This window comes from Amyelois transitella, chromosome 10 (genome assembly GCF_032362555.1).
Source record: "Amyelois transitella isolate CPQ chromosome 10, ilAmyTran1.1, whole genome shotgun sequence".
Taxonomy (NCBI): Eukaryota; Metazoa; Arthropoda; class Insecta; order Lepidoptera; family Pyralidae; genus Amyelois; species Amyelois transitella.
The window spans coordinates 6,217,750-6,289,838 of NC_083513.1; the positions used below are offsets into that span (position 1 = coordinate 6,217,750).

The 72,089-nt window shown below is 33.1% G+C and overlaps 3 protein-coding genes across 3 annotated transcripts; all 3 read right to left on the reverse strand.

The window, feature by feature from the left end:
• Positions 1 to 5,134: 5,134 nt before the first annotated feature.
• Positions 5,135 to 9,746, reverse strand: LOC106137723 (uncharacterized). The gene is made up of 4 exons (XM_013338628.2): positions 8,654 to 9,746; positions 7,934 to 8,035; positions 6,255 to 6,376; positions 5,135 to 5,723 (listed from the first exon to the last, which is right to left on the reverse strand). The coding sequence occupies exons 1-4, from the start codon at positions 9,597 to 9,599 to the stop codon at positions 5,586 to 5,588; spliced, it is 1,308 nt and encodes a 435-aa protein (XP_013194082.1). The 5' UTR covers positions 9,600 to 9,746; the 3' UTR covers positions 5,135 to 5,585.
• A 227-nt stretch (positions 9,747 to 9,973) lies between these two features.
• Positions 9,974 to 19,973, reverse strand: LOC106137634 (uncharacterized). The gene is made up of 19 exons (XM_060946252.1): positions 19,791 to 19,973; positions 19,427 to 19,556; positions 18,778 to 18,982; positions 18,573 to 18,695; positions 17,566 to 17,688; positions 16,986 to 17,085; positions 16,434 to 16,538; positions 15,786 to 15,941; positions 15,452 to 15,506; positions 14,880 to 14,932; positions 14,140 to 14,334; positions 13,724 to 13,853; positions 13,212 to 13,416; positions 12,962 to 13,084; positions 12,619 to 12,741; positions 12,250 to 12,349; positions 11,449 to 11,553; positions 10,656 to 10,811; positions 9,974 to 10,088 (listed from the first exon to the last, which is right to left on the reverse strand). Exons 1-19 carry the CDS (start codon positions 19,971 to 19,973, stop codon positions 10,023 to 10,025), a joined length of 2,436 nt encoding a protein of 811 aa, XP_060802235.1. The 3' UTR covers positions 9,974 to 10,022.
• Positions 19,974 to 23,984: 4,011 nt separating this feature from the next.
• LOC132902172 (odorant receptor Or1-like) lies at positions 23,985 to 32,857 on the reverse strand. The gene is made up of 9 exons (XM_060946254.1): positions 32,732 to 32,857; positions 28,508 to 28,637; positions 27,351 to 27,552; positions 26,583 to 26,705; positions 26,163 to 26,285; positions 25,700 to 25,799; positions 24,821 to 24,925; positions 24,354 to 24,509; positions 23,985 to 24,050 (listed from the first exon to the last, which is right to left on the reverse strand). Exons 1-9 carry the CDS (start codon positions 32,855 to 32,857, stop codon positions 23,985 to 23,987), a joined length of 1,131 nt encoding a protein of 376 aa, XP_060802237.1.
• Between the last annotated feature and the right edge of the window lie 39,232 nt (positions 32,858 to 72,089).

A 72,089-nucleotide genomic window follows, 5' to 3' on the forward strand; every position in this document is an offset into this window, starting at 1 on the left:
ACAATAATGATATAAAAGCAATTTTGATTCAATATGTATAATAAATATGAATGAATAAAAAAACTCATAAATGTTTAAATGATTTAGGAAATTCAGTCAAAGTAAAATTAATTTACGTCACTGTCACCATTTAGTAACTACGTAACGCCGCTGCTACAAAACTTTTAGTAAAGAGATTTAAAATCAAATTGTTACTTTTGAGCCGTGTGGTTCCCGGCACCAATATAAAAAAAGAGTAGGAGCACTCCATTTCTTTTCAATGTAATAGGCGACTAAGGGAAAAAAGCCTACCGGGCCTCCTCTATTAGCTTTACTTCTGAAGGTCTAAAATCTATATAGTTTGTCAAATTTTATTAAATACGACTATGGTCCAGGTATATTTTAGAATAACTGTAGAAAAGTAACTCAACTTCACAAGTTTACCTACCTTTTTCTCACAATTTCAATATTTATTTTACATAACTAACCAAAATATTTAGATGTGTTCCGTAAAGAAACGTGAAGCTTTTTACATATCAATAGGCTTTTGTATTATTCAAAATCAAATAAAAAACATCGTAAATCTACCAGAATGATCTATGAATGTCTAATCCAGTACTCACGTCTCCGCGTCCTGAATAAGCAAAATCTTTCTGAAATCAGAATATAACAGATACCTAAAATATATGAAACTTAAAAGAGTTTTAAATGCGAAGTGGACAGATGTAGTCTCTGCCTACCCCTCTGGGATAGTCTTGACATTAATATACTTATGTAAGTTTAAGAAATTCCAATGAATTTACTCAACTTTGTAATAATTAAATCTCAACTTGGAGAATGACAGACAACGTTTAATGGGAGAATAATGTATGTCATTTGAAGAAACATTAAGTCCAGATTGTTTCAAATGCCCGCCCTAGTTAGGATCTTAATTAGGCATTCTGGATCTAAAGTCTTGAAGGATCCAACTCCGGCGAAGATTAGGACAACTTAAGCTAATGAAATGCGGTTATATTCAAAGAGCTAATAATTTACGACAATTATTCTGAAATAGTTAATGCAGACTTTACAATTCCCATGTGTTTTAATAAACAGTGTCTTATGTACCTAACTACATATTTTCACCTACCAAGGTTTTGGGTTAAACATTTATATTTGCCTACTTAACAAGATAATGTGCATTATCACGAAGAAAAGGTACTTACCATACTTTTTTAAATCTTCCACCAAGTCAAGATTACTTTGCGAAAACGGAACACCATTTTCTAAACTCGTAAAATCATTGCCGGATTACGTCACTTTACTAGAGCCAGATAAGGATCACGGGATAACCGGCCTTCAGTTACTGGACATAAATTTATCTTAACCCATGGTTATGAACCACTTGGGGCGTTATGCGACCTCTCTTTAAGGCTACTTAAAATAAATTGATGGATTAGATATACATATTTTGAACCATAGAATGTTATCGAAATTGGTATTATCAGTTGTATTTTTATTAGATGAATATCCTACCTAGGTGGTAGTATCCTAGGTCTAGACAGTTGCTGGCAGTAGGTAGTTTTTTTTCTATGTGCCGAGAATTATGAAATTAGTCTTGAATTCTTTAGTTTAATTAGAACATTTTTAGTTTGAAACTATTAACTAGGTATGTAAGTAAAAACTAGTTTAAATACGAAATATGTTTCATGTCATGAGAATATTTACGTAGTCGGCAGCATGCGCTTTTCCTAAGTAGGTAAATGACGACTAGGTTGCAGTTATATTATTTTACAATTCTGGAACTGGAAAGCGGCTGTGCTAGCCATCTTTATCACGAAGGTAGACTTATTAAGTACACAATGTTGAAAATAATTAAGATATTGAATAAAACTAAAATCTGTACCCCAAACCTATGCTTTATACAGCAACGGTTTCACTTTCTACAAGACTTTGAAAGAAACTGCAATCGGCAGCCGCTAGATGTCGCTTAGAAAGAGTACAGAGTATGTTTTATGCAATGATTTATGTTTTATGATATGATGCACAAAAAGCGGCCTTATCGCATTATGCAATCTCTTCTAGGCAACCAAGAGAACAATGCATTTTATAGTGGTATAAATATTATTATGGTAGAAGATACTTTTATCATGCAAAACCTTCAATAAGGCTATTACGTTCAATACTAATATTTTCATAGTTGATGAAATGAATACCTAATATGATAATTTCAAATTCCCATGCTAAGAAACTATCAATATAATACGATGAAGAAATATAATAGTTTTGATTGACTATTTGAATGTCTATTATATCATCAAGCCAAAAAGCTGAACGTGGCCTTTCAATCTTTTCAAGACTGTTGGCTCTGTCTACCCCGAAAGGGGTACAGACGTGACTATATGTATGCGTGTATATGATTAAGATATAAATTAAGGAAAAAATACATTATTGTGTTTTAGGGACGATTTATTTTGATTCAATATGAAATAAATTAAATCTAATCTTAATGTTATATACCCTTACAGGGTTAACTGCCACAAAACAAAGAAAGTACCTATATCACAAAAAAGTGGCAACACTCAATGTGTGCAAATAATTTTTTTAAATTATTTCATTCTAAGATTCACAACCGTGCACAACAACGGCTGTTAAATTATATCGAATTTACACAAATACAGAAAACTTACGTTTAAAAAACATCTTCCTACCAAATACTAAAACAGAACTGAAAATTTTGTAAGAAAACAAAGACACCATAATGAGATCTATTCATCATACGTGTGTTAAATAACCTATCATTGCATATTTATTATCTAAAGATTTGTATGGGATCACTTCGAAAATATTTTGATGAAGATTTCTAGGTGTATTTAATGTATAACAATAAGTTTTCCCAATGGTTTTCATTAAAGTGCGACAACGTAAACATTTATTCAAATCTTGAGTTATCTTACCATCCTTTCTTTTCAGTTTTACATATTATCTGGTAATATGAAAAAAAAAGTATTCCTCATACATACTTTTTTAGAAATAAAATAATATTAGATACAATTTTTTGTAATTTAATAAAATAAAAAGTTGCTGCACACAATGACTATCAAAATTACTAGTTTATTTTTTAGTAAGTTACATTTCCAAGTTCATTCCAATCATTAAGTTGTTAATTAGTAAGTAAAACAAATGTAAAATACCTTAAAAACTATGATACACATAATGTGTATGATGCCCACAATAAAATTAAACAAAATTGTAATAGGAATCTAAATTTAATAATAAATGAATGCTATTAGATGTAACAAAGTAGTGTTTTGTTGAACTTGGACATTAAGAAAATCAAGACGCATACTTAAATAGAATAAAATCTATACCAAAATGTTGTACTTCCTTTTATTCTCCTATTTAACTAACATTAATTTACAAGTCATATATTCACCACTTTAAATCCAATGACTGGTTTTAATAAGGTAATTATTTTGACAAATTTAATAATGATTAATAAAATGAAAGCATAGCACTATGCATTTGCATTTTTTTTAATTTTCCCAATCTCATGGCGTAACTTAAGGTAAGGCTGCTTCATAGATTTATAGAATTCCTATAAATAAAAGAGACGAAATTTATAAACCAGAATTACGCACTAGCATTTAAGTGAAGATACACGATCATCATGATCATTTACGCCAGCCCATCGCCGGACAGCGCTATGTAATACAATAAGAAATATAATTCTGTGGAGAACTAAGGCTGTCTTCAGATATCGGGAACCTTTAATTCCGACTTGCTTATTAGAAAGGTACTGAACTATTTGCAATCAGCGAGAATTGCACCAATTACAGCATGTTAAAATATCGTATTATGTATGCGATCGTTCGCTTGCTGCTCACTGTTGATTTCAATACGATACTCGTATTTGAACGAACGATTGAATCCACGTTTTGGTACCGTAAAATGTTCCTACTTTGCTCCTTTAAGGTTAATTATGCTCCAATTTTCTGAAATGTTTTGTCGCTTGATATGTCCAAAAAGTTGCGACATTGCGAAAGAATATAAAATTACTTCACGTAAAAATATGGTTTATTTTGATTTTTACAAATTTTTTGACACTTGTTGCTATAAATAAAGGTAAACCATAACATTACTGGAACATTTAAAAAGCAAGGCATAACTTTGCTCAAAAAGCTTCTACAATCAAGATTGGTCGTGAAATATACCAGGAGCAAAGTTATGCATGACCTGTAACTTTGCTCCTTATTCGTAGTTTTATTATATATAATGGAATACTTAATTACGATTACCTATATTATATTCTTTGAATAAATACTTCAGTGTATGTTCATCATTAATAAATCAAAACAATATTCATAATTAAATTTTTTTGGAGCAAATATTGGAGTAAAGTAGGACCATTCTGTGGTACGTCGTTTGTTCGGTAGAGGCAGCACTGTCGCTGGCTCTGTTACTGCTTTGCTTTTGGTAATACGTAATACGAAATTGTCATATGGAGCAGAGCAGATTTAGAAAAATTTCGAACTTTGACAGCTTGCACATTAACGTAAATTACTAACCATAGTAACGTGTAATACGTAAATACTAATAAATTTCCGGAAACACATTCAGTAAATTTATTAGATTTTACGTATCGTCATCATATTGTCAGACAGGTTATTTGATATCATGTAAAATTAATAATCATAGTAGCGCCACAGATACTTGTGTTCATAAGACATTTTGGTTAAGGAGCGAAGTACAAAATAGTGTATTTTTATATCACTACTAATCACACACTGATACAATATAGGACCCATCTTGTGATATTGAAAAGTTTGAGCAATTTTACACGCACCAAGAAATATTTTCATATTTATAGATTTGCATGTAATTTTAAATTAAAGACTAGTTATTTTCTTGTTCGGACACTAATGCGAAAGAACCTACGTAACATAAACTGCGACTTTAGATATAATTGACGATAAATTTATAATTCAGCTAAATTGATGACATTATGGGAATATACTATTAATGAGTAGGTATATTATTAATAGTATATAGTATATTGGCTGTCATCAATTTATTGTTTACAAATATTGTAGACTAATAAAATAGAATACATAAGCGAATATGACGATGGACAGGAAATGACTTGGATGTTATTGTACAATATATATATATATATATATATATATTACAGGTACAATAACATCTAACAACCTATAATAACAAGCGATGCACTTCTTATGAGCTAGGTACGTACATACGAATTTTGTTTGGGCAAGCTAGTATGTCATTGAGTGGCTGCCAAGTATTCTCTATAAAGGCGATGATTCCTACATCACTAATTCTTCGATTTAATAGCTTTTGACGATTCTTTAAATAAACTAACATCGCAGTTATATTTACAAGAAAATAATAAGGAATATAAAACAGTCAAATAACTTAATTCGTTCTCACAGAAACGAGCGCTGACGTTGACGTAATGACGTAAATTGACCAATCGCATTACGTTTCATCAAAAAAATGTAGCGTTGTTATTGATTGTTCACTTCTGTGATATCACGCCCAAGTCCCTTGTCAATACCACAAGCAAGTTAGAGATTTCTTTACCTATTACATATGTATTTTTAATTTCAGTATATAATTTTGCTTGGTTGTGCAGCTAAGTTTCCGCTCATGGCTTGTTCGAGTGTGTCGAGTCGTCGATATGCGTGACCCCTGCTGTTGCGACGTCGTCCATTTTGTCGGCCTTCCACTATAAGCCCAAGGAACTGAAATTGATGAGAAAATATAATATTAATAGTGATCTTATTGGCTATTGAAAACTCATATCATCTCGCCTCCTCTCCACTCTGCATTGGTGAAAATCGGGCTAATGCTGCGGGAGAGGCATGGCCATATAAATGTATATTTAGTGATACAAAGTTCCTCCCTTTCTCGACAAAATATTTACTAACTGAAGGTCGAATAAGGATGTCACGACAGGACATTTAATACGTGCTTTGTACAAAAAAGTAGTCGGTAAATTTTTTTTACATGTTTAACAAAGTTTTAAAAACGAACAATAGGTACCTTCAATTTATAAAAACTGGAATGTGTTAATCAAAAATAAAATTTAAGAAGGATGTTATTTAAACATTGCATTTCCATTTCATTGTTGGGTTTCGAGCGATAAATGCGATCACCCGTACTATAAATGAAAACAAACGAAGTGTAAATTATTCAGACAGTTGTCTTTTTAACCTGAATAAATATTTTTTAAATCTATAGAAATGTATGTAAAAGTAAAAAAAGTAACTTACAACTTTCGTGACTTTGCCTTTGTTGTGGTACAGAATATACAGCACGATCACTAGGATTATTGCAGTCAAGAAAAAGGGAAAGAAGTGGTCATCCTCGGGAGTTAAATCGGGAGAGTAAAACTCTGGAAAAACAAAGAAAGATTTTTTTATTTATTCAACCATAAACATTATTTCAAAAATCGTGATGCGTATAAAGGCACGAGTTAATATCCCACCTCAACTAGAAATTATGTACATTCATTTGGCTTTGGATAATATCAGATGTTCTTACGGTGAGGTAAAACATCGTGAAGAAAAAAATTCAGTTGCTAACAGAATGTATAACCATGCTCCAGTTAAGATTGCGGAGCTCAGATGGTGGATGATTTATTTAACAACCTGACTCGACAACCAATCCAGGATCCATGGTCAAGGGCGTACCTCAGGATCATTATGCTGAATAAGTAAGTAGCATAACTAAGTGAAACTCTTAAGATGTTGCATAAGCATGATAAGACAATATTGAATTTATGCTAGTTAGTTTCCTTTTATCAGATTAGAGGACTATATTATTATCAAAAAAATAGTTATAATATTTTTTATTTACATCTACATATAATTCTCTTTTTTTCTGTAATCAACTTGATTTCGATTAATAAATAATAATTTTGTCATTGTCATTGTGGAACATAATTTCATCTAATAAACATATCTTTTTTGTGTAAATAAATAAAATAGATATTAAAAAGCTATTAAAAACCATTTCACATTAATAGTGTACATATTACACAGATACAAGAGCAGAGAGTTTCAATATATTTTTTTTATGCTTTGAAAATCGTCATTTTAATATATTGAATTCCTGCTTGAAACAATATTACATATTGAGATATTTATTTATGTTACATCTGAATAAACATTTTCAAGGCTAACAATAAAGTCTTATCAACCTGTAGACCAATAGTTATCCAAGTGTTTTGACACTTCAAAATGGTATAAAACCTAATGTTGCATGAAATAGGAATAAAAATTTCATTATTTTATGTTGTAAGATCCTGCCCCTTACTTCCATAAATAAATATTATTGGAAAATATTTGTTTATTATTGTTATAGCTTTCACCCGCGGCTCCGCCCGCATTTAACGTACCCTTTATCCTTCTCTGTATTCAACAATATACAATTTCAATTTATTTATTGCATATCATTTTGTACATTTCAGTTCTAACAACTACAATTGTCACTGGCTTAAAAATGGGTACCACATGAACCCCATAGTGTATAGCAAAATTAAGAAAACAAAATATAATAAGAAGTTTCGTAGTTTTAATGTGAAAAACGGACTAACAAACAAACCTTAACATTTATATAATTAGAATGGAACTTAAGAAGATAATCAGCTTAGAATACTTAATTAAAATAAATATAATCAACTAGGTATACTAAATGTAAGTGTGACAGCTGGATGGAATGAATAAACATGATGACCGCATGATAATGCGAAAAAGATAGACCCTAAAATGTAACCATAAACCTACTACTTTCATAAAGTATTTAAACATCTAAGTTTCCTAAAACCAGACAAAATGGAGAGAGAAATGTCCAAACACAAGGCAGATCCCGCATGATGAAGCATTACAGTGGAGGGTGCAGCCTAGAATGTGCAGACAATGAAAGACTAATATGTATAGTATTTAGTTACCTTTTTGTGAGAAATCTGCCCCAAAGCGAATATCTTTTGTGTTACTGATAGGATTTTCAACTACATCACCATCATCATTTTCTTCATCATCTCCATCAGGGTCTGCAGAAATAAAAGTAACAAATATTATTATCTCAAATCAGAAATGAATAAAAATATGGATTTTTGTTAAAAAAATCTCAAAAAGTTTATCAAACTGTCTATTTTTGATAAATTACACAGAGGTACACTGGATCTACTGGATAATCATGCCAAGTAATTAATTTTATTCCAGGAAATACCCATGCAAGACTTAGGCAAAATAGAAGAATACTGATCTACAGGAATTTGGATCTCATGAAAACTATAGACCGCCAAACAGCAGGTGAGAAAACGACTAGGTCTCCACAACTAAAATTAACTTAATCTTGCACACTGTTTTACCCATAAAAAATACATTATTCTCCTGGTGTTTGTATTGCTTGCTTCCAGCCTAGGGAGAAACTCGATTCTGACTAACATTGAGGATTTTTCTTCTAAAATGGTAATGAAAGTCCTGTTTATTTCTCTAAATTTTGAGGTATTCTCTTTTAATACTCATCCCATACATTTGCCAAGTTTCATATGAGGTACAAACGTTTTTGATAATAAGATAAGGTGGAACATTAAGGTGCAGAAATAAAAAAAAAAGGGATGTTACGAATTAATAAGATTTTTTATAATTAGTTTAAAACTACTCACCATTACCAACTTCTAAATTTTCTTCCCCAGTTTCTTCAGCCAATTTTGAATTTCCTATATCAACTTTGGCAGGTTGAATTTCAATTGTCACATTATTTTTTGGATTAGTGGTAGTCTTACTTAGTAAGCTTACATTATCTGCATTCACATTCGGATTTTCATTAACAGTATCACCCTGACTAGGAGCAGAGTCTATATGCATGGAAGCAGATTCACCAGTTAGAGTTGTATTAGTAACAGGTTTAGGTGAACTTGGTTTTGTTGGTATTTCTATATCTTTCAAGTCACTTTGGTCTGATATTTCATTCGCATTAAGAATGGGAGGCTGAATATTACTATTTAATTCAGGGGTCTTGCTTGCCATACTAATCTGACCTGTTTGTACATTTTGTGCAATTGCGCCAGAGGAAGAAATTATTGGAGCAGTCTGAAGTGTTGGTTTTACTTGAGGATGCAATTTCTGCCAGCCCAAATAAAAATATTTACAAAAGAAAATAGAATCAGTACTAAAGAGATCCTCAACTACACAAAACTTTTCACACATTACAATGTCATGAAAAACTTTCGTTAAATCTACGTTTATATTATTCTGAGTGAATTTCCATTCTTTAGCTGAGTCACACAAATCCTCTACTTTTACCACATTTTTTACTTGAGCAGAAAAATCTTCGAATGAATTGTTGACAGCAGAGCAAAGTTGGTTGTTTATATCATAAAAAGATATGCACTGAAATAGTCTTTTTTGGTCTACGTCTATACCAACTGCAGAACAATAAGGAAGTACGTTTTCTATTTGAGACTTTATGAAAGGATGAGCACAGTTTTTAGCTAGGTCATTAAATAGAAGCGTTATTCTATTAGATACAGTCGGTAGCTGATCTGCAGGAGCTCCTGAGATTTGCGAATACGTATTTATCAAAAACAAGGCAATCACGTAACGTATCATAGTGATAGGTATATAATCAAAGAAAAATACTGTTCCAATATAAAATGTATATAAACCTGTTTAATTTCACACAAAACGACTAACAACACAACCAAATCGCTTTTCGAAAAAATATGTGATAGTGGTAATATAGTATGTATCTTTCGAACTGTCTTCAAAATTGTCAGACATGTCATTGTCAGTTGTTTTGGCAGTCAATGTATGTCAGTGTCATTTTTTTTTTTGGAAGAAACATTGCACAGTTCCTTGAACCAGTGCAGTTAAAAAATTGGTATCGTTATTACTATCAAACAGGGTTGCCGTTATAAATTCTGTACCGTTATGCTGGCTATCGATATTTCTAGAGTTATTTACCGTTATACTTATATAACGTTACCAGCAAAGGAACATTTTGTAATGAAAACAAGTTGAAGGCGATTTTTTTTAATTGACGCTGTCTTTATCCGAATTTTTCAGAAATGCGTAGAATGTGTACGAACTGCGAAGAATCTGTAACAACATTAAATCAAATATAGCTAGATCAACCGAATCCTTGATAGTAGGTGCGTAACCGAAATGTAGGTAATTACTTAGTCTAGCCATTCACTTAGTTATTTCTGGTTACTCTGGAGTGAAGTCAGAGTGTACCTTTGACCACGGCACTAGGTGCCCATATTTAATCGAAGAATTAGGTATGTAGGTAAGACAAATTTTTACAGGCAGTGACTCTCGTCTGATTCCCAAAACTTTTGCAGTACCTATTTATTATTGTAATAGGAAAACCTGATTTTTATAGTTATCATTAACATCTTAATAGGTACAGATAACTGGGTCTAGACATGTTCCTTTGTCCGTAGCGCACCATACCTACTACCGTACTGTACCAAGTATGCATCCTTTTAGCGTTCTTTGATAGCGACGTTGGTGTTTCGATACAGAGTACAATGAACTAACGTCCATTTAACGTACAATAAAGATATTCATAATTTTCGCGAGTCGGTTTTCGCGACGCTGATACGATATGGAGGTACGGTACGGACAAAATTACATGTCTGGCCTCAGCTTTTCTATATTTACCGAAACAAAAGTACTATTTGCCAACGGCACTAAGTAGCCAGCTACTGGTTTAATGGGACATTTGATTCGTTCCATAAAGATGATAAGCGTTCGGCGATGTTTCAACGGAAAAGCCAGCCAGTCCGACGCATAAGCGGAATCCATTAACATATTACTCTGGAAACATGTTGACACATTAGGTACATACGAGTAGGCTACGGATACTCTAAAGTCCTCAAATTTTCATTGTCTGTATGATCAGGTATGTATGTGTGGCTCAGAAAGGCGAGGACAGATTTTTTTCTTGTTTGAAATGTTGGAAAGAGAGTTTTCTGAGAAAAGTTTATATCTTGAAATGCTATCCGTGCGAAGCCGGAGCAGGTCGCAAATAAATTCTTAATACATACTATTTAAAAGAAAAATTTCTGATTGAATTCCCTTCGAGCATACTTACCTATAGGTAACCATGGAATTATATAAAACAATAGAAATGTATCATCGCGATTGCCATACGTATGTAGATTGTAAAACTCAATCAAGGGAAAGATTTCTTTAATTGAGATTTTTCTTTTAGGCGATGGGCTGGAAACCTACTTGCAGTATAATATTTGAATCTTCCAACTGAGCGTAGCCTTCGCATTGGTTTGGGACTGATGGCTTTGTCTATCTAAAGGGATATGCATGAAGTCATGATGTATGTTTGTAGGTAATGTAGATAGTACACCTAAATGGAACTTAAAAGGTTTAAGTTACATTTACTAATGACTAGGTAAGTTTTTGAAAATGATAAACTTTAATATGGATGAAAACTTACCTCAAAAGTAATCTCGTTTCCAAAAAAACAGTAAATGAATAATTCTAATAGGATACAACATATATAAAGTGCCATCGAAGCGAATTCCACGGACGCTTGATTAATCTAATAAAAGAAAAAGACAACAAAATCCCAGTCGTAAGATACAAGGAAAGTATCACTCATTGTATAGTATTGTCAATACAACTTATGAACTAGGTATGCTTTTAAACTGAAGAAGAAACGGCGGAACAAATTACAGCAGGTTTTTTACATAAAACAAATTTTAAAATACTTTTATACATGGATCATAAATGTATCCACATTAGACACTGTTTCTTCAGCCTTGAAGCCTCCTAGTTGCGTCTTCAACCATCTGGAAAACAGCCCGAGGTGATGCTATGATTACGATTGGGAAGGTCAAGTTTATACAAGATGCCTCCCTCTGACCTCCGCAACCTTGGCAGGGGAACCTAACCATGTCTGATCATGATTACACAATACAATTTCTTGATTCGCAGGTTTCTTTCGATGTTCCACTACATGGTGGGCTTGGATAGTTAATTAATAATCTTCTTCGTCCTGGCATTTGCCCGAGTTACCTTCTCGCTTCACAGGAGAGAGGATGGGGACCCGCCGTGCGCCCTTGACCCATGATTGTGGATTGTGTTAGTCATTTTTCTTATGATGCGACTCTTGTATGTTCGTCTTTGCAAGGAAACCTAATCTACATATATTGAATCATGGTGAAAGGAAATGGAGATATCAACATCTGAGTATATATTAAACTAAGTATGAACAACAAATTAAATCGGAACTTACGGAAACCATTCTATATGCTGAAGTACATAAAATCCATCCGCCAACAACAAACAGGTAAAAAACCACATTTCCAAAAATATCTTGCACATTTTTTACCATTCTAAAACATAAAGAAATAAAAATAAATCTGATCTTCGCTCGCACCCTCAGTTAATTTAATTGACTTTTTATACCAGACAATATATTGAATACTTAACTCATTTATAAAAAAAATATTCACCACGATTATAAGTAAGTACTTAATAAAAATTGATGTACAATAATCGTATGCAACAATACGTAACGTTCTTTCTTCTCTAACATAGATTTTTGTACCTTAAAAACCTACAGACTTTACCATTTAAGGAGATAAAAAGTTAAAAATCTTACTTTACTATTTCTCTATGATGAAGTATCATTTTCCTCAGTCGCATCTCTAGATCATCAGAAAATGAAATTGATGTTCGAGTGGTTTCAAGTTTGCATCTTTCAACGATATTTTCGAGGTCAACCCTAAAATAATGGATCTATGAAGTATGATGTACCTATACCTACTAAGTTACTACCTAGTGACTACTGAACAGCTTTGCAACTTTACAGAGGATAGATTCCTCTGCAAAGTTGCAAAGGTTTAACCATATTAGGCCATGGTGAAACGTTAAGTTCTTTTAATGTGCAACAATTATTTCAAACGTGGTCTACTCGTATTTCTGAGCTCTGCCTATTTGCCTACCTCAAAATCTTCATTTGGGTTTTACATTGCTCCAGCATGAAAGTAATGAAACTATCAATTGTTGAATTACCCAATCCAAGAAATGATGTTTGAAAAAACATGTACAGAATGGCGAAGTAAAAACTGCAATAAAGATTAATTTGGTTATAGCAGCAATATACACCATACAACCTGAATCTGAGATTGATGAGACAATAATTGTTAGTAAATAAATTTCATTTAATTTCAAGATAACTGAACATAAACTTACTTGGGGTTTCTGTTAACATCAAACGGTAGCCATATAGCTATTTCAATAGATTTTCCTTTAACATGCTGTATTGTCGGCTGCAGAGCCCAAAGGAAACAAGTGAACAACGTCATGAGGTTGAACGTACGGACAAAAAGAAAGCTTGCCCGAATAGTGTTTAAAAGAGGATCGCGATGAGCTATATCTCCTTGGTTGTAAATGGGATCTAATGAAAAAAATTTCATTATAGTAATTCAGTGATAGGGCCGAGTAGTGTAAACAACATTCTTCTAAGGAATATGTATTGCTGACCCAAGATTCCTAAGAAGACCTTCAGAAATTTATTAAATTAGTTTTAAAATACTTTGAAAAGATCACATTTGCTCTTGAAACGGGTAGATTAATTACTGTAAGGTTTACTGATTTCAAACGCAAACTTTTAACCTACTTGCTCGGTTACACAGACCATAAAACTCTACGGCACTATCGTAACTATTATTTTTTGTCGAATTAAATTTTATATATCACCTCACCTCTCATAATTTGAAGAATTTCTTCGATTTGATCGGATTTCATCCAGACTACGACCACTTTATAAATAAAGTCAGTGTAAGTCAGGAACAAAAATATAGTTTCCATCATTTTGTCTGCATCATGACGTCCCTAAGTAAAAATATATGTATTGTTGCACTTATATCCCAAGTAAATATTAAATTTAATCTAGTTTAGTTTAACTAGCGCAATTACTTTTATTTGTCTGAAGAATTTTAAAATAAAATTGATGAGTAAAACAAAAAATAGTTAAATAAAACAAAAATAAAACAAATCACACTGAATAGATACATATTCGATCTGGAATATTACTTGCCGTAGGTATTCCCATACCCAAACGTGCTTTCTTTTGCCCTTTTACGCAGAATACTTGAAAAAATAAATGTAAAGGACTTACTTCGTAGATCTTTAATATTTCCTGGAAAGTATACAACAAAATAAAGGCGAAAATGATGCATCTGTAAATCCCATGTAATGCTTTCTTAAATTTTGATGAATTTCGATCCAAAGAATAAAGTCCAAGCGTTCTCAAAATCTGTATATGTCTATGCAGACTAAAATAGGATAATTGCAATTCCATATTAAAATTTTCCTATAATGGGATAAAAAAATATATATTCTTATTTCTTATGTTTATTTTATTTTACTTTTCTGAATTAAGTTTAATTGGTACGTGTGTGATGCAGACAGTGAAAGTAGTGTAGTGACGAGTATTTCACTTACGTGTTATGAGTGACCCATAATTTTATTTTTATTGAAACTGTTATCATGGTGTCACTTCCACACTTGGGAATGAAATTTTAGAAAATAGTTTCACAGACTTTATAATGGATTAAAAGGATTTAAAAAAATATTTTAATATCTGAATGTTTTTAATAAAACTACTTACATACCTACTTATTTCATTAAATACGTTCTTAAATTTAAAAATATCCTTGTAATGCACTACATTAGTTTAAAATCGTAAATAAATGTACTGTTAAGATGTTTTAAGATAACAGATTCAGACTAAAAATAATAATGTAAGTAATTTTTTTTTGTGTCCTTCTCTCTAAGATCTTTATTAAAATCTATCTATATAATTTTTTGATTTATTTAACACAAAAAATATTTAAATCGCTTCTGTGATTGTTGTACTTTTCTTGTGGCTATGATGCCCTTGGATCTAAATAATGAAACAGTGCCGCCCACTGTCAATAGACAATACAAACAATACATTTTTCAACACCTTATTTGAATCAATTAATAAGTAGCCTTTTAAGAATAAAATATGTACACATATACCTGTCTATTTTACTAACTAGATCTTCATACATATATTTCTAAATATATGGTATGTGTTATATGTTTGGTATCTGTTCATTTAAAACTTGTTACCATTAAAAAAGAGGGAATATATTTATAACTAGAGGCCGCCCGCGACTTCGTCCGCATGGAAACCCTATCAATCCCGCGGGAACTCTGGGATACAAAGTAGCCTATGTGTTATTCTGGGTCTTCAGCTACCTACATACCAAATTTCATGGTAATCGGTTCAGTAGTTTTTGCGTGAAAGAGTAACAAACATCCATACATCCATACAAACTTTCGCCTTTATAATAGTAGTAGGAAGTAGGATAATTTTAAAATAAAAAACGATTAAAATTTCCGGCTTTTAAATGTTCTTTATGTATGTTATTGTTGAGTTCCATAGTTTAACTAGTTCCCACTGCTCTTATCAGAGTTTTTGAGAAACGCGTAAAACGTATAAGAGCTTCGTACGATCTGCAACAAAGAAATGCTTTTATACATATTTTTAGACAATATTAAAACGCCTATATATTTATTATAAGCCTTAGCTGTAATAAAAAAAACGAGTTCTGTATGTAGTTACAAATGTATAGACACATATTAGGTATTGTTTTTGCTTGGATTAGTTTTTATTTTCATTTGTTTCGTCCCATAAAATTTGCTGCTTCTTTATAAATCTGCATTAAAATATTTATCTCGTCAGAATCTTTTCGGCATTGGTTCTTTTTCTCTTTGGAAAAGTAATATACTTACCGAAACAAAACTGCTATTAGATAAAGGCACTAATGATCCAGCCATAGGCTGTATTGGCACTTTAATCCGTTCCATAAACATGATAAGTATACGACGATGTTTTATGGGGAAGGCTTGCCAATCAGTTGCATAAGCTGATTTCATCAACATGTTTGTCTATAAAAAAAAAAGGTATATATAAAAGAAACTAAAATAAAAAAATATCAATTTATTTTGCGACTAAGGGATAGGCTTACTATATACTTTGGATTCCTCTTTTAGGTAATGGGCTTGCAACCTGTCATTATCATTATCAATCTCAATTCTATCATGACTGTTGGCTCTGTCTATCCCGCGGGAGCTATAGACGTGATTATAGTTATCAACTTATTCTGTTTATTATATTATTTATCAACAGCATTTTTAAATCAATTATACATTTTCAATTATCTTTACTAACCGATTACCGGACTAACTGACTATCAAAACGTTGCCCGATTCGCAGGATCTAGAGATTGAAATTGATATTGTTTAAGGTTCCTATTATAATATGGTCTAGGGGTGCATTTAGGGACAAAATTCCCTCGGTGACGGAAAATAATAAGTCTTTTCGTCTTTCGTGTTACGATCTAAGTATTATAGAATAAAATATTTTTTGATTGTACTCACTTCAAAAGTAATTTCGTTTCCATAATAACAATACAGGAACAATTCTATTAAGATGCAGTTTATGTAAAACACCATTGAGATAAACTCCACAGACACTGGACTCACCTAAACATGATTTAAGACGGGCTATAGAAAAATATAGCAGCTGCAACTTGAATAGTTAAACCTCTCTTTAATAGACTTGTAAATATTATATATGGACATTTTATTTAAAGTAATAAGTGTATGAAACTTGCATGAAAACTGTTATGAATGTTAACGAAGCTAAAAAATAGGTGTTCTGGGATCGTGGCAAGTGGAAAGATATAGTTTTGACTTACCCCTCCGGGAAAAGACGTAATTTAATGTATTAATAAATCAAAATGAAATCTTAAAATCCTAATAAATGGTTTATGACAATTAAATTTGATTTTCATTTTACTAATCCTCAGCTTCTTTCTCAGATATCTTTCTTTTTCTTTCTCTTGACAAAGCAGTCGTGGTCGTCAAGCATGTTGGTTACAGACCCTAAATATCAATAAAATGTCGCATTCATTGATGATAAATACTTACAGTAACCATTCTATAAGCTGATGTGCATAATATCCATCCACCAACAAAAAACAGATAAAAAACTGCATTCCCAAAAATATCCTGAACTTTAGTCGCCATCCTAAAAAGGTATTATTATTAAAAAGTATAATCCTACTACTATTATAAAGGCGAAAGTTTGTATGGATGTATGGACGTTTGTTACTCTTTCACGCAAAAACTACTGAACCGATTACCATGAAATTTGGTATGTAGGTAGCTGAAGACCCAGAATAACACATAGGCTACTTTTTATCCCAGAGTTCCCGCGGGATTGATAGGGTTTCCATGCGGACGAAGTCGCGGGCGGCCTCTAGTATTTTTATATATTTTTATTATTTACTAATACTTATCTTAAATTGTGTTAGCAATGCAAAAGTTGTAATTCAAGCTTTGATCTTAAAATGAGGCGTTATGTATTTTTCTTCATAACAAGTAAGTAGGTATAGTTTATACAAAATGGCGTTCAACATAAACCTAATTTATTATTAATTCATTAACTGCTATTGAATTCAATATTTCTACTGTGAGTTTATTTTGTACAGCAGGATAGATAACTTACTTAACAACCTCTTTATGATGAATGATAAGTTTTTTTAGTCTATTCTCGAGGATATTAGAAAAAGATGCTGGCGTATCTTCAATCTCACGTTTACATTTTTGCACAATGTTTTCAAGGTCCAATCTGAGAAAAAAAAAATCATGAATGCAAGTTATGATGATGTATATGTTATGGGCAATATAACAGGGCTGTATTAATAAGGGCCGAGTATTATGAATGGATAAAGACGTGATTATATGTAGATATGTATGTATTATGAATAGTTCCAAAGAGCATCAGAAGGCTATTTGATACATTTTCATATTTTAATAGATATAAATATCATCTCAAATATAATATTTAAGATGATTAAAACAAAGGTAAGCTACTATTTAGTTTTCATCTTGTCAAGAATTTATCAAAAATGGGTTTCCAGGACGTATTGTGACAAAGACGGTAGATTTAACTTTACGAAACTTTAATTTGTGTAAATTTTCTTTGTAAAAATCAAAAGGTAAATAAAAAATGACAGTAAGTACTTAAAACATGGTAAAACTGCTCGCATTATTTAACAAACATGAGTATATTTCATTTAAGGTTAATTTCCTTTTAGTCTCCATTTGAACTTATTTTTAATTCAATTTGTAATTCCGCTTTTGATGTTTGGATGTTAAAGGCGAACGTTGCAGTGTTGCCGACTGGTCGGCAAATTTAATTTTACCCCCGTATTTCGAACTCATTTTCTGGGTAAAATAATTTTGCTTTGTGATGAAATACATAGACAAAGTTTATTCTCGATTACTTAATATTTTCTGACTAGATACTTTTGTTTGACACTAAAGGCGTTTTACTATCGATATAGGTAAACAAGTTGAACAAATTATTATCGGATTCATTTAAATAGTACCTAACCATGTGACCTTAACAGTGAACTTTTAACTTAAATTTTCGATAATACTGGAATTATTATAACAGCTTCTCTTTTTGCATTAAACTGGCGTGAACGTTGCCACTTGCTAGCCGCTTACCTAATAATTGTTATTTGTGTTTTACATTGCTCCAGTGAAAAGGCAATTAAACCATCTATAATTGTATTGCTCATGGCGAGCCACGTTGTTTGGATCCACATGTAGAGAATCGCTAAATAAAAACTGAAAAAAAAATTTCAATTAGACGATGCAGATCATCCTTTCGATATATCATTTATAGCGTGTTGATAGTATAATTACTTACTTTGGGTCACAGTTGACATCAAATGGGAGCCATATTGGTAATTCAATTGGTTTTCCTTGTAAATGTTGCACTGTTGGCTGGACGCACCATAGGAAACATGTAAACATCGATATGTAATTAAAAAATCGAACCACAAGTAAGCTTTCACGGATAGTGTTCTGTAATGGAGCCCTATGTTCAATATCCTCCTGATTGTAGATCGGACCTTGAGGGAAAGAAATTTATATTTAAGTGAGTATGGTATTTTGAACCATAACATAACATATAAAAATTACACAAATTTTTATGGTAATTTACGTACGAGTAAAATAATGTTTCTTAGCAGTAGCATCGAAAGATGCCTGAATAACATATTTTTTTTAAAGTCCAAGGTATCTTTATCTTGATAATTACTAATACCTACATAAATGTGAAAACTTTTGAATTTGTAATGTAGTTTCTTTTATTTTACAAAAAACTATTTTGTATTTTGATGGATGTTTGCAATACCTACATTTTAGTAGCTCATACGTTCGGAAATCACATAGCTTACCATTTAGACGCGAGCTGAGTCACATCTAGAAGCTAGAATTGTTTAAAAGTATTTAAATTCTAAGTATAATAAATATACGTTATTAAGGCACGGTCTCGGAAAGCGTCTAAAGCCCACCTTTTGTGATTTGGAAGATTTCTTCAATTTGATCGGATTTTGTCCAAAGAACCACGACTTTGTAGATAAAATCGGTATTTGTAAGAAATAAGAACATCGTAGCCATCACTTTGTCTGCTTTATCTCGAACCTACGGAAATACAAAGAAATAAATTATTGGTAAAAATTATATTTTAATGCTGAACTGTTGTAATATTGTGTCGTTAAGTTATGTTGCCTGATTTATTTCCATCTTATGCCAACATTTCTTTGTAACTATTTGTGGGAAAAGTGCTAGGTACCTATGTGACTGTTATTTTTCTTGGCTCAAATGCCTTAATATGCAGCTTTTCAGATATTATGAAAATAGCTTTATTTACGTTACCTCGTAAACTTTTAAAATCTGCTGGACAGTGTAAAGCAATACCAAGGATAAAATAACACATCTGTAAATGCAATGTAAGATCTTTTTGTATTTTGATGATTCCCGATTTATCGGATAAAGTCCAAGTATCTTCATGTACTTGACACATCTATCAAGACTTAAATATGCTAGATTGGATTCCATATTGACTTTTAAAAATATGAAAATAAAAATTCATATAAAATTTTATTTTCTTGTCTTATGTCCACTGCGTTGGACGGCTTTTAATATTTGTTTACATGACAGCTGGTTTGTTAAATCATCACTTTCACATGTTATAATTAAATGTTAAATAAACTATTATGTAGGTCGTTACATAGAATTAATTTTAATTGTCACGAATTCAAACGTTTGTATTTTTAAACAATCAAAGACTACTCTTTGGGTTTCTTTCCTACTTCACTTTAGTCTTTAGTCATATTTTGCTGCTGATTGAATTTTCAGTTCCTAAATAGCTGAATTCAGCATGAAGCTAAGTAATATAATACACGCTGAAAAAAAGATTTTGCAAAGTTTTGGAGTTATTTGGTACTTTGTTAATGTTTTCCCCTTAATCATCTTCAAATACATTCACATTAAACTAAACAATATTCTTAGTCTACCCTCTATTGAGCCGAATCTTATTTTGCTATTCATAACCGTGAGAAATGTAATAAAATCATTTTAATATTTTTAAACTTGGGATTTTTCTTTTATTTCACTATTAGGTCACTATTTGAATCTCAATTCTATCATCAGGCCAAAAAGCTAAACGTGGCCTATTGGTCTTTTCGAGACTGTTGGCTCTGTTTACCCCGCAAGGGATATAAACATGATTATGTATATGTATGTTAATTCAAATAATCGTCGCTTCCATTCATTTAACTCCCAGACTCTTAAGGACTAATTTATAAAACAGCAACGCCTACTGATTATGTTAAAACAAACAACACCTTATAAAGGTCTTTTGGACGCTAATTATGGTGTAGGTGTTTTAAATTATACATTAAATTAATTATATCTTATGCATGTCGTAAGTTCTACACTTTGAAAATATTTTATATGTTTAAAAATGTTATTTTCATGCTGTTTTTGCGCGGTCTGAGAATGCAACCAGCCCTCGTAGAACATAGAAAAAAACTATCGCTGTCCTGTCTCACATCATAATACAAAGCGAAACTGCTATAGTTTTAGCACACACTGACATTAGTATCGCTAATATTCTCACGTCTCTGAAGATGATCCCGCGGCGCGCATTGGACGCATGGTCCTGAATTCTGGATCGCATAAGTCAGGTTTACATAACCTGCCTCCCATCTAACCTCCACAACCGGAGGAGAACCTTATGGCGTAACCATACATGCTGCCGGGTTTCCCGTCAGATTTAGACTGTCTTAAAAGATGTTATAGCGGCCACCAAGCCTGGCATGCGTAAATGCGCCATAATATATATTGAATCTTGGTTTAAGTTTATATGAAAAAATACGTCCCACATACTCAGGCCAAATCCTATGCTGTATAGGATGCATTACTTGAGGCACTAGAGTTAATACTCTGGTGCCTCAAGCAATGCATCCCATACATGACGAGACTGTTACTAGCACTGGCATTAGACAGACATATACCTACTAACTTATGGTTTAGTTGACAGCTCGTCAATTTACGTATTTCGGCATTATCTTAATACGTCGCATTATCACGTCTCTTACTTAACTAGACGACATCTCCTACTTGTCTCATGCTGTATTTCGTCACTTTCGCAATTCGTCCGACGAGCATGTACAATCAAGTTTATAATTGTTAACCATTTTTTCCTATTAATCTATTGTATGCTTCTCTGAGGATATTTTATGAATCACATTATCATATGTAGTTAAAATATATATCAAAACTAGCAACAAATTATTTCATTCACATGTCACGTATACACATTTAAAAAAAGTTAAAATGGTCACATTTTTTTTGGACTAAAAGTTGTTAAAAGTAGTTATGAAAAAGTACCCAAGTTGATAAGTTCGACATTGTATATTTGTTTTTCTATTTTACAAATTATTTTTCTATGTGGTTTTACTTTTGAGACGTATTTAATAAATAGTTTGCGAACTACCAAACCTTTTGCATAACTACTTTCTAAGACACCTTTGGGTATTCAAACTGAGAACCCAAAGGATTCTAAAATATGTTAGATATTTATTTGTAAAGTGCGGGAGATACGTACTGTGATGTTAACTTTAGAACTTTTAAAACACATCTGTTTTCCTCACATTGATACAGATATTCAACCCGGACTTTAGAGTAGGTACAGTTTGATAGAAGTAAGATAAGTCGTAATATAATATATTTTCTAATATCGTTAATAAATCCTGTTTACTTAACAATGGAACTAAATAAATGAAAATGGCATCAATAAAGTCTACATAATAGTACTCAACGCATCTTTAAGGCCTCCATCTTTTGTCACGTTAGTCCCTCACAGTGCAATAAGCAGTCGTTAGCAATGTGTTATTGCTCACTTTAATCTCAGGCGTTCCTTGCTAACGACCTAAACAACTCAAATTGTGAAAATCACCTTCACACGACAAGGTGATATGAACGAAAAAAATTACTTTCGCATTTCTTAGTATGTATTTATATTTATATGAGACGAAGTGATTCACGGAAATATCAACGGCGTTATACATGGGCGAAGTCGCGCGCGTACACTAGTATCTAATATTATTATAAATATAGAAGTAGGCTTTTTGTTGCTTTATTAACTCTGTACACTGTGAACTGATTTGATACGACTCGATAATAAGTAGTTTGTCACGAACACTTCAAATTTTTTACAAAAGTAGTGATATCAAAACCTAAAAACTGATTTTGATGCCCTATGATGTTAAAAAATCTATTACAGATCCCACATTTTAAATTTAATCAACATCAGACCAAAAGAAGATTTTTTCGCCTCAAGTTGATTAGTACATATTATGATTATGATTATACCTTGGAAAAGGACAGTTCTAAATTCCTGAAGAAACTATTAACACGACTTATAATCTGTAGTTCAGAAAATATTTCTGATAAAACGAAAAGATACCATTCTGTACTTTCCAAAGTCAGCATGCTCAAAAAGAAAAAAAAGCCTATCTACCTGCTTCACTGTTTCAAAATAACATGTTTGTAACACACGAACTATCGTTTCGAATCTCGAATTCCTCTAACGTTAATTCGGAAAACCAAATGAAAGGCATTGGTTCGGTTTTGGGTGTTCACATTCGATCCCTTTGGGAACCGGCGTGTTAATTATTGGGCACGGCGGCGGGAGGCGAACGACCGAAATTGCAGCGTAAACATATCAGTTAGCGGGTATTAGAGTGTCTAGTGAATGTAGTTATTTGAAACTTGCGTATCATGCATACCTACATATAATCACGTCTATATCCCTTGCGGGGTAGACAAAGCCGACAAAGTTTATCTCATAGTCATATTGTACGACATCCATGGGAAGGATGGATTGGTCCTATTTTTTTTTCCTATTGGTGCCGGGAATCGCACGGCACATAACCGCATCATCATATCACACGTTTTAATACTAGACATAACCGACCTCAATGAAATTGCTTAGATACATAGTGTAGAGTAGGTACAGTGCGGAATAGGGTACTTTTCACGCGAGCGGAGCAGGGGGCGAAAGCTTCTTTAATAATAACAATGAGAAGAAAGGACATTCTATATCAATTAATATTTGAAAATAAAGGTACATTTATTCACATATCGGGTTTTTGCAGAGTAGACGGATCCAACAGTTTCGAAAAGTCAGATAACGATTCAGATTTGTAGTGACACTCACACAGAATACGTAACGTTTCTGATAAATTATAAGAAAATATGTGTCTTCATACCATGATAATTTTCTACAGGACGGAAAATAAAACAAGTATTTATTAATTAGGTATGCTATATAATTTAATTTTTTTAATTTTCTGTACTTAAAGCCTTGTTGGTACGAACCTAATAATAACTACTAACTAAGAACTAAGGTGTTTATTGAAATAGATACAGTACAGTTTAATGTAGTTATTCATAGGTATTATAAGAATTGTAAGTAATAACTTTGCTTTGCCTTATCTACAAATAGTCATCTATTTCTTTAGAAGGTAATTTTAAGGTAAAATATTAAATTCACAAATGTCTTTAGTTAGCGCTGGTATTTTGTGAATTTTTCAAAATTGTATATAATGTGTAAGAACTTCGAACAATCTGTGAACAAAGAATACAAATTAATAACTCTTCTTAGCTGTAATAATGTTTATTTTCAATTATAAGTACAGCCTGAGCTAGCCCCAACTGGAGTAATGTCAAGGCTTTCATTATGGAATTAATAGTTGACGACACTATATTTAATGTAAAATACTTCTAAGAATAGATAAAATTCTTAAAATTTTTTTTATGCTGGCCTAGGCTATAAATATTCTATAAAAATGTAATCTACTAAATTCTTCCAGACACTCTTATAAGTACATGGGAGACAATATATATACTTTTTTATTTTATATTATTTACCGAAACGAAGGTGTTATTAGACAGCGGTATCAATGCGCCAACTGTTGGTTTTATGGGATACTTGATTCTTTCCATAAATATTATGAGGGTTCGGCGATGTTTCACAGAAAAAGAAAGCCAGTCCGTTGCATATGAGAATTCCATCAACTTATCACTCTAAAAAAATCAAGTAATGAATAGGCTAGTTTAATAATTGATTGATTGTTTAATACAATTACCAAGTCAATTCATTTAGGTATTTCTCACATTAAATATTTTTAAAAGATTGTGGTGTTCATCAGATATTGTAAGGTTTATTAATTAGCTAAATTAAACAACAACATAAGACAGGATGGACTGAATAAATTGGTAACCTTGATATTTCGCGGATCAACTTGTTTCTTTTTTACAAGTTTAGTTTTCATGAGATTGATATGTTTAGTGCATTTAAAAAGTTGTGCTCAAAATTATGTTCTTCATGAACTTACTTCATAAGTAAGCTTACTCCCATAATAACAATAAAATAATAATTGTATCAACATGCACATTATATAAAATACCATTGAAATAAATTCTAATGATGCTGGATCAGCCTGAAAATAACCAAACATGTAATGATACCGTAATAGTGCAGCTGTTAAATAGTTTTTAGAATGATTTTTCCACTCACTATACTTTTCATAATGAAACAAGCTTAATATTTCAAACTTTTTCCTACAAGAGCAATTTAAAGAACATAGCTAGTAATCAGCCTCTTGATCACTTTAAGTTCGGGATCTGAACTTCACGCGTCCAGCTATCTATTCTGATGTCAAAGCCCGCATAATAACGGCGAAGTGACGTGAGTAACGGCTGGAATGACAGGTCTATAAATTCTTATTAGTAGTATTCTTATGCGTGGCATAGCAAACAAAATACATGATATCTTATTTTTTCTTATCGGTGACCGATCAAGGCAGCCTGCGGTAGCCTACGATGGTCAAATCTTACGAAAGCCCGCCGTACCGAGAAAAAGGAAGAGTAAGTAAAGTGACTAGCTAGTCAATAGACATACCGAAGACCGGACAAAGATGAGAGAATTGTTAGAAAACGGAGCCGGCTAAGGTCAAATAATAGCGGTTGAGGATGCAACCGGGAACACAGAAATATGAATGAAGTAAATCATAATGTTAGTACTTTGTCCTGGATTGCTCTGGGGAACCCGAGGTTTACTTATTCAGAAATTGTAAATAAACTACTGTTCAACCATGGCGGTGATTGGGAGGCTAAAAGTATCACAATACTTTTAGCCTCCCAATCACCGCCATGGTGAAATATCTCGCTCTCTTTCTAAGCACCTGCATGCGTTTCTATCTTCTTATACTCACGGTCGTCATAGTATAAGCGGAAGTACATAGTATCAATCCACTGCTTACAAATTGGTAGAAAACTGCGTTCCCAAATATATCTTGTACTTTACCAGCCATCCTGCAGGAAGAAATTTACCATAGTTGTGTACCACCAGCTACCAGCGACTACGCTAGTTTGCTAAAATGTCATATTATAAGAAAAGCTTTTTGTCAATTAGACTTGCAGAAGTAGAATTATGAAAAATGCATCAAGTGACAATTGGAGACCAAAATAGAAAACACCTACACAATTTATAACCACATATGCATTGTCTTAATTAAGAATATTTTATTTAATGAAACTTATTTCTAGTGCGTACTGAGTAAAAAAATTTTTGTGATTTGTTCTCTATTCATGTTGTATTCATTATCTATTGTCAATTCATGTTGTTAAAAACATTATTAATGAAAAATTGTATGTTTATATTCTCTTAAATCTTACGTCACTATTTCTCTATGGTGGATGATTATTTTTTTCAATTTAGTCTCCAGAATATCTGAGAAATGAGCAGACGATTTTTTCTTTTCTAGCTCGCATTTTGCTACCAGACTTTGTAGATCCAATCTGTAAAGCAAATATCAGCTTAAATAGTTTTCTTTATTAATATTGAAGCCAAATAAATTTTGTTATTTGTTTACCTATTCTCATTTCTCAATATTGCTAAAAGGTAGTACATACATAAAATTACGCCTCTTTCCCGGAGTGAAGGCAGAGACTACATCTTTCCGCTTCATACAATCCCATATAACTCGCTTAATCCATATTCATAACTCTCTTCATGCAAGCTCGTCGGTTAAAATAATCGTCAATAAAACGATAAACAGGTTTCGTTAATATATTTTAGAAAGACACAATGCTTACTTGATAATAGTTATTTGTGTTTTGCATTGCTCTAAAAAGAAAGCTATTAAACCATCAATCAATGAATTAGCGATGGCGAACATCGATATTTGAATCCACATGTAAAAAATTGTTACGTAGAAGCTGAAAAAAGGGATATGTACAGCAAGTAAATATGTTCCTCATCTGCTATCAATAAAACATATCAAGTCGATATTCCTTGCGGGGTAGACAGAGCCAACAGTCTTGAAAATACTGATAGGCCACGTGCAGCTGTTTGGCTTACTGCTAGAATTGAGATTCATATAAGTGTGACAGGTTGCTAGCCCGTCGCCTAAAATAAGAATCCCTTTCCTTTAGCGTTTTCATTCGTCGTCTTTTACGAAATCCATGGGAGAGAGATGGAGTGGTCCCATTCTTTTCCTATTGGTGCCACCACACGCACCACACACTAATATTATAAAAAAATAATATGTTTGTCATCTAAATTAATATCATCAAAATTATAATTTTTGTCACCTTTATAAAAAGGTGACAAAAGTAATAATTTTTTTTACTCAGTTCGAAAATAAAGATTAGATTATAAATAATTTTCTAAAATACCTACTAAAATTTAAGTTAAAATAAACAAAATAAAATTCAGTTTATTTACTCATAATACGGGATATTATGTTTTTATTATCTGTCAGCCGAATAATAAAACTCATCTAAATTAGTCCATCGCATAAACCATGACAGCGTTACAAAAATATTTCACATTTACAGTAAATGCTGTGAAAAAAAACTCACTGAGGATTCTGATCGGGATTATATGGGAGCCATATAGGCAAATCCACTTTTCCGTTGAATCGTTCTAATATCGGTCGAATACTCCAAAGCATGCAGGTGAATAGTCCCATGCAGTTATAAAAACCCACCACTAATAAGCTTTCGCGGACAGTATTCATTAGAAGAGGTTTATGTTCCATTTCTCCTTGGTTAAAGATTGGCCCTGAAAAAGTTCCTACACATATACCTTTTATTAGCTTTTATCCGCAGCTTTGTTCGCGTTATAAATTAAAAAGATTCCGCGTTGTCCGATATCTTTGAAAGTTTCAAGAAAGGATAGTAGCTTATGTGTGATCTAAGAAAGTAATATGCATTCACAAACAATTTTATAAAAATCGGTCCCATGGTTTTAACCGTGAAAGCATTACAGACAGACTTTCGCGTTTACGAGTACATCTATCTATACTAATATAAAGCTGAAGAGTTTGTTTTGTTTGTTTGTTTGTTTAAACGCGCTAATCTCAGAAACTATTGAACCGATTTGAATAATTCTTTCACTGTTAGATAGTCTATTTATCCCGGATTTCCTACGGGAAACGTCAACAATGCAGGTGAAAGTTAAATGAGTCGGCCATCTGCGAGCTTTCCACGCGAACGCTGCGCAAACCAACAAAGATATAGTAAAACAATGTACTGAAGATGTGAAGTACTCATTTTTTGCCACAAAAAAGTCCGCGAGAACAAATATCTATCTCTTAAGGTTTACTTACAATAACCACTTTTATGTTCATTTTTTAAGATTGTTTTTTCATTATAAACATAAGTTATTTTGAAACCAATTTCCTTTAATTCAGTATTAATCCTTATCCAAATAAATATGTTTATTACTTTCGGCTTTTCATGTAGACTAAAATTGCCATTTACAGTATATAAATCAGACGAATATGTTTTGAGATATAGTCGTTATAAGCAATTTGCAGCGAAACATTTAATACGGCGAACCAGCGTTCTTTCTAATACGCGTGACCGTGACCTATTAGCAGCTATAATTGATAAAGCCGAGGAGGATGTTTGCAAAAATAAATATGATGCCCAAAATAACTATTCCACGCGGACGAAGTCGCGGGCACAGCTAGTCTATATAAGCACAGATAAGGTACGAAATTCAGTGTATTAACCTTTTGTGATTTCGATAATTTCTTCAATTTCGTCGTGCTTAATCCAAAGAACAGCTACTTTGTATAAATAGTCTGTCACTGTAAGGAACAGACACATAACTTCCGTAACTTTCTCTGGTTCATGGCGGTTCTGAAATTAAACAAAATTTAGTTTAAAAAATTTTTAAATCCATGATAGCATTGGTAAAATTAACTTTTTCATTATAAACTTATACCTGTACACATTATTACATAAAATCACGCTCTTTTCCGTGGTCCCTACTCACTTTATATGAAACCTTATTTCATAAATTACATTCATTCATATTTTTTAACATTCATTCATGTTTTTAATGTAGACAATGTGCATTTGTCCCAATTTAGATTTAAGAGATCTATATTTGTAAAATGACGTCCGGTGAAAACGCTGCAGAGTAGTTTGTTCCACCGCTTCTTCTACATATGCGCTTTGTAAGCGGCAGTAGTTATAATTAGATTTAAGTGATGTGACGTCAGGTGTGACGACCAAGGTGATACCTTGTATCCAATTTTGAAAATAAATCTATTCTATTCTACACGATTAACTTTATTTATTTTTTAAAATTATATAAAAATCACGATTATAATATAATGTGTGATACTTAACTACGTAAATCTTTAAGGCCTGCTGCATAGAGTATATCACGGTGCAGCATAGAAAAATGCATCCATAAATCCTGTGAAACCTTTTCTTAATGTTTGATGTTTCTGGATTCAAATGATAAAGCCCACACATTTTTAGTATATTTAAATGTCTCTGTAAGCTTAAATACGATAACTGTGATTCCATTATGAAATATTTGAAAAATATAACCAGTATTATGTGATTAAAATATCTTTAAAATTGTTGTCTTACGTGTGTCTTACACCGTTTGAAGGAAGAGATTAATTTGAAATTTGTAGCGACGACTTAGAGGGCTATTGTTATATTGTCACGTCGTACTTAATTACATTTCAACTCATTTCAGTTAATTTGCGATTTGTGGTATTTAATGACAGGAACACCGTAGAAATGATTTCAATTTACCTTGACACACATGGTGTTTGGTAAATGAATGCAGAAACTGTATGATTGATGAAAGATCAATTGCATGATTTTTTTAAATAATAAGAATAAAAAAGTATGATAAATTGTTATTTATTTTTCTAGATCTTTGTCGCAACTCTTCATTTGGTCCAGTCAAAATGGAATAATAAAAAAAATAAACAGTTGGTAGATGCTGTACTACAGCGAAAACAACAAAAATCACTTCCATTTTGCATCACTTTCCAATACTTATGCTTTTCCACTAACGCTTAATGATCAATAACCCACTATTATATTTAAAACTAGCGACCCGCCCCGGCTTCGCACGAATGCACAGCTGATACTAAATATATCTCTATTAGAACTAACTAAAGGACCGCCCGCAAAGCGGCTAACTACTTAAGTCTTGTTCACTTCGCAACGGGCCGTGCAGCAGAAATCGTAATATTTTAATTTCTCCACAACTTCAAAACCAAACGTCCAATTTTAATCATTCAAAGACCAAATATTATCTACATAAACTGTACTTACTGATGAAATATTTATTTTGATAAGGATTAATAGCATGAGTAAAAAAACGCGTTTAAAGGTAGACCAAAAAAAATTCAAGATTTTTAAATAAAAATGTGGTTGTTGTGCCTCACTGGACATAGATAGGTATAGTGTGTCGCGGACTTTTTTGTAGTTATTTATAAGATCTACAATTAGTAGTAGTTTAGGCAGCGTATGCAAAATAAGTAACTTTTTGGTTGATTTTTTTCAGTTTGTGTCCGAAAAATCCAAATATATTACGGAACCCTATTTTTTTCCAAAATAAAATATAGTATATGTTACTTGTGGATAATGTAGCTTTCGAATGGTGAAAGAATTTTTAAAATCAGTCCAGTAGTTTTTAAGCCTATTTATTACAACCAAACAAACAAAGTTTTCCTCTTTATAATATTAGTGTAGATAAACAATCAATGGAAAAATATTACAAAGCGAATAAAACAGTGTTTGGATTTCTGCCTCAAAAGTCAATAAAACTATGCATGTTGTGTTGTTTATATTTATAAGGCTCTTTTTTAACATTGATGTAGGTCTTTATATAGGGTGTCCCAAAATTTACGCAAGATTTGAATTTGCCGCCATTTGTGCAGTGAAGTGTTGGCAACCCTGAAAAAAAAGCAATTTGACAGCTAACAGTATAGGGTTATTAAAAATGGAGCGTTACTCGATAGAACAACGTGTCTTTATTATTAAAGAATATTTCAAAAATAGTGAAAGCTTGGCTGCAGTTCGAAAATTTCATACAAAAGTTCGGAGAACCCACATGTGATTGTCGAAAAACAAATGCATTCACAACGCGTGACTGTATGGTGTGGATGTTGTGCTGGAAGCATTAATTTTTCAATTAATCTCTTCACAGTTGACAAAGTTAAAACACTATTCCGACCTTATTTTGTATGAAATTTTCGAACTGCAGCCGCCAAGCTTTCACTATTTTTGAAATATTTTTTAATAATGAAGACACGTTGTTCTATCAAGTAACGCTCCATTTTTAATAACCCTATACTGTTAGCTGTCAAATTGCTTTTTTTTCAGGGTTGCCAACACTTCACTGCACAAATGGCGGCAAATTCAAATCTTGCGTTAATTTTGGGACACCCTATATAAGCTAACTGATTTTATAACTATTTATGAGATTTTACACAGAAATACTGTTCTCTGATCTCAGTAACGCAAAATCTAGATCAGTATTAGCCTTATAGAATGAAAGGAATAGAAATGACAAATAATTAAATTATCTTTGCTTATGACTATGAGGCTTGAAGTGGTTATTGTAATCTTCCAAAAACCACTCGTTATTTAAAAATATCTTGTGTACAATTAACTTTTTATCATAATATTATAACATCCCTGTTTATTGGAAACACAGCTCTATATTTATGTCATGTCTTAAGTAGCCATTTAAATATATCTAGTCGATATAAAGCGAGTGATACAAACATGTAATTATCATATCAATTCACTTTATACACAAACGATGCCAGAATAAGTTATGAATTGACTATGTTACTTTTATTTGCATGTACATATGTTGGTCTCGTATTTTAAAGCTACGAAGATTACTGTTGAAAAAAAAGGTATATTTAGGATGGACGTTCAAGAAATGAACGTAAGAAACCTACTGGACATTCCGGTAATAAGACCTGACGTGCCGAGAGGGTTAATTTTTAACATTAAATCGTTTAACAAAAAAAAATCAAGCGACGTCGCCTGTGGTACATACGAAGTCGTGCCGGACAAGTTTATAACACTCGTAACCGTACCTGTACGTAGGATTTATAAAGATAATGTATACCATTTTTATTATCGGTTCAGTATTTCCAATGATTACCCCTTATAAAACAACGATCACTTATGACCACTTTAAATTAGTTGTAGTTCCCACTCGTAGGAACTTCCAGAAAAAATCCTATATAATTTCTAAATAAGAAATAAAATAGGAAATAGCCTATATCAATTCAAAAAGTCTATTCTATATATGTTCCAAATTTTATGAAAATCAGTCCAGTAGTTATTGAGTTTATTTGTTTCATATAAGAATATAAATCTTTTCTCCTTATTAATAAAAATAACAATTATTAAAAATGTATCTTTCAACAATGTACTTATACATGCACGCCATGTCGACTTAGCCATTGGCTGATTAACAGTGTGTGCTTTAGTTAGCCTCTCATTCGATGTTACTGAACTTTGCATTCAATTTGCAAGTTGGAACCAGCTCACCGATAGTCGGAGGGGAATAATTTGTTTAATGAGACCGAAGCTTAAATCTAAGCTTTGACTGTTCATGTTAGTTGCAGGGATGTTTCTCTATCTACGTTCTAGAATAGACAATTTATTGAAACTTTTCAAACTTACAAACAAAGCAGGAGTGATGTATAGAAACGTTCAAGAAATGAACGTAAGAAACCTACTGGACATTCCGGTAAAAAAAATCAAGCGACGTCGCCTGTGGTACATACGAAGTCGTGGTGGACAAGTTTATAACACTCGTAACCGTACCCGTACGTAGGATTTATAAAGATAATGTATACCATTGTATCCTTTGGTGGTCTATGATAGTCAAGACTTATAAGTCTTGACTATCAAAGACCACCAAAGGAAAAATCTTCTAACAGGCTAGCTGTTACCGTAACTCCGACGATGTTGAGTCGGAGGTTGTATTTTTGCTCCAATTCCAATTTGTGGAAATTTTGCATACACGATTTAGAATAATCTACTGCGATTGGCTCAACTTTGTTGTAATTGTTCTTCATTTTGTTAATCCTTGTCACGTTGCATACCATTTCCATTTTCAAATGACTTTACGTTAGTACTGTCAAAGTTAAGTAACTGTGGATAAGAAGGGTTAAGTAGGTAGGTACGCAATATTCTTAAAATTTCGACTCAGTGCCCGCAGCACATTTACATATAACCCCTCCACATAAGAGGCGTGATGATAATAGTAATATGATACTCGTAGCTAGGCAGAGATTACTGAGAGATTTCTATTTGAATCGATCCCTGCATACATCTTTTGCTTTATCTTCATTCAATTTAGAAAAATAAAATTTATTTATAAGTATATATATTTATATACTTATATCTAAACTTCTAGATAAAAACAAAAGTAGGTTTACATAAATTAACTCAGAAAGTATAAGAATAAAAATCAGATCTTGAAATGAAGCTGAAACTGTGTAGGTAAAGTAAGTTTCAAGTTTCTCAGCTCAGTCCATTTCACTGCGATTCGTGTCTCCATATATTAGCAACGTTATTACTCCCGCCTTCGGATTAGCACAAGAAAAGTATCTAAGAAAGCTTTTAAAGAAAAATTACGACCGAAATTTGATAAACGCTGTTTCTTTTTCTTGTCATCAATAAAGATGTTTTTAACTTTCACAAAGCTTTCGGATTTCTAACTTTTGTTTTCGTCCATCGGTATCCATTAAGCGTCGGCATAGAGTTTCCTAAGAATACGATTTAAATATTCATGGGCATTCCCTATATGTCAGTGAGTTTCGCCAAGAAATGTCAGTACAGCCTATTTTCAGTGACGGGAACTTTTTAATGACTTCGCTCCATGAAGATCATGGATTAAGTTGAAGCGAGAGGGATTATAACAATTTTTTTCACAAGTTTACGCTAGTCATTTTCCTAATTCTATACATATATACGTGTATCATATATAAGAATCGTATCGTAAGGTATACCTACGAGGTGGACAGAGTCGACAGTGTCAAAAAGAATCGCAAGTTATGTCTAGCTGGATGCCATGATGGAATTGGGATTGTGATAAGTAACCCAAGTTAATAATCCTTTGCCTTTTATAATCTGCACGGGCAGGGAACCAGATGACACAGAATACATTTTTTTTTTCGCCACTATTCTTTATAATAACTTACACTATATATTATATAGTTTCGCTGAAATGGTGCTTGCCAAAAGTCTTAGCCGCAACCTATGAACGCATTCCGTGAATGTATTTTACATCTGTGATATTTTTCAAAGTTTCTAAACATAGACCCTGCAATACACGTAGCATTGTTATCATTTCGTTTGACGCAGGTAATGGTTCGCATTCACCGCGCACGTGCCGCGACATTCATTACCTTGGCTAATTAAACCCGGTGAGATTCCGACGGCGCCTCGCAGACTTCCCGCTTCTTCGGGAAATTTAAGTGGCATTCATCGCTTTACAAGCGGAATTACGTCGAGAAATTCATATTTTGACGCGAGCCGTATCGCGGTGAGCTTATTTTGAAGAATTTATCAAAAGATTTAGTAACTTTATAGTTAATAGGGTTACTGAACAAGAGAGAGTTAACAATCTCAATCACACTTATATTGCAGCGTATTACTGTATTCATTTCTCAGATGTTGATTTTGAAAATCGAGTGATACCAGGCTAGTGTTCCGCTCAAGACAATAACTAATGTGAAACCTATTTTATATTTACAAAATTATTATTCATATTAATCTATCTTTATAGGATTAATCTATCTTTATTATTAGGCAAGGATGTGTTGCGTCACCGTGGCTGTTCAACCTATTTATGGATAGCTGTTTGACAGATTTGAAAGAGTCTAAAAGTGGATTAAGGATGAATGAGTTACTCGTCAAATGTCTGCTCTATGCCGACGATCAGGTTATACTGGCGTCATCAGCGGAGGAGTTACAGGAGATGGTAAACTGTATGCATGAAGCTTTAAAAGAGAAAGGAATGAAAGTGAACGTAAGTAAAACTAAAACACTGGTTTTTGAAATGGAGAAAGAAATGACAGCATGTAATATTTTGATTGGAGGAGAAAAAGTGGAGCAAGTGAAAGAGTTTGTATATCTAGGATCAAAGTTTACATCAGATGGCAAGTATGATAGTGATATTGAAAGGAGAGTGAACGCGGGGAACATGGTGAATGGAGCTTTGCATGCCTTTATGAGCAGTCAGAAACTATCCAAAAAGGCTCGACTGGCTGTGCACAGGGGCGTGTTGGTCCCGACATTAATGTATGGGAGTGAAAGTTGGGTATGGCAAAAGAAGCATGAAAGCAGAATAAATGCAGTGGAAATGAGAGCGTTAAGGAGTATGATGGGTGTGAAATTGAGTGACAGGATAAGGAACAGCGTGATAAGGGAATGTTGTGATGTGAAAGAAGATGTAGTTACAGGAATAGAAAAGGGTATGTTAAGATGGTTCGGTCATGTGGAGAGGATGAATGAAAGCAGGTTGACTAAGCAGATATACAAGGAGAGTGTGGAGGGAAAGGTCGGAGTGGGAAGATCTAGACGAACGTATCTTGATCAAATTAAGGACGTCCTGGTCTTTACCAGGTACTTTTGACCTGACCCTTTGGTCAGGTCAAAAGTACCCGAAACCGCCGAGCTTGTATGAAGAGAGTTATGAATGTGGACGAAGCGAAAGAAGTATGCAGAGATCGTGGCAAGTGGAAAGAGGTAGTCTCTGCCTACCCCTCCGGGAAAGAGGCGTGATTTTACGTATGTATGTATTAATCTATCTTTCTTTCAACCTTAACGTGCCGTTTCTGTCTATCGGAGACTGTTTGCTCTATCTACCCCGTTAGGGATAACAACGTTGATTATATATATTTATCTTTCTTTAAACTTAAGGAAGTAGCGTCGTCAACCAGATAGCAAAAGCCTTTTCCGAGATTATCATTTTCTTCCTTTTAAGAGCTCACACTTGTCGGTGGAGTTAAGTGGATCGTCTTGTCATTATATGGCTGAATTGGGTATATGGCTTTCAGATTATTTTTATAATTATACTTCATAGTACTCTACCTATTATTAGTAGTAGAATAATGTCGTTGAAACTTCTAAACCGGCTTTATTACCAAAGCTCTCTCTACTCAATTTGAGAAACAAAGACGCCAAGCATTGTACTAAAACAAAATAGTAACATCTCACAATAAAATCATCCATAATACCAAAATCAATTAGAGCGGCCAGATAAAGTTATTAAAGTTGTAGCAGACAGTACCCAATTAAGGATTACTTGAGAATTAAGCTTGCAATAGATTCTGCACCTGTTACTATGGCAGCCAATAAAACTTATTCTCAGTAGGTATTTGTCGCTACACATTTAATTACATATGGTTTGGAAAATGTTACTCTAGTTTTATATTATTTGTTACACTTTATAATTCGAATTGGTATCGTCTCAATTATATTATTATCAATTTTATTGTATAATATTCCTCCGATTAAAAAGTATCAATTTTAATCGATGCTGTTGCATATATACAGATACATTTTCACAGGAAACTAAACATGATGTTTTTAAGTTAAATCTGAAAAACAATTACAGCTTAACAATGTTTGCATTATGCAAAAAAGTTTAAACTTTTTTTGTCACCTTTTTCCTATACACTTTTAAGAATCAAAATATTTAATGGTAATTAAGGCACATTAAAACGAAGAACTCGTTTCATAATATCGTTATATCTATTAAGTTGCAGGGGAAAAACATCATTTTCCCCCGGGTCTAGCCGGGATAGGACGTCCGCTTTATGCAAACAGTTAGTGCAACCAGGGGTACAATTCACCTAAATTATTATACCTGAATGGCAGACAAAGTAGGAAGATTAGTCCTACTGCACTTTATAGGGGTTTACAGTGAAATTTGCTGTATTGGTGTGACTGAAGTATTTTAACGGCTGAAATAAAGACATCTTTTATTATCTTGAATAACAATAAGTTTTATTAATGAGATAGTACTAAAACAACATCTTAGTTTTGGTACAAATTATATTAATGCTTGATTTTATTTAATATAGATATTTTCTGGTGTTGAATTTGTTTAACTAAACAAGCCTTCAAGTTTTGTGACTTTCATCTATCTATACCGCAAGAGTCACAAGACTGAAAAATGTAAGAGTTTCAGATAAGGATGTCAGGTATACTATGGTATGTCTTGCTCCGTTTGTTGATCGATATCTACTTGTTGGTTATACTGTAATGCCTTATTTTAAGCAATTTTTTTTAAGTTCTACTACTGACTCCCTTTGCTAAATTCTCCGAGCAAATAAAATGAAAAACGAGAATTGAAAAGATGGAAAAATCGTACGCCTTTCGCAATATCATGGAATACATCAACTTTTCTCATATGATAAGTAAATAAAAAATATCATTCTAAACGAGAGACCATCTGGCTTCATTCTGGTTGTAATAACTAATGAAAAACGTAACGTATAGCTTAGGAAGTTATACCAGTAATGTCTACTATGTTTGTATACATAACACTAGAGACACAGGCCACTGCTATGACCATGTGCCATACCAGAAAACAGTCGCAATAATGTAACTTTTTACCATTGGAAGAATTTTTATGATCGCATTAGTATTTTCGAATACTAACCCTTACAAACAAACAAGGGTGGCTTTTACTTATTGATTGATTTTTACTTTCCTTTTCACGATTGTCATGTTAGATATCACGACCTCTGTGGCGCAGTGGTAGTGCGCTTTTCTGTGACACAGGAGAAATGAAATGAATGTCTTTGAATGGCTTGGATGTTTATCTATACAAGTATTTATCATAAACTATAGTATCATGACACAAGTTTCGAACTTACTTTGAGGCTAACTCAATCTGAATTGTGTAACCCGTCTATAAAAATAGAATGTTCCAATTCTGAACTGCCGGAAACCACACGGAATAAGCACGTACACAAGCTTTGTAAAATTTATCACCGAGTCGAGTACACCATCATAACCGAGCCGATTATGATCCTATTACAATTGTTAATCCGGATTAAATTCCTGCCGCCATTGTTACACCCCATTAATAATTGCCCGATGGAAAATTGATTCTTGACTGAATTGGCTATTGATATAAAATTTGATTTGTTTTAGGAAATTTCAAAGTATGCTTGTGTTTCGTTAGACGGTTTCAAAATGGAATTTACATAAAAGAGCACCACTTCGGTTACGCTCTTATTGCAATTAAAATTTATTTTAAATTGATAAAAAATCTCCGTTATATTTATCGCTAACTCATATTGGATCATAAAAGCTGCACTAGATGGAGGTACCTATTCTCTTAGTCGCCTTCATTCAGGTGCCAGGAAACACAAGGAAAAACCATAATGTAAGTGTCAAGCAAATATTCGGTTGTAAATGCCTGTCTCCCCATATACCTATAGGCTATTTATAAAAGGTAAAAGTACGAAATTCGAGTACTCATGTGACACTTCCGTTTCCCGTATTCGGAGCCTGAAAAATGAAACGGTTCATAAAACAAGCAAATGCATCCTGAGATAAAATGTGGTCGGTCCATTTTCGAGTGCAATAAAACTCATGCATCATTTTCGGTTGCTCTTTATAAAATGTACTATGTGCATGGATATGTAAGTAGTGTTGTGTATTTAAATAGAAAAAAATATACTTAATCAGGAGTTCGGTAGCTCATTTATATAAGCCACATGAAAAATCGAAAAATTCAAACCTTTTGAAAACGAACAATGAATCAAACTCTATTATTATATATAAACCTTGTGGTACATAAAGTTAATCTCTTATAGGTCTTTTAACCCACGCATTTGCTATATTCTTTAAACAATTTGTTACATAAGAAAGTTATACTTATTTGCCACTAAACGGTGCTCTAAGGCGTTGATAGATGACGCCACTTGCATCAAAACTTGTAAGTTCAACCAAATTCTGATTTTCGTTTTAAACTCATTGATTCCTTTTTCATTAGGAATGAATAAAAAATACTTGTAAAGATTTTACAATGTTACACATGACTGCATCCTCAGAAAGTTGAAAAAAGAAGGAATCACTGGAGTTGTACTGCTTATAAAGATGTTGGTAATTTGACGGTAAACTTCCATCTTCCATTTATTTATCTTATATCACAAAATATTTAACACCATTTAACAAAGTACAGAAAACAAAGTGTCTACTTACTGGTGTAAACTCGTAGACGTCTACGAGTTACTAAAGCGTAGCGGTCTACGACACTGCGTAGAGCATGTCGTAGCTAGTTGCAATTGCAACGTCGAACTTTTAACTGTCTCCCGTAAAATGCACCTTGTTTTATTACGACCTTACGTAAATAGAATTAAAACTTAATTATTGTACTTTTATTATAAACTTATAAAGTAGTTTCTAAGAAGACTTAGCAAATTGCTTTGTATAAGATCGTCTACGGTGACGAAGTTAGTTGTTCCACTACATTTTATTTAAGTTGAAAAGACGTTTTCATTTGTGAAACAAGTATTCATTTTTGAAATATTCGTTCATCATTATGTCGATCGATTAAAGACATAATACGATCCATTTATTCTGTTTTAAGTCTTACTCGCATCTATTCCCGACAAATCAAGTACCGTATGGTAAAATTATTTTCTTTAAATAATAAATCAACCGATAACCGACAAATTGATCCACAACAAAACAAAATACCTAACTAACATCCATCGCCTAAAAAAACTGTTACTTTATGAAACTTCATCATTTTAGATTCACATAGTGACAGATTGCTCTCCCATCGCGTGAAAAAAAAAAACCTGAAGTTAACCGGCCTATTGACTTTAACGCGGGGTCAATAAAATACGTATTTTTCCCGTATATATTTGTTTGTATATAGATATGTATACAAATATATATATGTACTTCACAGCTGGTTAACCGGGAAACTAATAATTACAAAAAGACAGATGAAGATACAAAATATTTGCTAAAATCCCAAAGGTTGCGGAGGCCAGACCTCAGTCACTTCTTTACAGTTAATTTGATCAAGGGACGTTCGGCCTTCCCACTCCACCTTTTTATTTATACTCGCCTAGTATATTGCTTGATTTTCTAAACAGGCTAATTCTATTCATTCCCATATCGTCACATGCCGTGAAATGAATTGTTACATGCTCGGTGCTGCTGCCGGTATGAGCTCATAATACCCTAATTAAATGTGGTTGCCTGTTAATACGAATGTTGTGTGTTAATTATAGCTGCAATTAAGTGTACATAAATTGGTTAGAGGATTTGTTTAATCCGTGCGCACATTTTTGGTTCCAATTGTTCTTTGTTTAGTGTTAATGAAATTTGTAATGAAGTAGGATAGAGTTATTATCTGTCGGAATTGAATTTAAATTATTTTTTATTGTAATGAAGACAATGAATAAATTCTTTTAATGATTTGCATAACCTGAAATTTTTTTTACGCACTTGAATTTTGAACATCTGATTTAACGTAACGTAAAATAAGCAGTTGAAAAATAACATCAGTTTTAACTATTCAAAAGAAGCTTATAATTGTCAAACGTACATAAAATCAGACTCGCCATCTTAAGTTAATTTGCCACATCTAATGAGCCACTTAATGTAAGAGCGTTGCACTAAGAAGCAAAAACCGCAATGTAGGTAACCTCTTTAGTTAAACTATAACCAACTTAGTTTTAATGCAAAAGCCCTTACTCAATCTCGGAAAGAGCCTTATTAAATGGTGTAAAATATGATACTAATGCTAGTGGCAAGTGCTAACCAGCAACAGAATGGAAGCTAGTGGCGTGTCAGTCAGGTAATTCGGACGCGGCTCTTTTCTTACTGCCCAAGTCTTAAGAAGTGGCGATAACAGGTGAGTCGTAAAATATATACAAATATATTCTAAGACATGTTTGGAATAAAGAGAGATAACGATTATAGTGGAATAGAGGAGAACGTAATTTCTTTATTCCTTGCTGTTTATAGCAAAAATATACCTAGTAGTAAAAAAGAACAGTGGACAGTGTCGTGTTTAACAAATGCAATCAAAATTCCATCGACGGATTGATAACAGCCTAAATTATTTTTGTGTGTGGTCTATCAGACATATTCTTTCAATAAAATTTACTGATTTATTTCAATAAAATAATGATACTTCTAGCTCATACTGCTGTTAGAACCGTGTCGTCCCTAGTATTTAAGAATTAACAAAGTTACGGTGGTGTTCAGACGGTAACCCTATCATTAGAGTTGTCCGGTTTTAATTTTTTTTTCTCTAGTAGTACAGACATTATTTCCATCTTGGCCAGAAATCGCTGTCCCGTGTACGTCACGCCACTGAGTAAGCCCTAAATGCTGTGGGTGCAGGAAGCTGCAGGCGCTTCGTCACCGTGCGCACGTGGCTCTTCACACCTCCACACTAACTGAATCCATGTCTAGCTCGATGTGTGTTGTAGGTGAAACATATTTTATCATGATCAATTGTAGCATAAGAATAGTGACTTTCAACTCTAAATATCTCATTTTTTTAATATTCTCTTCTCTAGAGGGAAAAGGTTTTTATATTTTCTTATCCATCGAATCGTATTACGGTCTTAGTTAAAAATCGCTCTCACCTGTACCTTGCACCAGTGCGAAAGCCCTAAGTGCTGTGGGTGCAGGAAGCCGCAGGCGCTTCGGCACGACGCCGTGCGCCCGTGGCGTGTTACATGCTCCACACACCCCCACACTAATTGAATCCATGTCTAGCTCGATGTGTGTTTAGCGTGTAGCGCACTCGCCGATCCGCCCATCTGACCGGCTTGAGAAGTTGGTCATCTTGATAAAAACAGTTATCCCCGTTCCTGCTTTGTGAATAATCTAACTCATTTCTTTCAGTAAGAGCCTTTAAATAAGTGCCTTTCAAATGGTTGTTCAGAACTATTATAGAAATTTATTTATTTTATAAAATCTGAACTTCAGTAATTGCATGCCGAAAGGTAAAATGTAGCGGTACTATTTATATGTATATAACATCCCTTGTGTTACCTACATTTGCAATAAATAATTTGACTTTGACTTTGACTTTAACAGTTGATTTTTTATTGAAATCTTATTGTATTTACTTAACAAATGAATATCTTAATCTACCACAACACTATTTATACCTTTTCTACCCTTTTTAGCAATCTAACAGTGCAACTAAGAAGAAGCAAAAACATTATTAATAATACTGTTGGTTTTATTTAATTACTTTAATGCTCAATAAGCAAGTTGGCATAAAATGGTAAAATGTATGAGATTTGCATGACTAGATGTAATATTAATTATATAATAATGGAGAATAAACTCACTATGTTAAAAGTAAAAGACCATTTTCACATCAAGACACAACAATAAGTTTCTCATTATTACAGCAGAAAATCAGAATGCAATATGAGATGACCTAGATTCATATTTCACAGATACACATTTCCACGATTAGCGCCTAAAATATGCCTGTCTCTCATGGCGTATATTTTTGGGTACCTACCTAATTTGTGGTTAGTGCTTTTACTTAAGGCACGTCTGACTTCATCCCTCTTCCACTAACAGGGTTATGAGCAGATGACCTAGATATAGCATGTGCAATTTGTATATTGATCTGTGGAGTTCTTTCCGATATTTTTATTCTGCTTTTCAATATTCTTTCAGATGCTTTAAAAGATCTACAAGTAGGTATTAATTTGCGCTGGCTATAAAGGAAGTAGTTTGTGAATGGTGAATGAAAATTAATACCAACTTTGTAACAACTTCAGAATATTGGATTAAGTAATCTTTTTAAGATGCTTTTTGTGAGAGGTTCAATTTTCGCAAGAAAATTGCTTGCTCTGCTTTCGGACTATTATTCTTGTGTTTACTATATAATGAACTCCTTTTCTTTTTAAAATAATAACTGCAACTGTCTATCTCGGGATAACTTAATTCAAAGATTTGGTGAATATTTTGCTCATCTTCATTATTCCGATTTCTATGAGTAAATTACTTGTCTGGCGCTAAATAAGAGAATTGCAATTTAATTTTGTGGCTAAATACTTTTACAGCTTTCCCAATAGCCATCAATTTGGATATTACCGAATTTCTATTAATAAGCGCAAAAATATTTAAATAGCGGTATATCTTACACGCACTACCCCACAGATTTTTATGAATATTGCCTATTCCTTGACAAATTGATTGTACTCGTATCTTTCCCACAAAAAAATAAGTATTGAATGAATTTATTATTCTTCTTTTAGGCGATGGGCTATCATAGTTCGAATCTCAATTCCATCATAAGGCCATACAGTTTAATGTACCTTTCTACGTTTTCGAGATTGTTCGCTCCGTCTACCTGGAGATAAAGATGTGGTTATGTATACACTTTGTATGTATAATTATTAATATAATAATTATTTTGTATGCATTCTTTCTCAAAAGCGAGATACTCGACAAATTTCCATATCAACTGTACTTAAAAGTTAGATAATATATTCCTCAGTTACATAAGCTGGACATTTTTCCGCAAACGTCCACAAACGCCCATAACGAAGTGAAATAGCCAAATAAGAAGGTCTTAATGTCGCAGTTAGCTGAGAATTCTCCCTTGTGAATGCTGGATCATTAGCGCTATGTTATTGCGAATTACCCTAAGACTCAGCACAAATAAAGGAATGTACAGATCACTGGAATCTAGTGTTAATGTTCTATGTTTTTGAAATTCTGTTATTCCTACGTTGACTTATGGCATTTGTAACATCTGTCTAATAATCAAACAATGGTTTGACTTTTCCTTGAAACTATAAAAACATGTTTTTTGTATTAATGATTGCAAGTGTGAGATTCAAATATTCGATAAATAGAGAATACAATTGGAACTGAACAATCCTGAATAGAAGTGTCCTACTATTTTGTTCTCTCGTTATTGTGTGCGCGATAGGGATCCACAGTCACGTTTAATCTGAATTTTCGGTACACTGTGTTTTGAGTATGAGATTTTACGGAACGGTTCAAAGCGGCTTACGTATACAAAATTAAATTACACTTATAAATTCTATAACATTTTCCTGTATTAGTAGGATACCAACCAATGTTTATTCGTGTAAATTAGTATGTTAGTGCATGGAGAAATGGAAATAGAAGTCATATATGTATAAGTAGTTAGTTATACAGGAATCATATAAATTAATCATGTAGTAAATTATTGTTGCTTATTTTGTAAATTGCATTAAATTTATCGAAGGGTATATTCTATACATCAAAAATATTTAAAACAAGCCACGGTATTACTGAATTAATACCGAATCGATAAATGTGATTAAAAATATTGTATGTTCAACCATCATACATTTATTTTCAGTGAACTTTAGTACCATTATATTATAGCATCATGGGCAACCACACTTGTAGCGCGCTAATGGCCATCAGGAGTACTGCGAACTGCAAAGGACATAGGGATACTTTTAATTTGGAAAAAAAGGGCTGCTCCCGTAAGATTTGCAATATTTTCACTTTTCTTAATTTTTTTTTTATCTACAATCAAATGAAAATAAATATGCGACATAAGTAAGCAAGATGAAAATTTAGGTGTTGTTATTTATTAAGTTACACTTGCTTACTTATATTGCATCTTTATTTTTACTTGATTGTAAATGAATAAAATTAAGGTAATCTTTTTTATTTATTTATTAAAGTTTACTAAATAAAACCTATAAACTGTTGACAAGAGGCTTAACTTAATGCTAATACATTGTCTAACGGTTCTTCTATGGGATACTCAGCCGAAGACGATTAACAAAAATACTTAAAATTCTTAACGGCCGAATTGTATCATAAATCGATAGGACCTACCTTGGACGAGGGTCTTAAAATCCATCACGCACGACTCCGATCCTATTTAGATAAGTACAGCCTGTCGGAAGCTCCCTGCTTAGTCGCTTGACTGATTGCCACTAATGAATGTCACACTCTAATCTTTCAGTTAAATCCTCTCAACACATTTTCACTAATTTAATCACTTTACGGCCGCTATCATAAACTTAAAAAGACAATGTTTGAGCATTGTAAACCTTTTTATATAAAAGATGCAACAGAAAACGAGTGCACTTCTATAATTAAAACAATATTATATTCTTTAAATTTAGTTGAAGACGCATCATTAGTTTTCCACGGTAAAAGAAAAGTATTAATAGAACTGTTATTTCATCGTTGTGAATATCACATACTAATCTTTCTGTTAAATCGTCTTAGTATATTTTACTAATTTAATCACTTTACGGTCAGTATCATGAACTTAAAAAGGGCAATGTTTACCGATATGCTTCAGCGTTGAAAACCTTTTTGAATATTAAAGCTGCAACAGGAAATTTGAGTGCACTTCTACAATAAAAACAATATGAAGAGAGCTCTGTAAATACATCTGAAGACGCATTATAAATAACTATAAACAAGTTTAGTCTGCGTTTGTTTTATTATGGATATGTTAACAATTTTTCTTTTAGTTGACTTCAAACCCTTTTCTAATATGATTTAATGTTTTTTTAATTCCCTTTATTGCGTCTTAGTTTGGCTAGCATACAATATTTTCTAAATATACAAGTAAATATTACCTACCATTTAAATTGTAACAACAAACATAATGGCATGGTTACCATAAATTATCTTATTACTATCTAATACTATTTATATGCTAAATGCAAAGTCTCAACGAAAATACAACAAATAACACTAACCAGTAAAGCAGAGAAGCAAGAATAATCATATTAGGTACCTAATCCGTTAAGTACCAAATAAGTAGTCACAATCTTACGTATCCCCCTATAACCTAGTCGCCTATACAAATAAGTAAACAACTCCAACTGAACTTAATGATTGATGAATGAAAATGATTGTCAACCAGAATCTCATGAACCCACGCTCAGTCAATAGTCGGGGTGGACTGAGGATAAATCATTTACGCGCATTATTATTCCATGATGTTTGTTCAGCAGGGAGATGGAAACTCCGCTGATTGTGACTATGTGATGAAATTACTCACGTTGGAAATTTGTTTAAAATGTTGAACTTACATACATATATTATGACTTAATCCATTAGGGGATAGACAGAGCCATTAGTCTCAAAATACTAGGGCCGCGTTCAGCTAGATATACCATTGAATGACTCAATGAAAATCTTATAAACCTACTATTAGTTTTCCTCGAACATTTGAATAACTAGATAGGTATGTACTTATATTCTTTGCCTGTCCTACCTGTCCCGCCTGTTCTGCCTGTCATTACAAGTCATGATTCTATACCGTGATTGGATATGATAGTTAACTTTTGGAGCTATCTTATAATACATTACGCCATTATTGATGTAGTATTAAAAAATATATTAACTATACGTCATACAAATGTACTTAATTATTAATGAAATCACAATAATAATCATTAGGATATTAATTTCAATAAAAATAAAGAGCAAACGAATAATATTTCCAAATTAATTTTCCCTGTCTGTAAAATTGTCTAGGTGTACCTACTTACTGGTTACAATATACACGCAAAGTTCACTACTCGCTTTAAAATAAAAAATCGCGTGAAGCATACTATTGAGATAACGCTTTTTAGTACTTAAGATATTCTTGGAAACCATGTTTTCTAGCCATTTTAAATTTGTATTTCTTAAATGTTGTTTTGTTGAATTGCAAATTAGTTAATGTAAAATAAGTGAAATCAGTGGTGCATAGAAATGATGTTTAAAAGCTTTTTTGAAATCCCACAAAGTTTAATCTTTGTTTACTGTGAGTTTTTAAGAAGAAATAAACATATTAAGATGCATCTGTAGTTATTTGTTCAAATGTACACTGACATTTATTTTTTTGCTCTTATCAGCTGCGGGTAAAGTAGCCACATATTGGTCAAAGGTGACCAAAGTAGAATAAACCGTTTACTTGATTGCTCATTTGTTAGGTTTCATATAATTTGTGAAGTCAATGCAAAACCACAAAAACGTAACTTAAATTAAATATTATTTTTCACCTAAATTAACAATACCCACACGCATAGTTGGTGTGACATTGCATTCCTATAAGCTAGCGTAACCAAATTAGATCTAGTCTTACAGAATGTCCAAATAGAGATTCTGATGAACGACTCCTTCATCCTCCTCAGGAGTCGTTCATGGTTCAGCTTGAAGTAAAACTGGTATCCATCTCATATTGGATAAGAAAACTTTCCTACTTATTGTCCCGTATGTTTTAAACAATATTTGTAATTAGTTTTATTAGCCTTTTCAATTAAGAACGTAAAATAATTACATCTGTTGATGGAACTTTTTAAAATAAACTCGTTTAAAGGAAGCAGCTTAGATTATGGTACTCGAGAAATTGAAGGCCGACAAGTCACTCTTCTGCCAGGTTGTATCATAGAAAGTATATAACGTGTGTATGCGTGTAGTACGAGTACTACAGTACTAGCCCGAGAGTAAGAAGGGACTCCCGGCGCTAAAGCAGTAGTCGTTGACATCGTTGGTTATGGTGGAACCTAGTCACAAACAATTTCCCATCTTCCGGTGCTTGGGCAAGCAGACAAGACTTTATTTATTTGTTCCGCCGCTTCTTCTACCCATGCGCTTTAGAAGCGGTAGTAGTTATAATTAGATTTAAGTGATGTGACGTCAATAAGTGATACTTTGTTTCCAAATTTGAATAAATCTATTCTATTTTATTAAAAAAAGATTCTTGCAGTAAATAAAAAACTTATTTCAACATCTAAGACAAAGAAATTATATAGTCCTATTACCTTTTTATAGCGCCGGAAACAGTACAACACAAGTTGAAGTTCATCAAGTTCGAGAATCCTCCACTAGACTAATTGCTTGAAAACTATACTTTGAAATGCACATGATTTCAAGTCTGCTTCTCAAGTAATATATCCGCTTTGCAAGTGTTTCAGCATCCATCTGAATACTAAGCAGGATTGTTTCAGCATTGTTCTGATTTCATGAGAGTCTGATTTTCAAAGTGGAAACTTGACTCGGGGATGCACGAATGTAATGGACGTGTTATAAGGTTGCTCAAATAATTTGCAGATAAAAGACATTTTATTTTGAAAGTCTTAGTGGTGTTTAGTTTTATGTACATACATACAAATATATATATAATCATGTTTATATCCTCTGCGGGCGGCAAGACAGAGCCAACAGTCTTGAAAAGACAGATAGGCCACCTTTCATCTTTTTATCTCAAAGATAGAATTGAGATTTAAATAGTGACAGGTTGCTGGCCCAAAGCCTAAAACAACAAATCCCAGGTTTATAAGCTTTATCCTTTAGTATTATGTTTACATTAAGTGCACTTTAAGAAAGCATTAATATAATGTGGTATTTTTCTTTAAAACCAAATAAATATTTCACTAAGTATTTGAATCTAAATTCCATCATTGCCTTACGGCAAACGTAGCCTTTCAGTATTTGCGGGACTGTTGGCTCTGTCTTCACCCGTAAGTTAAAGTACTCAAGTCTAATTAAATCTACTTCTCCTAAATATAATCTTCATATCTAACTTAAGCATTTTCATACAACTGCTAAACTAGGTTACCACTGAACTGAAATTAAATTTTGAATTTTGATGATTTCAAACGACACATTCCTCTGACAAAATTAACCTTATTGTTAAGATTTTATTATATTATACATAGTTATCTATGTATAATATAATTAAATCTTCAGATAATAATAAAAAAATTGGTACTTACGAGTATAAAATCTATCTATACATATAATAAATCTGTAGAAGGGTCAATTCTGTACATTGAAAATATTGAAAAAATAAATAGCAGGGGGTGTTACTGGATCGATACCAAACACAAATATGTGATTAAAAAATTTTTTGTCTGTCTGTCTGTATGTTCACGCATCACGTGAAAACTAACGGTTCGATTTTGATGAAACTTGGTATAATTATACCTTATTATCCTGGGCATAAAATAGGATACTTTTTATCCTGGAAAAATACGAAGAAAAAAAATCTTAATTTTTCAGTTTATCCATAAACGTTGTTCTATAGAACCGCGAACATACGTTACATTACCCGCAGTGGATTCAGCGCCGTAACCTGTAGCACCGAAAGTCGGATTTAACTTGAACCGTTTGCGGCACACGCGGGCCGCTTCTAATTATTATGAAAAAAATACTTTAGTCCGGTCAATCTAGACATTCGAAGCTACATTAATTCCCATCAAGCTGAAAATTAGTATACCTAATTGTTTAAAACACAATCATAAGCATTATTTCAAAATTTCCCATGATTCCGGTTTAAGGAAAAAAATTTAGCCAAGGTCAAAGGTAAAAAATGGGTGTTTCGCGACTTTCTTCAAAACGGTAAGTTTTTCAAATCGGAAAATTACCTCAGACATAAATTGTAGATCATAAAGTTATCTATAAAAAAGGTAACAATAATTTTTTTCAATAAAGCTACCGTTTCTGAGATATAACGATGCAAAAAGTTGCAAGCGTCATAATATACATATAACTTTATGATCTACAATCTATGTCTGAGGTAATTATCCGATAAAACTTACCGTTTTGAAGAAAATCGTGAAAACCCCATTTTTTTACCTTTGACCGTGGGTAATTTTTTTTCCTTAAACCGGAATCATGGGGAATTTTGAAATAATGCTTTTGATTGTGTTTTAAACAATTATACTCATTTTCAGCTTGACGGGAATTAATGTAGCTTCATTTTTATTTTTTGGTCTAAATTGACCGGACTTGGTAGGTAGTCTCTGCCTACCCCTCCGGGAAAGAGGCGTGATTTTATGTCTGTATGTATGTTGACCGGACTACTTACTACAGAATGCGAACTCAACAGCAGTAGCTCAATAGAGGGATCTCCTTAATTATTATAGGCCTAGCCGTAATTGGGTCCAATATATATTTATAAGATGTCATTGCCAGAGTTACTCAAAATGGAAAAATAAACCATCCACGCGAAGACCGACATCCGCGCGGACGAAGTCGCGGGGGGAAGCTAGTAAAATAATAAAAGCATCTTTCCGCTTTTTTACTTATCTAGTTTCCTTTTTTGTTTGCCGATTGACTGGAAGAGATCCCTTCATGGGATAAGTTCACCATAGCAAATGATTTATTTTCTTTGTAACTATGTACTATTTTTGGTAACTGTGTCAATTACTGTGAAATAAAAATATACCAAACAAGCATGAATAGATATCATCATTAACATAACCACAAACTATTACTGTTCATGTTCACGTGTACCAAAATCCTGTCATGGACGCATTTATTAAGCACAAGCTTTTAGTTAACCGCTTTGTTTTACAACAATCGTGAAGATAAAGCCGAATCTAGTTTATAGTTTCAGCTATTGTTCCTTAATGCAACGTCAAACCTACCACATTAAGGTCGTTTAACATTGTAAGGGCTAGGGCGCCCTTTTCATTTGTGATCCATTTGTTTACTTCCATTTGTAAAGTGACATAACTCTTGGAAGTCAAAGTTGTGAAAGGTTTTGGGCGTGCAAAGATGAAAGGGAAGCGTGAAAAGAAAATGATAATTGAATTTCCTTTGTTTTAATGCCGAACCTCAAACAACTTTCACGTTGACCTACCTATTTGAATTTATAAATTGATTAAGTAAAGATTTTTCATCGTAATAAAATTTTACTGTCAAAGGCGAAAATTTATTCCACATATCTTAAGTTTTAAGGTTAAATTAATATTTATCACTTCTTACAACTCCTTTACATTACACAAGATTAAACGCCGCTTAAAACATTTTCTCCGAGATTTCCAGAATTCGCAGAGATGCAGCCGTCATAAGGGACAAAGGTTAATCGTCCATTTGTTAATGTCATGTTCTCGGAGATAGCTAATTCTTGCACAGTTTTAAGTTAAGATTCTGATGTAAATTATATCTACGAATACTTGTTTTTTCGAGAAGAAAAGTCTATAGCGTGAGTTCTAGAATTTAAACCAATATCACGTTTTTATATCTTCTACTTCTTCCTGGCTATAGTTCCGGTTGCATCCTTACCACTGTGAAAGGAGCTCGGGGTAAGCTCATGACCATGGATCCTGGATTGGGTGAGTCATTATACGAAGCAACTCCCATCTGATCTCCGTAACCTATGCAGGAAAGCCTAAACCGTATTGGATCATATGGTAACACATCCAGTTGCCCGAATGTGCAGGTTTCCTCATAATGTTTCCCGTCACGTTTTTATATCTCATGGCTTAATGGTAGAATTGAGATTCAGAAAAATAGCAAGGTACAAGCCGATCGCCAAAAATATACATCTCCTACCAAAAAAACACTCCCTTCCCCACTACCAGATAATCAACAGCAGCATGAAAGCTAAAGATCATTATGAATTTGACACCGATCACCAATCAGAACTGAAACTTAATGTATTGTTACAAAATTTAAAACTTTTCTGAAATAATAATAAAACTCAAGTATAAATAATAAATTTTATCGAACGAATGATATGAAAAAATGAAATTTAATGATAAATGATGTATTTAGTAGTTCAAAATTACAAAGTTTCAAAATGACATGCACCGTGATGTGAATGTGTCATACATAACCTGACCGGAAGCTTTGGTAGCCAGGAAATTCTTAACAGTCAGGTCAAGATATTTCACTATAAAGCCTATCGATCGTCGTCGATTAGTCATGGTTAAATAAAGTGTAATGCATATTTTCAAATCCTACCGCGGCTATTTATTTACTCGTACCAATGAACTCTTATTGCATTATTTTTTTATGCATTTTATTTATATGCATTAGTTCGATTTGTTAAAGTTATTATTATTTGAAGATTCTTAATATCAATTCAAAAATTATTATTATAGTTTTTCCTTAACAAAAAACCTGCCCAAATACCCAACATACTACAACTCAATTAAAATCACATCCAAAAGGGCTCTTTGCACGATACTAAACGAATATTATCATACACTTTATCCATATGAAAGTAGGTATATGTCGATGCAAACGGGTGCTGTTAATTGTTTTCTGTGTGGAGCTACAATTAACAGGCGGCCGTGTGGCCGGCGCGGTTTCAAAGGGCTGTGCGCGGTAACGTTGAGATAATCTTGGTTATTTTCATGTGAAAAAGTATTTTTAGAGTCTAGTTTTGTAGAGAAAAATATATTACTTTTGGTAAAAAGAAATAGGTTAATCAAAAAAAGGATATAGTCCTGGTCTGTCTTTGGCCAAGATCCTGGATTGAGTAATTATCTTACTAATGTTAGTCCTGGTTGCGTTATCGAAGTGATAACCAGATCCAGAGAGGAACTCGTGTAAAATTTTTTTTTTGGCAAAAAAACGATGTAGGGCTTTTATAAAAACAACAGAAGCCAAAATGTTGTCTTTAGAATTCCTGTCTGTTATTGTTTGTACTCGTTTGTATTTCACAGGTAGTTCAAGAGTATTCGACAAGTTTACCTTCGTGAAAAGATTGGTAAATTGGTATGTCTATGGACTAAAACAAGTAGAGTAGGTATGCAGGAATTGTGGCGTCTAGAAAATGTATTATAGCCTTTGCAACCTTTGGGAAATTAATTTTTACTACGTATAATGCAAATGCGAAGGCGGAACTATATTTAAACATAAACCACAATTTTAATGAAAATGTTCTATCGATATTCCCTCACCATCGATTGAAGAATGCCTGACGCGTCACTATTAGACAAGGCAGCTAAGTTGGCCGCCATAGAACACAACGGCCGACGGCAATTTCCGTTGCATAGTCCCTGTTAGCAACACCTGTGTAGTCTAAATACACAAGTTGCATAAAAAAGCAGTTTTTACACATTTATTTTATACTAGCTTACCGCCCGCTGCTCCACGCGTGTTATTATACACGCGCACTATGTCTGAAAGGACGGAAAACCGAAATACAAATTATACCTAACTAGCGACCCGCCCCGGCTTCGCACGGATGCACAGCTGATACTAAATATATCCTCTTTTAGAACTAACTAAAGGACCGCCCGCAAAGCGGCTAACCAAGTCTTGCTCCCGGCAAAAGTGTCACTTCTGCCTGCAGTCCCGGGCCGTGCAGCAGAAATGGTAATATTTTAATTTCACCACAACTTCAAAACCAAACGTCCAATTTTAATCATTCAAAGACCAAATATTATCTACATAAACTGTACTTATTGATGAAATTATTTATTTTGATAAGGATTAATAGCATGAGTAAAAAAAACGCGTTTAAATGTAGACCAAAAAAATTCACGATTTTTAAATAAAAATGTGGTTGTTGTGCCTCACTCGACATAGATAGGTATAGTGTGTCGCGGACTTTTTTGTAGATATTAATAAGATCTACAATTAATTAAAACATTTTATGGTTCTATCTTTTGTAGTTTAGGCAGCGTACGCAAAATAAGTAACTTTTTGGTTGATTTTTTTCAGTTTGTGTCCGAAAAATCCAAATATATTACGGAACCCTATTTTTTTCCAAAATTAAATATAGTCTATGTTACTCGTGGATAATGTAGCTTTCGAATGGTGAAAGAATTTTTAAAATCGGTCCAGTAGTTTTTGAGCCTATTCATTACAACCAAACAAACAAAGTTTTCCTCTTTATAATATTAGTGTAGATGTATGGATTTCATGCAGACCAGTTCACATTAATGTTAGATGGATATCATATTGACGTTTCAGGAATGTGAAATCCATACTAATGAAGCATACTTGAAAAAAAATTGATTAATTTTGTATGGACTGAAAAAAGTATGCCCGAAAGTGGCATGTGGAAAATTACCCTTCGCCCCGTCTGAAAAAGCGGTATGCTTAATTTTGTCTAGAGCTCGTGGTAGTCAAATAAATATGGAATAATGTCAAATTTGGAAATTTCATTTTCTGAATCTAGAATCAAACCAAAGCGTAACTTTATTTATTCATATAGCAGTTCTATTATCGTCATTTTTTAATCTCCTACAAACTTAGGTATTTTCTTTATATTTCTCATTATCATTACTCTTTATATTCTTCTAATTTCATACTACTAATATTTTTCTTTCATCAGCCCTGTCCAGACCGTTGGTAACCATTATGTATTTTACAATCGTTACATTATTATGAGTTTCCTGACTTTAGCTTCAAATTGGCGCCTTTCCAAATTATTGATATTTGTATGTTGTTATAGTAAAGTGTACAATATCAAGTATTGGGTATTAGCATAATAATAATATATTCAAATATACTTATAAAGGCAGAAACTGATTGACTGGCTGGTCAAGGCTATTTCAAATTTTTCAAATAGGTTTCTTATATAGTACACTACCTCCTAGAAATATTTCTCTAATTTCCATAGGAACGGAAATTAGTCAGCTGTTTAACACGGGCGTAGCGACGAGCGAAAATTAGTAGTTTTATATTTTTCTATTATTATGGGAAACATGCAAAGATGAATTAAATAGAAATTAGTTCTTATGCATGTTAGATATAATTATTATCTAACAAAAGACAAATCCGTGGGACTGTAGAATAATTAGAAAACGGTAGTTCAAGCTGGCGTAGCTTAACTGAATTAACCGAGACGCAGACCATAAATTACTAGCCGCTGCAATTATATTCCACTGCTAAGTACTTTATGCGATTCACTCTCACAATTAAGTATATCGTAAACAACACAAGGTGGATCTGTTTTATAAATTAACACACATTTGTTATGATTAGATATAGGTAATTATTAAAATTTCTTAGCTACCTTTAAACGAATTGTAAACGATGGAAATGGTACTACCTTATTTATAGAAAGCTTTTACCCTTACTTTCTCCCATATTTTTTATATAAGTATATTTAGATATTAATTACAAAAACGGCAAGAAAAACATCGTGACAAAACCTTCAAATTGAAGCAAATCAATGATGTAACCATAATCGAATGATGGATTAGGTTGTTCTGCGAAAGTTGCGGAAGTCAGATGAGAGTCGCTTCGTGTTAAAGACCTGATGCACTCAATCCAGGATCACAGTTAAAGACCAGACCCTGAGCTCCTCCATAGAGAGGTGAGGATGTAGCCGGCATTAACACTAGGAAGAAGAAGGATGTTTATAAAAAAATATTAATGTATTTCAATAATCCCATAAGTTTCTATTCTGTAGATACTCATTCTGTAGGCGTTATTTTGTCAACATAGTACGTTTGCTGCATAACATGTCATCTGAGTAAATACAATTTCTAACTTTAAATTCTGTTCCTCGGAAAACTCTAACACATTTCTGCCAAGCGTGAGCTTACATTGTATGGTATAGGTGTCTCGCTAGTGCCGACAGTTTCACTACACTGCCGGTAGTTAGCGCCACCTGCGTTGTATTAGATACATAGCCCGCTTTATGCTATCATAACAATAACATAGCGCCATTACCGCTCCTGCCCCTAGCTCTAATATGTTGGGCATCAACGTGATTATCTGTCTCCTGATGAAACCTAAAAACATTTTAGCGATCGCAAAAAAAAATATATAATATGTAATATAATTAGTCAATTATAACATGTAAAATATTCCTACATACACACAATTACGTCTTTTTACCCCTTAGGATGTAGATATAGCCAACTGTGTCGAAAATATGGAAAAGCCGCGTTCAGGTAGATATCGCAATGATGAAATTAAGATTTTGATAGTGACCAGATACTTGCTCATCGCCTGTAAAAAGAAGAATCCTAAGTTTAAGAGCTTAACCCCAAATTAATGAAGAATCTGCACTATGTAAACTCACTTTAGCACACCGTCTTTATTACAAATAAGATGCTGGTTAAAGTTGATAAAACACCATTTATCATTGATTTTTATTACACATTCCTAAAAGAAGCGGGTCAATAAAAAAATATAATGATGTCCTTACAAGTGAAGTCTTAGAAGAAATAAAAAACGAACAAAAAAATTATTACAATTCTCCGACATTTTCCAATACACTTACTCGATATAAATTCCACGAGTAAGGAAAAATTTATTCAATAATCGCAAAGACAAGATCAAGTGGGTTTGATAACGCTTCCGTTGAGCCGCACTCATCAGACGCCTATTTCTTTTTTGAGCCCCCAAATCCATACATATAATAAAACTGTAACTGACCGATATCTGTTCTTGAAAGATATTGGCAAAAATCGATATGGGAGATATATGGAAGCCAAAAAAGTGATATTTAGAATTTCTGTCTGTTTGATAGTAAATATACTCGCACTACGCGAAAACTATTGGTCTGATTTGACTCCGGTCTCCCAGATGTCTTGGTCTGACTTAAAATGGAGTTTACAAGAACGTATCCCTCCAACACTCTAAGGAAACAATACAGGAGGTCAGGTTTTATGTATTAAGATTGTCGACGAACGAAGTCGCGGACAACAGCTAGTTTCATATACCAACAGACTTAGTTCTCGGCTTTGCTAAGAGTTTATACTAGCTTTGAGGACGGTCGAAGTAATTTTGATCGAGTATTATAACTGAGAACAATTGATAACAGAGATAACTACCTATATGTATACAGAGCCAACACAGTCTTGAAAATAATTAAAGGCCACGTCCTGTATGGGTTTATGATGGAATCAAGATTCAAATATTAACAGGTTGCTAGCCTTGTAGCTCTTGGAGACAATACCTACAAGAGGAATCCTAAGTTTATGATCCCATCCCTAAGTCGCCTTTTGCAACACACGGAAAAAAGTAAATAATAGCGACATCAGTTTTTAACGATGAACATAATATTATATTTAACTTGATTAATTCAGACGTTTAACATTATTCAATACTTGACTAATTTAGACAAGTGAAATAATATTTTCGAAGTCGCATATTTTTTTTCCTTTTATTTACTGAAACCCCGCTTAAAGAAAGATTTTCAAAGTCCAACTTGTTATAGAGTCCGACAAGGCCATAGCTTAACTTTAACCCATACACATTCTGAATCCCAATCAAAGTGACGACGCCAGGTGACCTAGCACAAATGAGTAAGTTAAACCAGGGAATGTAAGTTAAATCAGGGCATAGGAGTTTGTTGCATTGGACGTAAACCCGCTCCGTTGGCTGTTTGTTCTTTAAATTACGCAGGGCTCCGGTAGACCGCTCAGTCTGTCCCAGATTGCTTCCGTACAAGTTTCAATTCTGTTTGGATTTCGACGGTGCGCACTGCATACGATTTATGTATTTGGATTTGAAACCTGCTTTTGTTTCGTAAATATACTTATTTGAGACATGACGTAAATATACTTGTCTTATAAAGACTGCTTATTAGACTTTTTGATAAAACAAACTTCCAAAAAATATAAACTTACTGTTTTATTCTCTAAAATATGAATATTTATGTGTAGATAGGAATTTGGTTTTATTGGAATATTAGATTCTGTGAAAATAATTAATGATCTACTGAACTGCATGCCTGACGCCACCTTGACCTAAGACATTTTGATAAATAAATTAATTATTTGTGCTTTTATGTATGCCGCACCTTATGACATTAATAAGAGAAAGAATGATAATTCTTGTCTGCCCAAATATTTAATTCTTACCTACCTAACGTGAGAGTAAGCTTAGAGTCTTTCAGAGATTGTTGGCTGTGTCTACTTTGGGAAAAGACATGGTTTTATATACTGTTATCAAACAAAAAGATAAAAGTTCTAAGGTTCTAAAATTTACGTTCACCGTTATATCGAGCATCCAGCATTTTATCACACAGCGCTACATAATGTTGCTTCAGTTTCACGATCAATCGCATATACGATTCAATACAGGCATCGCGTATGTGCTAAATAAACAATATGGAAGAACGACGGAGCTATATCTGTTCATACAAAGTAAAGAAATAAAGTGTCGGGCGTCGATGGCGCAAAGTATAAAATGCAGATCGCCGCTTCACTGAGCGATATATGTTGCACAGAACACAATTTTATTGCCTCTTTCAGAAGTATTCAAACAAGCGGGCTATTTTGTTTGGAAGATAAGTTTATAAGGAGTTGAAGAAGTAGTCATCGCAACTAAGAACTGTTAATTATACCTAATCTGCAGACGAAGTAAGATGTGATTTTATGTGTTAAAAAATAAGGGATCAATTCATTTTTTTTTGTTGGGGAATTTATAATGTTCAAGGCAAATAATATTAAAAACTGGTATCTTGTAGAATGAAATTTGTTACCATTAAACGCCATAATGGAACAATCTAAATGAGTTCTTAAATGCATATGTTATCCCGTGTGGAGATTAAATAAGTATGTATAAATAAATACTTATTTAGCTAAGACCCACAATGAAAGTGTAACTCTAAGTTCAGTATTATGACTTATATGACTATGCTTTACTAAGGTGACTGCTGCCGAATGTGGAATTAATTAATTTTTGGATGAAGCCAAAAATCTTTTAATGAGAGTGTTTAATAATACTAAGCAAATTTAAAAAATTTCTTAAACGGAAAAATGTTAGAGTTGTAGATAAAAACGTTAGCACAAAGAAGGACAAACGGGCGCTGGACCGATAAGAGATGGAATCATATTATACAAAAGCACTCTTAGAAACTTTCTATAGCGATTTACCAGCTCTTACCTTCACTTAGTGTAAAAGAAAACACCGCAAGTCTTTCTATGCTCTTTGGAAGTCCAATAGCATTTAAATATTTTCCGTTTTAAGTACTTGCAGTGGAACAAAGAACGCAGTTGTGAAGTTGCTAGCTATTTCCATAATAACATGTTACGCCCGACGAACAGGCGTTGGCTCGTTGCAATTATTATTTTCCATGTTGATCTATAAATAAGTGGCAATTATCTTAATTTTGTTTGATGTTCTAAATTTTCTATACTTGTGAGTGAGGTAATAACCGAGCAGGGTCTTAAGATTTTTGTTTTTTTTAGGTTTCGGAAAGCGTTTTAATATATCTATTTCAAAGCAAGAGGATGTAGGTAGATGTTTTATTTAATTATTTCAACTTCATATATTTATAAACATGATCATGCCTCTTTCCCGGAGGGATAGGCTGAGATTGAGATTACCACGATTTTTGCATACTACCATTTTTGTTGTTGTGTTGTTTGTCCAACTTGTTTTTTTCATTCTCTGTCATGACTTTTCAATTATTGAGACAAAAATCTAAAATTTGCAAAAATAACTTAATATGTTTATCCCCGACACAGACATTTAATTTACTACTACACAACAATAATGATCCGTGAATATCCGCTGAACTAACATTTTGTCCGCCATAATTATTAAATTCAAATATTTAGTTTCCAACTTAATTTGGGTGAAAACCGATGTATACCTACTTTTGGAAGCTGCTAAAATACTGTAATTAAAATAACGATCGTCGAAATTGTGCTAAAAGTATTGTTATGTTACGTGACCAAAATGCGCTGAAATTAATTTAGGTAGCATTTGAATACTCAAATTAAAAAGATAGTAAATAATTGACAGAATATTTGTTAGCTTTATTAAGTCAATTTAAACCTTTTCTCTATGAATTAAATAAAAATTCTTCTATCGTAATAAATTGATTGAAGGTGGAAGTGGTACCTACCTTCTTTACATGTTTTTAGCATAACGTAAATTTTTATAATAACGTCATTTTATAATTCTCTGTAAGTTAATATTAGTGTATTCTTATGAGAAATAAATTCTTTAAAAGATTAATTGAATAAAAATAAAATTCAATCAATAGGCCAAACAACTGAACGAGGCCTGTCAGTCTTTCAAGACTGCGCGCTCTGTCTACCCCACAAGAAATATAGACTTGATTATCTGAATGGATGGATGGATAAAGTTCAGATAGTTATTTAAAATTTGTTTTCTGGTTAAGAAACGAAAAAAATACGTTGCCTTTACAATCTTTCTTCTAATAGCATAGTTTATAAAAGTCATACACATAGCTATGATCTTAGAATATTTTTTTGGCGATAGGCCACCTGCCACTATCTCTGAATGTCATTGCTTTTGCTTTATAGCTAACTCTCTCGTTTTGTATATTGTAATTGATGGCTCTGTCTATCGCTGGAGACATAAGGTGTATTGGAATGTAAATCATGGGCAAAAACTAATATTATCAAATTGATCATAAACGTTTACCAATATGAAGCGGTTTTTAGTTTCTTTATTTTTCAGAACCATCCATATTGGTACATATTTTCTGTTTTGTTTGGCGTAAACCCTCTCCATCCAGCTAATGGATATCTGGGAGATTGGTTTTCTAACGCAGACACATCGTTTGTACCAGTCAAAATAGCATATCCATTTTTTAGTTTTGAAACTCAAAATTCACATAAACGTATTTATATTATGCGGTACAAATTGTATTTGCGCAAATTTTAATTGAGATTTAAATTATACTATTTCACAATATTATAATGAGGATATAAAATTACATTTTGCATGTAATTATTCAGATAATCAGCATTTTTTTTGGAATAGTTTACATTTTACATAACCTTCATTGTTCAAACGCGTTTCCAATTAGTAAATCCGTAAAACATCGAATGCAATTAACCATAAAATGTCTCTTCTAGTCAAACAAAACCTATGGTACGACATTTCTTAATCCTATACACGTAACGAGAAACATTTCTATCCAAGAAAAAGGTGTTTCTATTCGCAGTGAGCAAAATGAGATCGATTGTGAGAACCACGTTTATTAGTAAGGGACCAAAGTGGAGGGGGATGAACGTCGGGACGTGACGAATCCAGCTGAAAACGCACGTAGACAATTAACCCAGGGCTGACGTCTGCAGTGATACATGAACGGGCCCCGGAGAGCGCCGAATGAGGAGCCCCAAATAAACACGACCTCTATATTTTTCTTAACTCCTCTCACCCGCTGTTCGTAAAGGATTTGATGCGATACTTCATTTTTAACACGTTTTTGTTTTTTGTACATTTCTTTTTTAAAGATAATCTTTTGCTTATATGCGTTTAAATTGTTCTAACTTGTGCTTGCATTAGGTTTTTACTACGCTTTTTTAACATCTAATTTGATACCCAGAAAAGCTGCCGTTTGATAATGGGTAAACTAATAGGTATTTTTCACTTATGATGAAGTAAATTATTCCTCTCTAAACTAACTTCTTTTTAATTCTAAATCTTATTTCTGCTCCAAATGTAAACTAGAAAGTCGTGAAGGGAATACGCCTGCACGCGAAAAAATTAGAAGAATTCGGATATTTTCATGTCATAAATCTTCACCGTGTCTAATTACAAAGATTCAGCCCTCTCGGTTCTTTTCTTGTAGACTTATGGCGGCCATGCGTCATGATGTTTTTATGAAAAAATAACTGGGCGTCTCTTGGACCTAAAGTTATGAAACCGGTAAGTTACGGGATCTTTTGTTGATGAACCTTTTTGGGATTACATGGGCCGGGATGTTGTGTTTGATATATATTCAAGATATAATAGGTAAAAAGCTACTTCAAATAATTTTTCAAATCTTACATTTAATAACAAGCGTATTTTGAAACAAAGTCAAGAAATTTTTGGATAGAACGAACATTTAACTTTTGTGTTTTTTACTCCCGGTGGAAATTCCCATAAGGCTTCATTAACTTAGGCTTCATTGTCTTTATGTCATCTTAATATTTGTATTATATGTTTGTATTATACCTTATTTTTTTGTAATAACCTTTTTATTCAGAAATTGATATGCATCATAAGACCTGAAATTGGCATTTATATTTAAGTCTTAATCCCAAACTGAATTAACCAACCATCTTTATTTCAATAACGCCGCCACCGCTTCTAAACTCTCAAACAAGACACCGCAAAACTTAGAGCGAGAATCCTACAAACACTGCAGAGGTATATAATTGAGTTCGCCCTGCACTGAAACGTACGTTTTCAGTTATGGTTGAAAGGGTAAGGAATACGGTACGTCACACAATTTCATATTAGCTTTGGTATGTGAAGGTTGCGCAACGAAGCGGCTCACTTGAACACAGACTGTGTATTCAACTCGAGGGCACTCATACTCGGAAATAAACTGAGCAAATACTAGTCACGAGTCGAGCTACGCCGTGGAAAAATTATTTCCACTGCAAAGTTTCAAATACACTTGAAGCAGATATTATTGTTGAAGCTAATGGTATAACGGTATATGCTTCTGAGCGAATGAGAACTATATTGTTAAATATTTAGTTTTTCATACAAGTCACATATTATTAAACTAACTAGCTGTGCCTTGCCTGCAACTTTGTCAAACTTAAATCTCTGTAAGATTAAGCTATGTTACTGTAAAGTTTCATTAAAATCCGATTGTCGATTAACATTTGGCTAGGAAGGCAGTAGTTTTTCCGAATTTAAAAGAAAAACAAATACACATGCATGTTTACAAAGTGTCGTTTTTATTATATTAGTGGATTATAGAATGTGTGAGAGATTTTAATAGAAAAACAGATGTCTGGCAATGTTGACACCCAGAGTTTGGCGTTGGTTGTACAGTCTTTGAGCTCTACTCTTTGAGAAAAAGAGAGAAGAAGTTACGAATGAGAGAGAAACGTGTTACGAATTGCAAAATTTTCAGACTTCACAGTTTTCAATCTATCGATTCATGAAATTTAAGCCCGATATTTAAAGAGGAGTTTACAGACAGACAGGATGTATTTATAACTTTAAAGGTGAACGTTCCTATAACATTTCGTTCAACAAGTAATTGTGCAACTTAATTATTTTTGCCAACATTGAATTACAACAGCCATATTACAAACTGTTTCCAACTTAATTTTTTTTTGGCTTCTGAGCCTTGCAGAAACTTTTAGAAAAAGTTTATTACGTAACAGTTAGATTTGTTTTTTTTTTTTTTTGCACCAACAGAGGAACAAACTTCTATCTTGGACACTATGGCAATGAAGAAAATGTATAATCCAAATATATTGACTTACAAGATGGTATTAATAAAGTGAGTGATTGCCTTTAAAGCCTGTAATAGATTATACACTACATAAACTAGTTAGTGAATTGAAAATTTCGGCTTATTATTAAAAATATATTTTTTTCTTAATCAAACATTCATACATATTATCGTCCTTATTCCTTGAGGGGTACAAAGAGCTCACAGTCTTGAAAATACTTAAATACCACATTCAGCTGTTTGGCTTAAGATGATGGCTTGCTTATCGCCTGGAAAAAGATTCCCAAGTATTAGTCTTTCCCTTAGTCGCGTTAAACGACATCCATGAGAAAGATTTGGAGTGGTCCTATTATAAATTTCCCGAAAGCGCGCGGCACCGGTTTCTTCATATAACAGTAATTAAACTTGATGAGTGTTATGAGAAACCGCACGGCGATTATGAGTGTACTAATTTCCTACGTACCCCCATGGGGAAAAGAAAGCACTTGCGTAATTTACGTTTACTATATATATTTGCACAAGGATAAGGTTTATAAAAAGGGATCGCTTTCTTAGAAGATTGCGAACATTATTATTTAGCTTCTATAAGTCTTATACAATTTATCATATAAAAATTACAAAGTTTGAAGTCATCAATAAATTAGACTACATAAGTTTATTCGTATAATACGCGTATCAAATTTACTAAGAGTAAAAAACCTTCTCGATTATTTAAATAAATGATAAAATTTAATCTTGCAACCTTCTCTTAATGCGTATTTTCCTTTGATTTTTATTGACTTTACTGATAAGTAACTAAAGTTTTACAAAAAACGTATTTTTATTTATATTTACTTTGCGCATATTCATCAAAACCAATTCAATGTAGAACCGGGCCGGATTGAAAAGAATCGCTTCAGTGTAGGTATACCTGTTCAGTGCTCAGGTTCATCCAATCGCAGGCAAGCCTGGGTCAAGTACTCTAGTCTATGATCGTTACCACGATGTATTCATTAGAAATTCATCTGTACCTACTGTTTGTATTGCCTGTAACGGCAAAGTCTTTTTCTTAGTCTGATTTTTTAATTATTTATTTTTAAAAATCTCAACTTTAGCTTAAGTGTAAAACTTTTTTTTAAGGAAATAAGTTACGTAATTTAAATCAAGCTTTAATTTAGTTTTATTAAGAGATAACTAATTATTATATATTTTGTCGCAAAAATGAGCCAAATTATTCTTATGTACTTACATAATATTTTCTTTTTTGTTGGTAAAATATTGAACATAAAAGATAACTAGTAGCAATACATCTGAAACAATTTTTTTTATCAAGTATACATATGTGTAATCTCTTCTGACACAAATTAGGCCAGCGCCTTTGACGGTTATCTAATCATAAAATATAAGCGCAGGTAAGTTTGGCTGTCATCCAAAAAAAATTTTGTAGGTCACTTTAGTTAGCCTAATGATGCTGGAAAAGTGCCAAAACACATTACATCTTTTTCGAAGGAATTAATTACCCAGTTACTAACTTTCAAACAAAATTATTGTTTAAGTGCCGTGTGGTTCCCGGCACCGATATAAAAAAGAATAGGACCACTCCATCTCTTTCCCATGGATGTCGTAAAAGGCGACTGAGGGATAGGCTTACAAACTTGGGATTCTTCTTTAGGCGATGGGCTAGCGACCTGTCACTATTTGAATCTCAATTCTATCATTAAGCCAAATAGCTGAACGTGGCCATTCAGTCTTTTCAAGACTGTTGGCTCTGTCTACCTCGCAAGGGATATAGACGTGATCATATGTATGTATGTATGTTATTGTTTAAGTATGTATAACATCATTTTTAACCGAGAAAATGATATTATAAATCATGAAGACATTTTTTTTGCTATAGAACATTTTGGTACTACTTATATTTTCTTTTCCACAAATTTAATTATATGAAAAATATCTCCTAACAAAACGATTACGTACCTAAGATTTTAATACTGTCCCTTTATTTTTCCTTTACAAAAAACAAAAATAACCAAACGAAACCAATTGAAATACTATTGTCGCATTCAATCAATCCGTTTAACACGGCGCGCGCCCTCCCGATATAAAACCCGAAGTTGCTAACAATTCCGTAGATCCATACAGTAAAACAGTGGGGTACTAGGATCTCATCCAATTTTGCATTCAATCTACGACCACGAGAATTGCTTCCTCCAAGATGACCCGCCACTTCCACTCGCAGTAAAGCGATGACCTAATCCGGTTTATTTGATCCGGGTCCTGGTATCAGCCTCCTTCGCCTATTTGTTAAAGTTAGATCTGACACTAGAATAATAATGAAATAAAGTTTTTTTTTACATTTATAACTAAGTATGATAAAAACGTTATAAATAACTAGTTTTTATCCAAAATACGATTCCTTGAAAATACTCATAACTAAACAAATCAATATAAAAATATCGTTCACAAAGTTCGACTATTATATTCCTACCAAAACCTTAAAAGGTTTGTTAATTATATCCTGTATCTTACAAAAAAATTAATAAAAGAACAATCTGTCTAACTTTTCGTATTAAATAAACAACAAAGTAAAATAAAGAAATCAAATTGATATATTCTATAATTCAAGTCACTTAGAAGCAAATAATAAAAGGGCCTTTGCAAAACACAAGAAAAACTTTTGAATTGTTGCCTTAAGGGACTCGGGTATTCCTAAATCGATGTCGTTTCTTGATTCAGCTATATTAACAACGATTTTCAGATCCTTAACTATTGATTTTGCGTATTATTTCTTTTCGCCCCCTATTTTACTTGAACAAAATACGTGACTTTAGACGTGACGATAAAATACAGGGCTCATTCGCAGTAAAATTGATTTTCTTGCTATTTGACATTTACAGGATATCATTATCTAGACAACAGCTGGAACATTAACCGGAGGAAGTGGTTTCTCTAGCTTCTTAATTCTTTAAATATTTTTGAAAGTGAATTTTAATTATTGACAGTGAAATAAATATATTCTTTCAATGCTGCCTGAAATACAATATTCAATTGCAGAGCTGCAGCGTAGACAGATGTTTTAAGAGTAGTGTATATTGTTCGATTTATTTCCATACATTAACATTCAATACCCACTGATTATATGAGTGCTCCTTCAAACGCATCAACAGGTCTAATATACCCTCGGCCACAAAGAAACTTCGATGTGAACAACTAAATTAAGATGACGCCTTTTGAAATTTATTGCTCTGGTAAATAGCTTGCTCCTATTACGGTGTGCTTCAGGGAGCCATTAATTCAAAAGTGAAATAAAGAAGTTATCAAGAGTCGCTCGAGCGGGACTAAACAAGGCCTGTTGTGGGTCATGTGATTAATTTTGGCGAACACTTTCCGGCCACAAATGGCTTGTCAGAAAGTTTATTGCAGTAAAAAGCTCGAGTTTGTACCGGGAGAATGACGCGAGGCTTTACACTAATGGCCCTTGAAGTTTCACCCATTAAAACCAAGTTTTTTCTCATGAAAGGAGATGCGTCATATAAGGTCCGCTTCAGCGAGGATCAAGAATAGTTATCACAGAACAAATTAAAACAATACTGTATTTTCTTACGCTTGGCAATAGCCATTACAGTTTATTAAAAATATTGTGTAATGATTACTAATAAAAAAAGGTGTCATTGACACCCTTTTTTAGTAGTGTTGTTATTTTGAGTTATATTTTTGTCTCTAAAATTCTAATGTTATTTTATGCTCATTTTAGTTCTCGTTTAATTAAGTATAGAGTGGTTCATAACAAAGTTCTGTAGCATAGAAATACCAGATAGCATTTTAATCACGTGGCGATAGCATATTAGTTGAGTGAAACCTAATATTTAAAGCAATGTTTTACGGTCAATGTTATATACGATGTGATCGTCTGCTACTCCATGCTATTCGACAGAAAAAATAGACGTAAATTTATGAACGACCCAGTTCCGACGTGATTTAGCTTGACAAAAAGACGTAACAATTAGAATCAATGGTCGACGGTGACGACTGAGTTTCTAATTTTTGCCGAGACAAAATAGACTTAATGAAGAAGTATTTTGAGGTCACTTTATAGACGGGACTAATTTGCATATTATCGGGGTGTGGACAGAAGCTCGCGTGACAGTTGGGTCAAATTACCATAAGAATGACCCAACGAGTGAACGTTTTGTTAAGATTTCACGGAATGACCCATTGTTATCCGAACCTTCTTACAACTGTGCAATGAGGCAAAAGGTTGACATCAAAGTTGATAAGTAAGGTTTTTATAGCTCTGTGTATATTTGTTCTTTTTATTAGATAGTGTTACTTATGTGTTTATGGTGTAGGGATACTTTGTTGCCGATCTAGCTATGATTTGAGCGGTTGTTAATATTAACTGAAATACTATCGCCTATAAAAACATGTATTAAAAATCAAGCATATTCACTTTGAATGTTTTTTTTAATTATTTACATTTCACAGTTTCCCTCATTGCATAGTTGTAAAGAGGTTCAGACAACAATGGGTCATTCGGTGAAATAATAGTATCATAAAAAATAGAAATAAAAAATCATGTTCAATGAACTGAAAGCCTGTAAATATATTTTGGGGTTACGGGAGCAAGATTTAATTTAAACACTTACATTAAATTCTGTTAATATTATCTTAGGTTCGTTTCTCATACATACATACATATGGTCACGTCTATATCCCTTGCGGGGTAGACAGAGCCACCAGTCCTAAAAAGACTGAATGGCCACGGTCAGCTATTCGGCTTAATGATAGAATTGAGATTCAAATAGTGACAGGTTGCTAGCCCATCGCCTAAAAAGAATCCCAAGTTTGTAAGCCTATCCCTTAGTCGCCTTTTACAACATCCATAGGAAAGAGACGGATTGGCCCTATTCATTTTTGTAATGGTGCCGGGAACCACACGGCACAGCGGTTCCGATTACACTAAATTCTTATAGAACACTATAAGAATTTAGTGTAATACGCTTTAAATATTTTTAAATCGCAATTGGCAACGGTTAATATTGTCCTTATCGTGTCCGACACACAAAATTTCACCTTGTAAGGTAGGCATTTCGATTTCATCCTTATTTTCCTGAAAGGTATGAATGAAATCCGGCGTTCCCTTTTTTGTTTTCAAAATTTTACGCCCAGTAACTTTTGAGATAAAGACGACGATTCCCTTTTATTTGTATTTTCTTTAATAACGTTGAACGACAAATCTCTTGATTTTTTATATATATTTTCAAAGACGATTATAAAAGTCCAGTATATAATAAAAACGATGAAATCTGAATGAAAGGTGACGATTTGTTTAAGCCATAACAATTTTGCTTATTTTTGTTTAAAATCGAAACTAGTTTTTATTATTATTTCAACAAAAGTAATATTATGTTTACCTGTTGTTCCTTAACACAAATTGAGTATTTAAAAATTTACAACCTTTATTTATATCAATAGGTACGGAACCCAACAAAGATATCTGCTTTACTCTTAACTCTTAGTATATTTTCATTTGCACGAGCATCATTGTCCTTCTTTGTCAGGGTGTCACCATCCCACACCAGTTTATTGTCGCATGTCCCAAAGCAGTTTACCTACTAACTGAAATTTAGGGTCCATAAAATTGACGAACAGTTTCTTAATATCTGCTTGATTATTTTTGTACAGACTAAAAGAAAATCGGAACTGGGTCAGACATTTATTGTGCCTGGGAGAATCAATTTAGTGCAACACCATCTTTGCTTGGGTCGCGAGAGAAACAATATTTACAGGAGACGCCATATTTGAAACGAGTGTTGTCTACATTATTAGAATTTGCGAGGAAACCCTATTTGTACTGCCAGATAAAAGCATATCTCGACGGCTTCATACTCTTGCGGCTTTGCAGATTTCATAACCAAAAATAAAGATAATCCTATTATAACACACACAGATATACTCGTATCACGTTTTATCTCTAACAGCGTGGACTGAGCTAATAGTCTGCATACTTATATATATAGGCAAGACACACATTTAACTTTTCAAAAAAAGTGACACTTGATTTACTTTTTCTTTTTAATCATAACTACGCAATACTTTATAGTAATATGCCCATTACAAGATATTTGTAATAGCCAAACAGTGCTTAAATGCAAGGAAATATCAGTATACAGGTAGAACGTAAAAAACAATTACGCTTCTTTATTTGAAATGTTTACTTATCGCCAGTTACTCAAGAAAATAAACTATAAAATGTCTCTATTGTACGGCTCTAATGGATACAGAAATGGCAGTCGTAATTCTGTGAAACATCGACAAATTATGAATATTGATAAAGGCTTCGGGTTATGCGTTTTGAGTTTGCGTGACCGCTTACGAAACGCAATACATAGAATACAGAAATTTACTTATGCTTAAGAATAAAACAATTTATGCTGTATAAAAAGTTCCTGAAATAACGACTTCTTCTTCTTTTTCCTGGCTTTAGCCCTGGTTACATAATCACTGTGGAGAGGAACCCGGGCTATGCCTTTCAGCATGGATCCTGGATTGGGTGATTCAGGTTTTTAGACAAAGCGACTCTCATCTGAACTTTACGGGTAAGACCCCTACAGGATCGATCATCAATTTTCCTGAATGTCCAGAACATACAAACATATGGTCACGTCTATATCCCTTGCGGGGAAGACAGAATCAACAGTCTTAAAAAGACTGAATGGCCACGTAAAGCTATTTGGCTTAATGATAGAATTGAGATTCACACGGCAATTTTGATTGATACAGAAATACATAGTTATTAGCCGAATAGACTTTTTCTCTTCAATCTGTGCATATATTCATTGTTTTATGCTTGCGATTATTTAAGGCGGTGGGTGATGTCTGAATCTCACCTTCACCACTGAGCCATCAAGCTTAATTTGGCCTTTATAGTCTTGTCACTTTTATATTCCCCGTGAGATTTTTCTTTTATTTTATATTGATATTTTATTCCTCTAGTAAAAGTATATGCCAGTTACTTATTACAAAAAGCGTAGAAAATAAAGTTTTCTGTTATCTCCATATTAAATGCCGCCACGTCGCGTTATCAACGCCCCCGGATCATACCACGCAAAAAGTTACTATTTGTCAAATGTATTATTCAATACTAAAGTTACGGCGGGCATAACCTTTAACTCTCATGGTTGCTGTTTATATAGTATAATTTACTGGCCTGACAATTAGAATTTGATGAAGTCATCGTTCTATGATACTTTTAAAAAGATTGTATATGTAAAAATACGCTTTTAATGTGTAATATTGCAATAACCTCCATATGCGTAAATAAATATACTGAACGCGCTTTGCGCACCCTCGTGAAAAGTGTCCCATATCCTTCTCCGTACACCAAACTACTTAATGAAAAATTGGCTCAGTGGTTGACGTGAATGACGGATAAACATACACACTTTTCACATTAATAATATTGATTAACAAATCAGTACATCATTTTTAGTTTTCTTGAAACGAAGTTATATTTGTTTCTTTGCCTTTTACCTTGTCATGGTTGTCATGAACCACGAACAAAAGGCGCGATGAGATGAAATTTGCAGCTAAATACAAAACTCAAACTACGGTCTCAATAACATTTCACAAAAAATTCTTACTTTCATTCATTGAAATGAGTCTCCCAAACTACGCTATTAAAATAAAAAGTACTTGAGAATTCAATGGCGCGAGATACTAGCGGGCGAGGGCGTTATTAAAATTTGCTTACAGAAGCAAAAGGCGGTAGCCTGCGAATAAGAAAAAAAGAAATTAGCTGATTTTATAAGATTGCCAAGTCGACAAGTGTCTTGTGGGGAACAGATATAGAATTCAATTTAGATAATCTATGTGGTATTATTAAATGCTTTGATAATAATGCTGAATAAAAAATTCGTCTAACGAAAGTGAATATTTTTGGTAAGTTACTAAATAAATAATCTAAAAACAATAAGTCGTTAGCAATACTAATTATATAAAGAGAAAATATTTATATGTGTCTATTTTTTTATTTGCGACGAATAAACTCAAATATTATGGACCTTAACTTCTGAATGTTATCAATTCAGAAGTACCACAGGTTTCTTTTCTTCTGAAAATTCCGACGTTAGCAACAAAAGCAAAATTCTTTCAGATTTCTTTTCTGTTATTATTAATAATTGTTTAGCTACCGATCCTCTTTCCAACTAAAGTGCTCTTTCTATAAGATCGTTTTAATGAAGTTAACTGCTTTAAGTACTTAGAAATAAGGTATATCAGTAACTCAAAAGAATCCAGCACTTGTTCAGAGTATAGCTATGGTTACCAGGATTGAGTGCGAACTCTCTTGGTCCCTCGTGAGCACAGCTGTTCAAATATGCCGAGAGACTGCAGCCAATATTGCAGGGGAAATTGCTAAGTAAAATATGCTGTAAATTGCAGAGTGCCGAACGAGAACATTTCGGTTTATTATTTAAAAGAAATAACATTAAAATACATGTATAATGTATTCAAGAATATATGAATTGGTGAGTACTTCTTATATACTGAAATATAATCATGGCTGTTTCCTGAAGGGATATTCATTTCATTTTCCAGTTACCACAATTCATACTTCATTAGTACACGTACAATTGGCATCAAAATATTTAATCGTTGTATGGTTTATATTTATAATAGATATATAACCATACAAAGAAAGGTTTACCTACGGACACATAAAATAATTGGCATTTTGTACCCTTTCAGTTGGGCGGATTTAAGGTTCTAAAGATTAAACGTAACCTTTATAAAATGTCAACATTGGATTAGTCGAAATGATTGAAATAATAGCTTGGAAGGTCATTGATTCAATTGTTTATGTTTTATGTAAGTTTTGCAATAACAATATATAATTTCAGTAATTGTTATTGCTAATGCTAATACTTCATTTACCTACTTGGCATTATACCCAAAGGAGACAAAATTTTGCTTTTTGAAATAAAACTTTTTTAACAAAAAATATAAGTTTTATCAAAGTTCTCTTCTTTCTTTATAATAGAACAAACAGAAAATATGTCATATCAGATTTTTTTTTCAAATGTACAGATAACAACAAGAAGTAAATAAAAACCCGTAAAAAGTTTTCAAACTGCACGGTGATTCGTCAACAGAAAAACTAAAATGATTAATAACGTTTTTTAAATGCAAAAACTTGCATCGTTTACACCTCAACGGTAAATTATTCAAATTTATTCATGAGCACCTGGAGTGGGTAATCGTCTCTAGAAACTGCATGAATAAACAGGAACTTGGGTACAAATCACCGCGGACGACAACCGGCGATGGCGCATGTATGTCTAGATTGTACCATAAGTCAACTGATCCTTGGTAATGATTATTTCTAGGCACAAAATGTAGAGCAACAACCGTGGTCAACTACACAGGTCTGTATTTTACTATATACAAAACATGATGAAGCCTGAATTATTTAA

Bases quoted from the DNA above. Each gene is read 5' to 3' on its own strand.
- LOC106137723 (XM_013338628.2), bottom strand. From the start codon at position 9,599: ATGATACGTTACGTGATTGCCTTGTTTTTGATAAATACGTATTCGCAA. The intron at 8,036-8,653 runs GTGAGTAGTTTT...TTATTTCTGCAG, and splicing joins AAATTTAGAAGTTGGTAATG to ACCCTGATGGAGATGATGAA. The intron at 6,377-7,933 runs GTAACTAAATAC...TTGTTTTTCCAG, and splicing joins GGCAGATTTCTCACAAAAAG to AGTTTTACTCTCCCGATTTA.
- LOC106137634 (XM_060946252.1), bottom strand. From the start codon at position 19,973: ATGGAATCCAATCTAGCATATTTAAGTCTTGATAGATGTGTCAAGTAC. The intron at 17,086-17,565 runs GTAAGTTATCTA...ATACCTTTTTAG, and splicing joins CATCATAAAGAGGTTGTTAA to GATGGCGACTAAAGTTCAGG. The intron at 14,933-15,451 runs GTGGGAACTAGT...GTCTATTGACAG, and splicing joins CAAAAACTCTGATAAGAGCA to TGGGCGGCACTGTTTCATTA.
- LOC132902172 (XM_060946254.1), bottom strand. From the start codon at position 32,857: ATGAAGAACAATTACAACAAAGTTGAGCCAATCGCAGTAGATTATTCT. The intron at 26,706-27,350 runs GTGAGTTTTTTT...CCCTTTTTTCAG, and splicing joins AATCCCGATCAGAATCCTCA to CTTCTACGTAACAATTTTTT. The intron at 24,051-24,353 runs GTAAATAATATA...CTTTGTTCACAG, and splicing joins CTAATAACACCTTCGTTTCG to ATTGTTCGAAGTTCTTACAC.